The sequence below is a fragment of the Mustela erminea genome, chromosome 13, assembly GCF_009829155.1.
Source record: "Mustela erminea isolate mMusErm1 chromosome 13, mMusErm1.Pri, whole genome shotgun sequence".
Classification (NCBI taxonomy): Eukaryota; Metazoa; Chordata; class Mammalia; order Carnivora; family Mustelidae; genus Mustela; species Mustela erminea.
The window spans coordinates 22,408,457-22,480,545 of NC_045626.1; positions in this window are offsets into that span (position 1 = coordinate 22,408,457).

Here is a 72,089-nt window from a genome sequence, read left to right on the forward strand (position 1 = left end):
CTAATCAACACTGATGATGATTAGCAATTACACTGCATTAGGCTCCCAACTTTGTTCTTCAAAGCCTGTTGTAGCTCTAATCTTGTTTGCAGCTGTGAGGTGGGGCTCTACCAGAGGCATCACTTTTTGACTTTCAGAGATTTGTTAATGCCACCTGAACAGCAATGACAGGACAAGGTCACCAGAAAGGATCCTGGTCAAGGTCAGTCTACAGAGAGAGAAGTCATGCGCATAAACTGTAACAAGATAAATTAACCTGATCCGGTAAAAAGAGGGAAATCAGCTTCTCAGCTTTCCCCCTGATCCTGATAAGTGTATATATAGGGCCATCAGAATTTATAATTTCCAAAGAAAATAAATGCAAAGGAAGTCTCTACACGAGGATAACCATTCAACCTTAAAAAATATCTATTTCACGAGTCTTTATAAGAAAGTTTCTTCCAGAGAACAAAAGGAAGACTATTTCTTGTGCAGATTATCTGCATTGATTCAGGAGGAAGAGGGATTTAAGAAGGAATGTTATTTAAGGAAGGAGAAAAAAATGGGTTTTCCCTATGAATTTGGAGAACTGGCTCAGGAGGTCCAATAGGGCGGAGGCACTTCAAATGATACATTTTATTATTTATGAGGTCCATGGGAACAGGATTTTGTCAGCTTCAAAGCTACACTTTGAGATTAAGACTACCAAGTACATAGCAATCCTCAATAATATTTTTATTAAATGAAGGGTTAAAAATTGAATAACTTAGTGATGCTCTTGAATACATGGGAAAAACAAAGAGTATTCCTAAGACAGAGCAGGTTTCAGAGTGGGGCATTTGCTGAAGGAAGTCACAGAATACTTCATGATGAAGAATAAGAAGAGAAAGAAATGTCCACAATTTCTTTCTAGGGACTGCATAGAATTGAGAATGGAACTCATGTAAAGATGAGAAGAAATGACATGAGCACCTATGATATATATGTCCCTGATGTTTTTATTATTTTAAATGTTTCCTAAGATATTTTACAGGGTACAATACTGTATAGAATGCTAGGGTGTCTTGGATTTATATGAGGGAACAAAGTGAGATTTGATGTTCTCTCCTAAAAGGACAGGTGAGTTCTTCATGATCCAGAATCTCTACAGCAGAAGACACAGCTTAGAACACTATAACTCACAAATGACTTTCAATTACAAATTTCACTGGTTCATCATAAAGTCCCTAAATGGTGAGTAGAGAAGGTATTGCTATTCCCATTTTACAGTTAAGGAAAGGGAAATCTAAAGAAAATAAGAAACTCTTCCCGCAAACAACAGGGTAAAAACAGAAATCCAGATCTCTTGATTCCCAGTTCACTTTCTTATAACACGCCTTAATGAGGAACATAACAACTCACCAACCTAGGCCACCTCCATGTAACGGGCCTTGCTTGTCTGTGTTTTTACTTCAAGATTTTTTGGTTCAGTTACATATGCAGACTCACAAAGTGTCTCTAAGTGCTTTGGGCAATGGCATTCTCTATCACAGGATGATGAAGACTCTGAATTTCAGTGCAAGGAGAAACAAAGTTCTCTGAGCCCAGGCCACCTCATTCTGTAGGTGAAAACATGATATGCTAAGACAGACAAGGGTAAAACTAGCAAGAACCCAGAAGTTAACACAAATGGCAACTCTGGTATTCTTTTTATCACTCTATCCAGTTTTTTAATCCCAGAGCAAACAGCATCTGCTTTTGGGAGGGAAATAAGATACAGCATTTTATTGTACAGTGGACCCTTAAACAACTTAGATATTAGCAACACTGAAAGCACCCCCCCAAAAAAAAAGTCAAATATCTATACATAACTTTTGACTCCCCCAAAACTTAATTACTAATAGCCTTCTCAATAACACAAGTAACATATTTTGTATGTTATATGTTTTATATACTGTATTCTTATAACAAAGTATGTTACAGAAAATGTTAAGAAAAACACAAGAAAAAATACAGTAATAGACTGTACCATATTTGCTAAAAAAAAAAAAAAAAAAAAAAAACCCGGGTATAAGTGGACCTGCATAGTTCAAATACGTTCAAGAGTAAACTACACTTTCTTTCTTGGTATCCTCTATTATTTTTTTATTACTGCCTTTATGACTTATTATGACCACATAATACACTCTTTTTTTAAAAGATTTTTTTTTTTTTTTTTTTTTTTTTTAGAGAGAGAAACAAAGAGCATGTGAGTGAAGGGGGAGAGGCAGAGAGAGAGGGAAATCTCAAGCAGGCTCTGTGCTGAGCACACAGCCTGATGCAGGGCTCAATCCCATGACCCTGAGAGCATGACCCGAGCCAAAACCAAAAGTAGAACACTTAACCCACTGAGCCACCTAGGTGTCCCATAATCACTCTTAAGACAGAGTCTACACGGAATGCTTCACTTACCCTAGCACAGATGCAAATTCCTAGTGAGGATTTTCTGAGTAGATCACAACCTTCACCAAGCATACCTACAGTTAAGGGGAATTCTATCGAAATATGCACTCAATAAAAATTCATATATGGCCAAGGAAAAATTAATCTTTAAAATTATTTGTGCAAGTGCTGCCAAAAGTAATACTGAAAATAAAGTCAACTTGAGCAATATGAGAGCTTGCACAACCATTTTTCTAAACTTGAAAATCTAAATTGATGTGAACCCAAAAGAACTGCAACTCAGCAAAGTTTAGGTATACTGAAATGCTCTGAAACTCCACTGTGTCATTAAATTGGACTTCCTTTAACTCCTGGCTCTCTCTGACAATAATTAACAAGCAGCATTTTTATTTTCATTTTCCATGACTCTTACTCTTTCTGTCGAACAAAACTTCTGTCTTTGAAAATCCCTTCTGCATATCCAGCTGCTACAACTGGGAGCTTGAATAACAGAATGGAATTGTGGAGGGTCAGCTGGAGAAAGGAAATATTGCCTATGTCACAGCCTATTATAAACCAAAGTGGGTAAATATTTCCTCACTGGTAAGATGAAGGAGTGGCCCTGGCTACTCTAAGGAACCCTCCAGTTCTAAATCTATGACTAAAAATAAACACTGACTCAACTGAGTGGTACCATTCATTGGGCTTATTAAGAAACACTAAGAGAATCAACAGCTGATGATAAGATTTATTTTTAAACCATATAAACCTCTACACCTCTACACTATCAGATAATCTTATTTCCATGGTTTCAGGGCTGGCTGGCTGGCAAGCCCCTAAGTGAAATCTCACTGCACTTACAGCAGTGGATGCAATTGTTGCCTGAATTTATTTGTTTGCTCTGTGAATGTCTTAAGTTTTAAGGCTCAAACCACTGTGAAAGTTCCCTTTGATATCCTGCACATCTCTGTCTAGAACGTGACGGAAGAAACAGGGATGATAATAAACCATAGAAAAGGAAAGAGGAACACTCTCCCTCCAAACAGGTATAGAATGAAATCCACTATTTTTATGTCACTATATAAAGAATGACTTGTATATTGATCGTACTCTGCTGTTGCATTGATCAGCATGAAAGCCTGCCTTGCTGCAATGAAACCAAGCTCTGTAAGCACCAGTTTTTGCCATCAGCTCTATTAATATACAGAAAAATACAAGAGTTGGGGGAAAATGCACATACCTATTTTAAACAAGACTGCGCTCAACATAACTCTTGATCCTATCAAGTGCCAAGTGGAAGTTAGTCATGTAATTAAAATAGTTAACTCTTAAATAACACTTGCTCTATGTGGAGCTCTATTCTTAATTTTCTTTACATACATTAAGTCTTGGGACAACTCTACGACATAGATGTCACTTTTATTCCCATTTTATCCATAAAACTTGGAGAATTCTAAGGACATTACTGGGTTGAATAGTGTATCCCTCAAAATTCACAATGCCTGGAACCTATGAATGTCACCTTATTCGGTAATAGGGTCTTCATAGACATCATCAAGTTAAGATGAGGTTATAAGTGATTTGAGTGGACATTAAACCCAATATAGCTGTTGTTCTCATTTGAAGAGGAAAACGTGGAAACAGAAATGCTCAAGGAGACTGCCAAGTGAAGACAGAGACAGAGACTGGAGTGATGGATCAACAAGCCAAGGAATGCCAATGAACATCAAGGATTACTGGCAACCACAAAACACAGAAGAATGGCCTGCAGTGCATGCTTCCCTGACACCTCAAAGAGAGCACAGTCCTTTGACACCTTGATTTCAGACTTTTGGCTTCCTGAGTTATACACATACACAAAAAATATTCTTTTTCTTTTTTTTCCTAGCATTCCTCCCATCCCATCTCCTTACCTGCCTAAGCTAGTGCGCCCTTATGGATTAGTTATTTATTTAAATTTATTTAAATTTCTATTGTTTTAAGTCACTCAGTTTGTGGTGATTTGTTATGGCAGTCCAGAAAACCAATATAGGGACTTTGCCCCAAGCCTCTCCAGCTTTGATTAGAACTCCATCAGTCTGACTCCAGAATTCACATGTTTCACCACCACCTTTCACAAGGGGATATGGTATCAGCCCTACATGACGAAGAGGACAGATGGGTATTGAGAACTATAATCCTCTAAATTTGCCTCATGCTATATCCACCATAAGCAAAGATTAATCAACCACTGGGGCAAGTTATCTTTTGAACAACTACCTCTTCTACCTTCTCTTATTTGCACATCAATTTCTTCATCTATGAAATGGTGTATTAGCACTTCATCAGAATATTTTTTTGATTATCAAATGAGTTAGAACACCAATAGTGCTTATGGAAGGGGCTTGCATGTAGTTAAGTGCTCAGTAACTGTTATTTTGTCACTATCTTAATCATTACCATCATCACTATTAAAAAGAGTAAGTTCTACCTATTTCAACAAATAGTTGATGCTCTTCAACACCTGGGATTTCAGATTGTTTCTGCTATTTCTTCTCCCTGTGTTGCCTTGAGCAAGTTATTCAATCTTTCTGAGCTTTTTTTCATTTTAATTTTCTTTTTTTTTTTTGGACACTGGGATACTAATGCCTATCTAATCTGCATCGTGGGGTCACTGTGGAGATTATAAATAATGTACCTAAATATTCAACCCACTGTTAGGAATATGGTAAGCAGAGGCTCACTATACATGGTAGTTGTTACTGACCATAAAATACTCCAGGGTGCGATAACCCTTTCAGTTAAGAGTTGCTTTCATTTCGCCAACCTAGATCATTCTAATTATAATTCAGACCTTTTTCCCTTATGGTTTTACCCTCTGTGATGTCTACAGAGTTTAAATCACAGGTTCTTTAAGAATAAACTTTCCTAATCCCCAGCATGAGTCAACATTATAGGTAAAGGTGAACACATTTCCGGAAAACATGCATTTTTCTCCAGATATCTGAACTTACATTTAAGCAAGACAAAATTGAACCTTTAAAAACTGTCTTTGTGGAAGTGAATATTGAAAGATCTTCTGGGAAGATAATGAGAAGGATGAGCTAATGAGAAATCTCTTTTCTGTGCCTTGTGAAATATGGGCTTAATATTATATTTCAAATTTTTTCCCAGCACTTCTCCCATCCCATCCTCTTACCTGCCTATGCTAGTGTGCCTTTATGGATTCATTCTTTTATTTATTTTTAATTTTATGTATACATCTGAATAAATGGCTAAGTGGAGGAGCTGAATGGTTAATGAGAGGAGTAGTTTCTGATAACAAGGAGTAAAACCTTTGGTCTTTGTCAGGGATACAAGGTAATTTTGCCATAGGAGTGACATTATAATGAACACTAAAATGAGATTTCCATTACATCTTTTCCTCCCTGCCCAACCCTGTCCCTCCCTCTATTTTGTGTTGCTAAGCAAATGCCTAATTTAATTCTATAAGTAAATAGTCTTCATTAACCCTACCCTACTTTGTATTATAAATAATCTCTCTCTCTCTCTCTCTCTCTCTCTCTCACACACACACACACACACACACACACACACACGCAAAACCCTATTTTAGAAAGAAGGGAGAAGTCTCTCTATCCTCAATCCCTGGAGATTCTTAAAAACCCTCAGTAGTGTCTGTGGATATGCTAGCAGGTTTTAAATTCAGTGGAAAATAATAAAAGCAAGTCATTAGCAAGAAGGAAAGAAAAATGAAAAGATTTTTATTATTTGTGGACTTGAACACATATTTCTAGGTCCTGGGATGCGTGGGTGGCTCAGTCATTTGTGTGTCTGCCTTCTACTCAAGTCATGATCTCAGAGTCCTGGGATCCAGACCCATGTCAGGCTCCCTCCTCAAAGGGGAGCCTATTTCTCCCTCAGCCTGCCACACCCCCTGCTTGTGCTCACATTCTCTCTCTGACAAATAATAAATAAAAACTTTTAAAAATATATTTTTAGATCCCTTTTCTTCTAAGAGCATGATAAGACTGCACTTCCTAGACTTCAAGGCAGTTTGGGTGAATCTACATGACTGCTTCCAGCTGGTTAAGTTTGAAGTCACACATACTATTTCAAGGCTAAAGCATTTAAATGTGAGATCTTCCAGAATTCTTTTTCCCTCTGCCATGGCCATAAGCCTGATGTATACAGCAAAGAGAGTAATTAAGTGAAGAGGTATATGGTGCTGTAAGTTTGTTGAACAAGATCCTGGGTCCCAAAACATAAACAAAGCAAAAACAAAGCACCCCAGAATACCTAGTCTGGACATGTGTTATATGAGAAACTAAATACCCATTGTTTTTAGTCATTGGTATTTGAAAGAAAATTTGAGTAAAGGGAAAAACTGAACTTCAATACAGTTCCCACAAAGCAGCAACTCATTCATCCGGGAGCCCTAGGGCAATTATTGTTCATCAAGATGTCTAGCATCATGCAGAAGTGGCCAGACTGTATACCCTGCCTTGCTTAGTGACTACAAAATAATCCCTGAGTCACTCACAGCCACTGAGACAGATCCTAACCAGGCTGAGAACTGCAGGTTACCTCATAACCTATTCCCCAGAGCTAACCACCAAGTTCTTCCTTGCAGAGGAATCTGGCTGGAGGATCTCCATGTTTAACAGACCTCCCCCATAAAAAGCCCTCTTTTCATTTACTAGGAAAAGATTTGGATCAAAAATTCTCATTTCTTTGAGTCATAAGATTCTACCTGGTTTCATTATAACGTGTGGGGGCTCTGAGGTAATCAGGCCCCTAAGCATCTGAAGTTGCCTCTAAGTTGGCTGGCCTGCTTCCAGTTCCTTTCCACTCAAGTTGAATTTGCAAGCCACAATTAGATAAATTTTCATGAAACACCCTTATCACCTAACCTTCATGCTCAAAAACTTCCGTAATTTCCATTTGCAAAATTTCTTAGGCTTTTTCTCAGACATGTAGATCTCTAGCAGAGGTAATTTCTTTTCCAGTATTCCAAGAGGTCCTTCCTCCAGCCAAATATTCTCATAGCTTCTGAGGACGGCTTTGGTGTTACCACTTTTATACTGTTCTAGTCCACAAAACTTTTCCATCTTTTCTTCTCGTCAGAATTCTTGCACAGTCTTTAATTCCCAATTCAATTATACCTTCCTCTGAGAAGCTATCCCTCATCATCCTTAATCCACACTGAGTATCCTCTGCCTTCTTTGAACTCTTAAAAGATTGCTACCTATTACCTTGCTTTGCTGATATTTGTATTGGATTCTAGATCCAGGACAGTCAGGGATAAAACCTCACACAGTATCCTTCAAGGATTTTGCAGTGGCTCAGTAATGGTGCAGAGGAAGGAGCCAATGGCCACTTCTGGGTAGGATGGAACCTGCTATGGCCAACTAATCTCAGTTCTCCTACCTATTTCCCTCTCTATTGTTTTGAATGGGCCCAAATATTCTACAATTGATTGCACAATGAATGGACTAGCAAAGATCAATCTCATGGCAGACCAAATCTGTCTTAAGCACAAGTTTCTATGAGAAATGGATAAAGGAACAAACATTATCTAGCCTAGCCATTAAGTCACTGAGAAAAAGTGCTGCCTTATGTTGGGTTTGGGTGAACCAAACAACTCATCTCTGTTAGTGAAGAAACTCAAGAGACTGTGAAGAAAGAATAAAAGGGAAACAATAAACAAGACATGATAGTCATCTCTCTGGGACTGTGAAAGTGGAAACTGTCTTAGACCACTGTAACAATCAGCAACTATTATACTTAAGTCCACTTGGCAATCATGAAAATCTTAAGTAGTGTACTAAAGAAATATAGGGTGAAGTGCCTGGGTGGTCTAATTGGCTAAGTGTCAAATTCTTGGTTTCAGCCCAGGTGATGATCTCAGGATCAGGATCCCAGTATCCTGAGATGGAGCTCTGTGTTGAGCTCTGTGCTAAGCATGGAGTCTGCTTGGGTTTCTCTCTTTCTCTCCCTCTCCCTCTACCCCTCCCCCCTCCACAGTCTCTCTCTCCCTCTAAAACAAATGGATAAATGGAAGGAAGGAAAGAAGGAAGGAAGGAAGGAAAAGTGGGAGGAAGGGGAAGAAAGGAAAGGAATACAAAGTTGGTCAGTCTTTTGGCTTAAAGGACCTTACAATCCAGTTTGGCAAGTAAAAATAAGACATGAGAAAATAGTAACTATACAGCAACATGGAATTAAGTTATGTATAGTGGAAACTCCCTGGGTTTGACTGCAGAACTCACCTCTATACAGCAAATGTCGCAGACATCCACTACTCCTTCTAATCTTCATTTGCAAAAATGTGAATAATGGTAGTATCTACATGGCATTGTGAGAACTAAGTGACATAATAATGATAAACTGCAGTCCTGGCACATTGTAAGACCTCAGGAAATATTTGTCATCATCAGCCTCACTGAATTCTTAAATGCCAGTGAGTATTCAGACACATAAGCTGGAGTAGCCAGGCAGGGTTTCCCAAGAATGGAAGAACTGAGCTGGGATGAGAATTATCAGTGGATTGAAGACTGAAAGGGAAATGAGGGATGAGGGAAGACCTTCACAAGTGAGAGGTAAAACATAATAACTTCACCTGGGTGGCTCAGTGGGTTAAGCCGCTGCCTTCGGCTCAGGTCATGATCTCAGGGTCCTGGGATTGAGTCCCGCATTGGGCTCTCTGCTCAGCAGGGAGCCTGCTTCCTCCTCTCTCTCTCTGCCTGCCTCTCTGCCTACTTGTGATCTCTCTCTGTCAAATGGATGAATAAAAAATCTTTAAAAAAAAAAAAAAACATAATAACTTCAGGAAGAGATGACCAGCTGATAATCTTACGTAGAAACAGCCTTCTACAATGGCCTCTTGAAGTATATTCTGTGTAAACTTTCCTGTGGCTGGTAGACAACCTAAATATTTACCTCATCTTGGACTCCACCACACCGTGGATACAGAACATGAAGAAGTATGGAACATGCTGGGAGCCAGTACCCTTATTCAATTTTAGAACTCAGCTACAAATTTTGGCAAGAAAATTTTGCCTTTTCTACTAGAGACTTAAAAGGAATTATTTCATAAATCTTGTGGCTCTGGAAAACAGCATGTTGTAGAGTATGAGTATTTGGTAACATTAGCGGTATCTAAAAATTATTGAGAAAATCCCACCTGTCTTTTTCATAATGAACTTCTTCCCTGAAAGGTTATCTATATCATTATGATTACTGGTTAAATTAAGCTTCAAAGAAAAATAATAGAATAATTTTTGGTTCTGCAGATTTCTAGTAATAAACATTACTAAGGCTTCATTTTGAGGTCACGGGTAACTAAACTTTTTTCTCATTATGGAGTCTATTTACTTAATCTGAGGAGGCTGTGTTATTTCCCCCTCCCTACCTTTATCAGTTTTTGGCCTTTCTCCAAGTTGTCTGGTTGAAAATGCTCATTATTTGTGTTTTACCCTTAAGGATAATCTAGTTATAGATAGCAAACTGAAGTTTAAAAGAAAAGAAGAGGAAAAATTTAGTTGCTATTACACCATTTCACTACTTCTTTCAAGTGAAAGCAGAAATACTTGCAATTCAACAGCATGGAGTCATTCCGGGACAAGGGCTAAGAGCAGTTAAATGAAATATTTTTTTTCCAACAGCACTGAATAAATGAAAATTCTTTACTTCGAATGTTGGATGGCATTAATTGCTTTTTCCCCATTGCCAAAGGAAAGCAGAGAAGAAACTGTAAACTTTTCACTTTCCTGTATCAAATATTCACTGAACCCCTACTGTGTGCCAGGCACTCTTCTGGGTTCTAAGGTGATATAAGTAAGTAAGTGACATAAGTAAGGCATGTAAGTACATACTGAGTGGTGATACATTCTATAAGGATACATGAAGATGGCTAAGAGAAGTGGCAGAGGTATAGAACAAGGAGGAGTCTTGTTGCATACAGTGTAGTCAGGGAAGACCTAGCAGATAAAGGAACGTTTGACCAGAGACCTAACTGAAATGAGAGTCACCCCTGTGGATACCAGGGGCAGCAGACTAAACACAGTCTCTAACACTCACATCTGCTTGCATGTGCTCACAAATGAACGTCTTGGGCAAAGAGATTTAGAAGGGCTTTTCATTCATCAAAATCTTATAAACTTGTAGTGCTCACCAGAACATGGATCTTTGTCTTTGAAATGTTAATAAATGGTTGCCTGCTTAATTTTGACTCAAAGGAGAGACTGTAAATCTGAAAGGTTGCTGTTCTTGTCATACATCATGGATACTGCAGAAATTAGCAGGCTCAAACTGCCCAGAAGACTGAACAAAAGTGGGATTTATACTCCTCCCTCACCGATCTTTCACACATGAATCAAATGATATATTCCCAAAGAAGAATTAGAAACTGACACGCTCTATGCCAGCATGTAGATAAGGTTGAGACCTGTGTATATCGATGGCTACACACAGATCTCTTGTGCCTCTCTGCCATATGGAGATTAATCTGGCTCAAGCCCTGCTGATAGCTGGAATTAATAATCATCCTTACACAATACCAGACGGTCACCACAGAAACATGCTCCCAAATGGAGTGGGAGTCATCAAGTGCAACCCAGCCATCACCTGCTCCCATTCCCCCCTTTGTTAACCTTAAAATTAAATACAGCACAAAGCACTTATGGAGAGGACAGATTTCTACAGCCTTTAGGAATCCTGGCAGCAGCTTTCACAAGGACCCTGTACCAAATCCTACTCTTTCATTCAGTCCTACTGACGGCTATTTAAAGCAAAAAAGCTCAAAGAACTCATAAATCTGGATTTCTAGCTCCCAGAGAATTTTAATTTGCTAACTAGTGGAAGCAGGAAAAGGAGACCCATAAAAGAAGTAAATAATGGAAAACGACTACTTTGTAGAGACAGCATATGGGGGGAAAACATTAAAGGTGCGGCAGAACCCAGCAGTGAATTCTAGCACTCAACAGAAGTGGATGCGGACCCTGAACTACGCATGCCATTTCCTATTCTTGTGACCCTAAGCAAGTTCCATAACCAGTTAGTGCCTTTGTCTCCTTAGCTATAGAGAAGAATTAACAGTAACTCCTTATCACAAGGTCTAAAACTTACATTATGCATTTACATTTTAAGTATGCATGTTTAGATTGGGGAGTTTACATTTTAAGAGCAGTGTTTCACCCTATGAAAGGATCCAGCCACTACAAGCATTTTTAACTATTCTGATCCACAGTGGATGTTTTGTTATTTAACATATCAAATGTTAACAACTTTCCATTGGTAAAATCAGTGGGTTCTACTCACCTTGGTGGGGATTCGTAATAGATTTTCATTAATTCAAAATAGTGATTCTCAAGACATCAATTGGCTAATATATTGCAAAGGCATTTAACACCACTCCAGGGCAAGGTATAAGATCCTAGAACTCCTGCACTCTTAGAAGTAGTTTGATTCCTGGGTTTAATTCCTAAAAAATTACTGGCTTCTGATGACTTAACCACCTGAGTTAGACTAGATGGTTAGCCAATTCCTACTCTCGAGTGTTGTCATATTTGCTTTGGGGATTCTTTTTTGTAAGCACCAGTCTCCCCCAAAGAATGGTGATATTATAGAAAAGGTTATAACTATCATTTTGTGTCTCCATACTAATAAACGTCTGTGTGTTTCTATTATCTGTTTAAGATGACACAATAATTTCTTATATATATGTGGAACATTTCCATCAGAAGTACTTATCCTTTGAAATTTTGGCACCTGCAAGGATAAACTTCAGTTCTATGAAAATGTCACCTGTCTAAAGCACTATTTCCAATGAAGTTCCCATTTTCAGGTATTGCTTTTTGATTAGACTGTCATTGCAAAAATGTTTAAACTAAATGATTCACACTGTTGGGAGACAATTTTCCATGAGTCTTTCACATTTATGTACATGTTGAATGCACAAGCATTATTGGCTAGTTATGTTCTATTCTAGACTATCTTTTTCAAGGATATTTGTAGAGCAAACAATCCTGGAAGATAAAAATAGTGACTCCTTCTGGAGCAAAAGGCAGATTTATTTACTCTATTAGATAGACAGATAGATAGATATGTATATATACATATCTAAACACACATGCATACACACATACAATATTTATATACAGAAAGTGGGAATATTTATTTAGACAGAATATAATATATAATAATTATAAAGTCTCTCTCTGGTGCAAAATTCAGACAGAACTATTATCCACTATACAAGATTTGGGTTTTCTAAACTGAGGATTCCTCTCCCATCATACAATCTATCATCTATGCAAAAGTGACCCAACCCTTGTGGTGTTGCCAGGTGGAAACTGGGGCTCAGGGAACCAAGACAAAATGATGATAATGTGGCTATTGCTGTTGCTGTAACTAATAAATTGTCCTTTCTTTTTCACCTAAGAATCTTGTCTTCTGCCAGCATCCATGAAAAATGTGATATGCTAACTCATTAGCTTGTAAGCAGGGTAAAATCTCAGATTGTTCACAGTTTGACACACATCAGTTCTGAATAAATTTCATTTCAAGTAAACAATCATGATGAATACCATGGAACCAAAAGATGAACAGGAATACTACAGAGACTTCAAGAATTCTCAGCCAAGAAAGAAGGGAAAGAATTATTATACTACTTTATACAGGGGCATGACTAAAAGCTACAAAGTCTCAGCGTAAGAATTGTTTGCAAAAGGAGAGTGAGACTATTTAAGAGAATCAACTCTTTTCAAGTGCCCTCCAGCTGATTGGAAGCGTCTGTTTATATGAAAGTAACTGGAATTTCAAATACAATGACCTTTTTTAGTAATTAAAAAAATCCTCTGAAAATACACTGAACAATATTTCCCATTTTTAAACATTAATGTTTTCCTTTAAATATCTGACTTTTTAAATTGTCGCTGATAATGGAATAGTCATGATAGAAATTATAGAATATTGTGTAAAATTATGAAATATTAATAAACTATTCATTGGAGCTCCACTTTTAGAATGGTAGTAAGAGTTCTTTGGCCCCATTCTCTGGCAAAACAACCATAACTGATGAAAATAGTTTTAAAAAACAACCATTTGAAGTCTTTTGAAATGGTACCAATAATAAAATACCTAGGAATAAGCTTAATCAAGGAAGTGAAATACCTATACTCTGAAAACTATAAAACATGGACAAAAGAAATTGAAGATCACACTAGTGGAAAGATATTCCATGCTCATGAATTGGAAAAACAAATATTGTTATAATGTCTATACTACCCACAGTAAAGTGCAGATTTAATGCAATCCTTATCAAAATACCATTTTTCACAGAACTAGATCAAAAATCCTAAAACTTCTATGGAAACACAAAACACTCCAAATAGCCAAAGCAATTTTGAGAAAGAAGAACAAAGCTGGAAGTATCACAATCTCAGATTTCAAGATTTACTACAAAGTTGTAGTCATTGACAGTGTGGTACTGGCATGAAAACAGACGCTGATCAATGAAACAGAGCCCAGAAATAAGCCCATGCTTATATGGTCAATTAATCTATGATGAAGGAGACAAGAATATACAACGGGGAAAACTAATAGCTCTGGGAAAACCATACAGCTACATGCAAAAGAATGAAACTGGGCCACCTATTTAAACTTCCATAAAACTCCTAGAAGAAACAGGCAGTAATTTCCTTGACATTAGCTATATAAGCATTTTTCTAGATATATCACTTCAGAAAAGGGAAACAAAATACAAAACTACTGGGGCTATGCCAAAATAAAAAGCTTTTTCACAGAAAACAAACAAAACAAAAAGGTAACCTACTGAATGGGAGACTGTATTTGAAAATGATATATCCAATCAGGGGTTAAAATACAAAACATATAAAGATCTTATACAAGTCCACACCCCAAAAAATCTGATTAAAATATGGGCAGAGGACCTGAACAGACATTTTCACAAAGAAAACACACAGATGACCAACAAACACATGCATGACAAGTTGTTCAACCATCACTAATTGCCAGGGATATGCAAATCAAAACCACAATGAGATATCACTTCACACCTGTCAGAATGGCTAGAATCAAAAAGGGAAGAAGTATTGGTGAGGTTGTAGAAAAAAAAAGAACCCTCATGCACTGTTGGTGGGAATACAAATTCTACAGTGCAGTCAGTGCTGAAAACAATCTGGAAATTCCTGAAAAAAAAAGTTAAAAACAATTACCATATAATCCAGTAATTCCACTGCTGGGTATTTACCCAAAGAAAACATTAATTGGAAAAGATATATGCACCCCTATGTTTTCTGTAGCATTATTTGTGGTAGCCAAGATATGGAAGCACCTGAAGTTGTGTGTGTGTGTGTATTTCTTATCCATTCATCCATTAATGAACACTTCAGGTTCATTATATATATATGTATATATATATATATATATATACACACACACACACACATATATATATTAAATATTTAAATTCAAATATATATATTTATATATATATGTGTGTGTATACATATATAGTATATATGTATATAATATATATAATAGAATATTACTCAGCTATAAAAAAGAATGAGATCTTGCCATTTGCAACAATATGGATGAACCTAGAATGCATAAGCCTAAATGAAATGTCAGAGAAAGACAAGTACCATATGATTTCACTCATACATGAATTTAAGAAACAAATGAACAAAGAAAATAACAACAAAAAACAGACTCAAATACAGAAGAAAGGTGGGCAATTAAGAGGATAAAGAGTATACTTAGTGAGTACTGAGTAATGTATAGAATTGTTGAGTCACTATATTGTACACCCAAAACTAGTATAACATTGTATGTTAGACTTCAATAAAAAATTCAAAAATAAAGTGTCTTGAAATTATTCTAATTAAGACAAATTGTCCATAAGGATTATAAATTAAAAAAAAACACATTTATTCATGGAAATTTATTAAATCTTACTAAGACCAGCTAGATTCTGTGATATGTGAGCCACAGCCTACTCACTCTTCCCATTCAACTCAGCATGACAGAAACTCCACTCTGGATGCGTAGCCAAGAAGATAGGGCTTTGTCATCCTTCAGCTCTCACTCAAGGGATATAGTGTTTTATTCCAGGAGGCAGTGGTCGGAATTTCTCATAGTCTCCCACCAGTTCCAAGTTTCAGAGGCTAAGTTCCTGACAAGTGTGGCAGAGAGGTCAGGGACTCCTTCCATACAACCACCATTCATATGATAGCAGTTTTGCCACAGGTATAGAAGGCAAAAAATACTTAAGCCTCAATTTCCTTTATCCCAGCTCATTTATAGGATAGAAGTTTCATCCAGAAAAGGTAAAACAACAGGATTAGAATTTAGTGGCCCAGGTTCAGCAACCTCCCTTTAAAGCAGAGATGTCTCAAGGTGTAGACCACTGTCCCAACTCTGATCTGAGGTAAATTGAGAAATTTTATCAGGGAAGGAGAAATCCATAAGAATAAATAGGTTTGATGGTCTGCCAGAAAAACACCCGGCATTATATTTAAAAGACCATGAGGAAGTTCAAGTCTAAAGTTTCTCTCAAAAAAAAAAAAAATAATAATAATAATAATAATTTTGGTAATATGCAATTAAGAAGTTGATAGCTTCATGATTGCAACAATGTAAACCATAGACCAGTTTTCCAGAGAGAATCAGGGAAAAAGAAATCAGCTAAGAAGGAACTCTGTGAATTCCAAATATATCTCAAGAACTGGTCTCAGAAACCATTCCTGAAAATATGTTTGAATTTAATTAGATAAGACTATGGAGCAATTTATGTCGTAGAACATTGTTATAAACAATAGAGCAATCAGTCAGAAACTAGTGGAAACTAATAGCTGGGTGTCATACTAAGAAAGGGAGATACATTAGGAGAGATATCAGGGAAAGAGACAGTCAAGTAGAGGCTTGCTAAAACCACTGTCCCAGAATGACTGTGAAAGCCAAGGCCAAACCCTCAGAAAAGCAACATCAGAAGCTCTACACTGTGTATGGAGGGAACAAATTTCACTAAAATGTTCCAGTCAACTCACTAAGCAAATAAACAAGCAACACGAATTTGTAAAAGTCCAAGGTAGAAGGGGACTCGATATTGAAAAATGCTACAACATATTACCTAAAGTGTCTGTTTTCAACAAAATTACAAGGCATGAAGAAAAATATGAAAGTGTTACCCATAAAGAAAAACCAGGCATTTGAAACAGACTTTAAGAGGGTCCATCCAGATGGTAGATTTAGCAGACTAAGATTTCAAAGCAGATATAGTATGTTTAACAAAAAAAAATTTTTTTAAAAAGGAAGATATGATGAAAATTACTCACTGAATAGAAAAAAAAAATCACTAAAGAGAAAACTACAAAAAAGAACTAAATGGGAATTCTGCAGTTTTAAAGTACAGAAACTAAGTGAAAATAGTTACCAAAAGGGAAAACAGTAGATCTAAACTAGAAGAATCAGGAAACTTGAATACAGATAGAGTTATACCACCTGATAAACATTGAGAAAAAAGAATGAAGAATAAATAAACAGAGCCAGAGAGAAATGTATGATATCACTCTGTGTACCAACATACAGGGAGTCCCAAAAGAGGACAGAAAGGATCAGAAAAAAAAAAGGACACAATTGTGTCTCAAGGACACAATGACTAAAAACCTCCCATATGAAAAACATTCAACTAACACCAAAAAGTTCAACAAACTCCAAGTACATAAAATATAAATTGATCCATATTGTACAAATCATAGTTAAAATGCTGAAAAAAAATTGTGAAAATAGCAAGAAAAAAAATTCATCATATACAAAGGATCCTCAGTAAGATTAGCGTCTGACTTCTCATTGGAAAATATGGAGGCCAGAGCCAGGGGGATGAAAATCTAAATGCTGAATGAAAAACACAACACAACAGGAAGAAACTCTCCTCCAAAAACTTCATAACCCACAAAACTATTTTCAAAAAGTTAGATGAAATAAAGACACACAGATATACATAAACTGAGAGAAGATTCTGCTACAAATCTGTATTATAAGAAATACAGAAGGACATTTTCCAGGCTGAAAATAGGTGCTTCTAGTTATTTGAACACATACACAGAACAAGAACACCAGTAAAGGCAATTATGAAATTATAAAAGACATTCAGGAACATACTATAGATACTGATTTGTAACCTGTTTTGTTTACTTAGCAGTGTGATTTTCCAAAATTTAAAAAAAAATTATGAAGAAGAAGAAGAAGAAAACAAAACTAAACTAAACTAAACAGAAAAAAAAACCAAACAATAAAAACCCTGAAACTACTAAAAAATGAGCCTGTTGTTTAGGGAAATAAATGTCTGAACTCTAAATCCTTATATATAATTCATGCCTCCTATGAGACTTTTCTGTTGATGCTTTTTTAAGATTTTTAATACTCACTGAAAAATTGAACTATGTAGTTTTAAACAACCAAAAAATCTTGGATAAAAGGAAATTAGCCTATAGGCAGTGTGGTTGAGCAGTTGATAGTGAGGTTCAGTGGGTAAACACTGGTCTGGAAGGTAGCAGCCCTTTGTAAATTAAGTTTTAAGTTCTAAGTCTGTTCCTCTAACTTGTTGTGCCCTTTTCTAGACATGTGATCAGACTCAAACTTAGGAATACTCAAACTCACAAAAGCAAAGCCAAGGAATGCAGTTACTCTAAAGATTGACAGCATTATCCTGAATGTAAGTATACTGAGGTTTCATGGATCCTGAAGTTGGTAATCAAGGGTAAATTTAGGGACTGAATTAAGGATAACCATCTTCCAACTCTCACTCTTTGTTACTGACCAGTTTACCCCACCTCAGTATTTGCTAGGCATCTTCTATGCGCTCATAAGTCATCAATTTCCATGTTTCCTGCTCTCACGCACTTCAGGATTTCAAATATCTCACAAGGAATTGCCTTGACTGCAATTGTTCCTTCAGCTCAAGAAATTTGCTGACCACATTCTCTTTGTCCCTTAGCTAAAGTTTTAGAGAAAAAATAGTAATGGCTTAGTCCAACTTAGCGACTTACTCTATATGTCTGTAACTTGGAGTCATTTCCTGTGAAAAAGAAATCCATGTAAAACAGCCTTGACAGGGGCACCTAGGTAGCTCAGTAGGTTAAGCCTCTGCCTTTGGCTCAGGTCATGATCTCAGGGTCCAGGGATCAAGCCCTGCATTGGGCTCTCTGCTCAGCGGGGAGCCTGCTCCTCCTCTCTCTCTGCCTGCCTCTCTGCCTACTTGTGATCTCTGTCTGTCAAATAAATAAATTTTTAAACATCTTAAAAAATAATAAAAAATAAAAAATAAAAAACAGCCTTGACAGAAGTGGCAAATATAGGCAGCTGAATTTCAAGAGGACACAGGTGTGTGTTGTCAAAAATTCAGAAATAATAAAAATTAAAATCACAAGAGTGAAATAATATTTAGTAAGAATTTATTATGCACAAAAGAACAGATAATAAACAGGCAGTCTTTGAATCTAAAACTGATATGCCCAGTCTACATGCACCAAATCAAGCCATCCTAAGGTAGCCTTAATGCAATGTATCCTGGGAGTTCCCTGGCCTGCTCTCCATCCAGCTTCCCTGCAAAGAAAGCCTCATTGTGGCACACTAGCTGGGTAGTTCCACCCACTCCACCAAGGTACTCCACCAAGGCAGATTTAGTGTGGCATGCCCAAGCACTCCACCACCTCATACCTATTCCAGATCCAGCTATCCTGCCACAGTGGGCCTATGCCCACTCCAGTTCTGGCCATCTGCTATGGTAGTCCCAGCATGGGGCACCTCAGGACCCCCTTGTCTTAGATCTGCTCTAGTAACCCGTCAAGGAAGTCTCAACATGGTGCACCCAGGGACCTCTTGTTTATTCTCCAGCTGTTTTGTCAAGGCAGCCCCAACACAGCACAGCCAGGACACTCCCACCCCAGTCTGCACCCTCTCCAATCTGCCTGACAAAGCCACCAGGCAGATGCAGACTACACAGGAATCAGTACCACACAAGACCAGGAGAGGTAGATGTTCTGCCTAATTCATAAAAACAGACACTGAAAGTCAAACAAAATGAGAAGACAGAGGAATACATTCTAAATGAAAGAACAAGATAAAACCCCAGATAAAGTTTTATGAAAAAGAGGCAAGTAAATTATCTGATAAAGAATTCAAAACAGGGGCACCTGGGTGGCTCAGTCGGTTGGGTTTCTGCCTTTGGCTCAGGTCATGATCCCAGCATCCTGTGATTGAGCCTGGCATTGGGCTCCCACTCCCCCTGCTTGTGTTCCCTCTCTCGCTGTCTCTCTGTCAAATAAATAAACAAAATTCTTTAAAAAACTCAAAATAATGGTATTAAAGATTCTCACTAAACTCAGGAGAGGAATGGAGGAGCACAATGAGAACCCCAACAAAGAATTTAATAATATAATAAAGTACCAACCAGTGCTGAGAAACGCAGTAACTGAAATGCAAAGTACACCAGAGGGAATCAAGAGCAGATTAGATGATAAAGGGGAAAAAAAAAAAAAAATGGACCACCAATTTGAAAGACGGAAGAGGAAATTACCCAATCAGAAGAGCAAAAAGAAAAAAATATGTATTTTTTTTAAAATGAGGGTAATATGAGGGACCTCTGATACAAAATGAAGTTACTAACTTTCACAGTCTAAGGGTCCCAGTAGAAGAGAGACAAAAGGCAGAATAAGTATTAAAAAAATAATGCTTGAAAATTTCCTAACCTGAGGAAGGAAATAGACATCCAGGTCCAGTAAGCACAGAGTGCCAAATAAAATGAACACAAAGAGATCTACAAAGACATAATCATAATTAAAATGGCTAAAGTTAAAGACAAAAAAATCTTAAAGTCAGCAAGGGAAAATAAAATAGTCACATAAAGAGAAATCCTATAAGACTATCAGCTGATTTTTCAGCAGAAACTTTGCAGGCTAGAAAAGGGTGGCAGGATATGTGGAAAGTGCTGGAAGAGAAAAAACTTACAACCAAGAATACCCTACCTAGTAAGGTTATCATTCAAAATTGGAGAAAAGATAAAGATTTTCCCAGACAAGTAAAAACTAAATGAGTTCACCTCTAAAACAACCTTAAAGAAATGTTAAAGGGTCTTCTTTAAGTGAAAAAGAAAAAAAACTATAACTAGAAATAAGAAAATATATGAGTGGAAAAAACTCTTACAGTTATAGGTAAATATATAATAAATACAGTGGATCAGTCACTTAAAAATGTTCATATAAAGGTTAAAAGATAAAAAATAGTAAATCAACTAAAGTTTCAATAAATAGTTAAGGAATACACAAAATAAAAAATATCAAACATGACACCAGAAACATAAAATGCGGTAAGGGGAAAGTAAAACTGTTTAATGTTTTTAAAATATTTTAGACAAATACTATCAGCTTAAAATTGATTGATACATACATGTATTGGTGTAGATCAATATATACATATATACATCAACGTATATAAACTTCATGGTAACCACACACCAAAAACCCTAAATAGATACACAAAACATAAAGAGAAAGGAACCCAAACATAACACTACAGGAAACCATCAAACCATAAGGTAAGAGACCAAGAGAAGAAGAAAGGAAAAGAGAAAAACTAGGAAAGCAACTAGAAGACAATTAAAATGTCATTAAGTGCATACCTATCAATAACTACTTTAATGAAAATGAACTAAATGTTCCAAATCAAAAGGTACAAGATGGTTCAATGAATTAAAAACACAAACAAGACCCATCCATATGATGCCTATAAGACCTTCACTTCAGAGTTAAAGACACAGGCTGAAAGTGGAGGAATGGAAAAATACATTCCATGTATATCAAAAATGAAAAGAGGGGTGCCTAGGTGGCTCAGTGGGTTAAGCCTCTGCCTTCAGCTTGGGTCATGATCTCGGGGTCCTGGGATCGAGCCCCACATGGGGCTCCCTGCTCAGCGGGAAGCCTGCTTCTCCCTCTCCCACTCCCCTTGCTTGTGTTCCCACTGTCACTGTCTCTCTATCAAATAAATAAATAATCTTTTAAAAAAATTGAAAGGAAAGTTGGAATAGTGATACTCAAGTAAGAAAAAAAATATTTTTAAACCATAACAGTACAAAAAACAAAGAAGGGCATTATATAATGATAAAGGGATCAATTCAAGAAGAGGACATAACATTCATAAATATTTATATGCCCAACACAGGAGCACCTAAATATAAAAAAAAAAATCAACAAACATAAAGGGAGAAAATGACAGCAATACAATAATAGTAGGGTACTTTAATACTCCACTTACATTAATGAATAGATCATCCAGACAGAAAATCGATAAGGAAACGCTGGCCTTAAATGATGCATTAGATCAAATGGACTTAATGGACAGTTACAGAACATAGCATTCAGAAACTGCAGAATACACCTTCCTTCAAGTTCACATACATGAACATTCTCCAAAACAGATCACACATTAGGCCAAAAACAAATCTCAGTACATTGAAGAAGAATGAAGTGGTATGATGCATCTTTTACAGCCAAAAAAGTATGAAACTAGAAATCAATTACAGTAAGAAAACATACAAATATGTGGACAATAAAGAACCTGATACCAGACCACTAACAGGTCAAAGAGAAACCAGAGGAAGCAAATGACAGTGGAAACTCAACTTTATAAAATTTATGCAGCAAAAGCAGTTTTAAGAGGGAAGTTCATAGTTATATAGAACTACATCACAATACAAGAAAATCCCAAATAAACAATCTAAAGTTACATCTAAAGGAATCAGAAGAAAAACTAAGTTCAAATTTAGAAGGAAGGAAATAATGAAGATCAGGATGGAAATAAATGAAATAGAAAAAAAGATGAAAGAAGTTGAAAGCTGATTCCTTAAAAATAAAATTGACAAACCTCTAGCTAGAATCATCAAGAAAAAAAAAAGAGGAGATGACCCAAAAAAATAAAATTAGAAATGAAAAAATTTCACCTGACATCACAGAAATAGAAAGGATCATAAAAGACTACTAAAAACACCAACAAATTGCAAAACCTAGAAGATAAATCAGTAAATTTCTGGAAACACACAACATTCCAAGACTGAATCATAGAGAAGTAAAAAATCTGATTATTATAAATAATGAAATGGAAAAGTAATTTTTTTAGCACGAACATCTTTTATTAAATAATGTCAAATATGCCAAACAATTTTATATATAAATTTTTAATGATCACCCAGGTTTACCCCCTTTTTTGGCACATGCATCATGTAAAATTAATCCTACTCCCAAAAAACAGAAGCCCAAGACCAAACAGCTTCACAGCTGAACTGAACCCAGCATTTTAAAAAGTGTTAGTTCTTAATGTTCTTAAATTTATTCCAAACAATTGAGGAGGAATAAATTCTTCAAACTCATTTTCCAAGACCAGCAGTACCCTAGCAAAGGCAAAGACATAAAAAATGAAATTACAGGCCAATATCCCTGATGAATAGCAATGCAAAAATTCTCAACAAAATATTAGCAAACTGAATTCAATAACACATTAAAAAGGTCATACACCATGAACAAGTGGGATTTATTCCAGGGATGCAATGATGGTTAAATATCACCAAATCAATGTGTAATACATCACACCAACTAAAATGAAGGATAAAAATTATATCATCTCAAAAGATTCAGAAAAAGCATTTGACAAGTTTAACATCAATTCATGATTAAAAACTCCCAAATGAATTTAGGACATACTTCATTATAATAAAGACCATTGATGACAAGCCCACAGCTAAAATCATACTTAATTATGGAAAGCTGAAGGATTTCCTCTAAGATTAGAAAAAAGACAAGAGGAGGGTGGGGAAATGAGTTGGCATGGTGATGGGTATTAAGGAGGGCACATATTGCATGGAATACTGGGTGTTACATGTAAAGAATGAATCTTGGAACACTATATCAAGAAGAAATGACATACTGTATGGTGACTAACATAATAAAAATAATAATAAAGAAATGGGAAAAAATTATTCAACATAGTATTAGAAGTCCTAACCACAACAACTAGGTGAGAAAAATAAATAAATAAAATGTATCCAAACTGGAAAGAAACAAGGATAACTATCACTATTAAAGATGCCAGGATCCATATACAAAAACTATAAACACTCTACCAAACAAGAACAACAATAACAACTGTTAGAATAAATGAATTCAGCAAAGTACCAAAATACAAGATTAACATACAGAAGAAATCAGTTGCATTTCTATAAAATTAATAATGAGTATTCAAGAAAGAGAAATTAAGACAATATTCCAATTTACAATGGCATAAAAAAGAATAAAATAATTGGAATAAGTATAATCAAGGGAGTGAAAGATCTGTATTCTGAAATTATAAGACACTGATGAAAGAAATTGAAGACAACATAAATAAATGGAAAGAGATCCCTTGTCATTGGATTAAAAGAATTAATACTATCAAACTATCCATACTACCTAAAGCAATCTAGAGAGTCAATAAAAATCCCCATCAAGGCTTAAGTGGGTAGGAGAAGAATCAATGAAACAAGATGGGATTGGGAGGGAGACAAACCATAAGTGACTCTTAATCTCACAAAACAAACTGAGGGTTGCTGGGGGGAGGGGGTTTGGGAGAAAGGGGTGGGATTATGGACATTGGGGAGGGTATGTGCTTTGGTGAGTGCTGTGAAGTGTGTAAACCTGGTGATTCACAGACCTGTACCCCTGGGGATAAAAATATATGTTTATAAAAAAATAAAAAATTAAAAGCAGAAAAAAAAATCCCCATCAAAATAGCAATGACATTTTTCATAGAACTAAGACAAAGAATTCTAAAATTTTTATGGATCCCCAAAAGATCCTGAATAGCCAAAGCAATCTTAATAAAAAAACAAAGCTGGACATACTGCGCTCCATGATTTCAAACTATACCACAAAGGTATAATAATCAAAAAAGTATGCTATAGACATAAAGAAAGACATACAGATCCATGGACTAGAACAGAGCCCAGAAATAAACCCACTCATATATGGTCAATCAATCAATGACAAGAGGGTAATATACAATGGAGAAAAGACAGTCTCTTTGATAACTGGTGCTAGGAAAACTAAGCAGCTACACTCAGAAGAATGAAACCACAGTGTAAATCAAAACCACAGTGAAATATAATCTCACACCAATCAGATTAGCTATTATCAAAAAGACAAATAACAAGTATTGGCAATGATACGGAGAAAAGAGAACACTTGTACATTATTAATGGAAATGTAAACTGGTGCAGCCATTGTTGAAACAGTATGGAGTTTCCTCAAAATATGAGAAGTATTTTTGATGCAGCAATTCCACTTCTGGGTGTTTATCCAAAGAAAGTGAAAACACCAGTTCAAAGAGATATATGCCCCTCTATGTTCATTGCAGCATTATTTATAATAACCAAAATATAGAAGCAATCTGATATCCATTGATAGGTGAATGAATATAAAAGATGTGTGCATACACACAGACACACACATACACACACACACACACACAGAGAGAGAGAGAGAGAAATATTACTCAGCCATAACAAAGAATGAAATCTTGCCATTTGCAATAATATGTATGGCCTAGGTGGTATTTTGCAAAGTGAAAAAAGTCAGATACAGAAAGACAAATACCATACAATTTCACTTACACATGTAATTAAACACACAACAACAACACCAAAAAACCAGAACAAAGTAGAATCGACTTAAAGGTATAGGGAAAAAATAGTTGGTTACCAAAGGAAGGGGGTCTTGAAAGGAAAGGTAAAAGAGGTGAAGGGGATTAAGACGTACAAACTTCCATTTATAAAATAAAGAAATCATGAGGACATAATGTGCAGCACAAAGAATATGATCATTAATATTGTAATAACATTGTGGGGTAACCAATGGTAACTCATTTTATCATGAGGATCATTTCATAATGTGCATAAATACCAAATTATGATGTACACCAAAAATTATTAGAATATTTCTATTACATTTGAATTTAAAAAACTTGACATGAAGCTGAGAGGCATGACATTGCACAATAGCTTATAAAATGAAAACAAGGCAGTTGTTTAACCTCTACCATGATTCATTATTATCGAAAGGGTTCCAGATGATGGAACTGGTTAAAAGTAATTATCTTAGATTAATTATTTTAGTAAGAGGACTTAAGTTTCTTTTATCATTATCAGTAACATTTATAAGAAATAACCTACATTAAGTTTCACTTCTGTTTACGAATTAGATTGCTTATGTAGTTTTGTCTGCTTGGGGGACTTTCAAGCCTTGTGTTTTTTAAGTCTCAGTGTTCATTATACTGCTCTTTGAGTCACTGTCTTTCTTGTCTACTATACTCATCAGTAAAATCTCTATGGCTCCTTCTAGTTTGACAAAGAATAGGGATACATGAATAGCTAGGACCCAAAACGTTTTTTAATTCTTGTGTTTCCTGCACACCCACTGGTATTCTAGTGCATGACATAAGACAATGTTATTTACAGGCTATTTCCAGAAGTAGATGATCATGTGCACTAGCACCCACTGCACACTTCCAACAAACACACTACCAGCATAACCTGATACCTTCTCTGTAACTTAGGGACAAAGAGAATTTTATATTCTCTTGGTTCTTTTTTTTTTTTTTAAAGATTTTATTTGTGTATTTGAGAGAGAGGGCACCTGTGAGCACATGAGCATGGGGAGGAGCAGAGGAGGAGGGAAAGAATGGGGGAAAGAATCCCAAGCTGACTCTGCACTGAGCCTGATGCAGGGTTCAGTCCCACAACCGAGATCATGACCTGAGTGGAAACAGAGAGTCAGACCTTAATCAACTGAGCCACCCAGGCACCCTGCTGTTGGTTCATTTTTAAAGAATCTGGCTTTAGTCTAAGCATCTGACATGATGATTTCCTTAATTATATTTTGAAAGAGATTGCCACTTATCTTTTTTTCTACATGGAAATGCATAAGCATATATGAAATATCTTAAAGGACTAATAGCAATTCTAAGAAAAATAAGCCAACCTCTATTTATTCAAACTCATTCTCTCTTCTCTTCATATTGCAAATAAAGTCAATCCTATAAATAGCATGTAAGAAATAGTGTGAGCTTTTTGAACCTATAATTGGATGAATACATCTGAGGCCCAATGATGGAATTTATGTTATCAAGTTGCTACTGTACGTCTTCAGTGCAAAATTTCCAACAGATGTCCTCACTGGGAGCTGATGTGGGGGAGGCAGATATAGAATTGAGAATGAATCAAAAGAAAGTTAAAGTGGATTTTACCAATAACATAAGTTCAGTTTCTGTCCTTATATACATTTCAAGGCACAATGGCAAACCCATTCTTGCCCTCCCCAGAATACCTGCCATTCGACCTACACTCCAGCACACATGACTAAATAGGGTACAGAAACACTTTTTCTACAAACCTAAGGGATGCCCAATAAATCTCTAAAAAAAAAAAATTCTATTATATGATCTAATTTATAGCTTGATTTTACTTAGTTCAGAATCTTATTAGAACCTCACACTCTCAATGTTCACAAATCAATCAATGTGATAGAACAAATCAAGAAGAGAAGAGAGAAGAACCGCACAGTCCTCTCAATTGATGCAGAAAAAGCATTTGACAAGATAGAGCATCTGTTCCTGATTAAAACACTTCAAAGTATAGGAATAGAGGGAACATTCCTCAACATCATAAAATCTATCTATGAAAAACCATCCTCAGTGGGAAAAAGCTGACAGTCTTCCCTTTGAGATCAGGAACATGACAAGGATGCCCACTCTCACCACTCTGGTTCAATATAGTATTAGAAGTCTTAGCAAAAGCAATCAGACAGCAAAAGAGAAATAAAAGGTATTAAATTGGCAGTGAAAAAGTCAAACTCTCTCTCTTCCCAGATAACATGATACTTTATATGAAAAACCCAAAAGACTCCACCCCTAAACTACTAGAACTCACACAGCAATTCAGTAATGTGGCAGGATACAAATTCAATGTATGATGTACAATGTTGCTTTCTTATACACTAACAATAAAAATATGGAAAGGGAAATTAGAGAATAGATTCCATTTACTATAGCACCAAGAACAATAAGATACCTAGGAATAAACCTAACCAAAGAGGTAAAGGATCTGTACTCAAGGAACTACAGAACACTCATGAAAGAAATTAAAGAAGACACAAAAGATGAAGACCATTCTATGCTCATAGATTGGAAGAATAAACATTGTTAAAATATACTGCCTAGAGCAATCTATACTGCCTAGAGCAATCTATACTTTCAATGACATTCTGATCAAAAGTCCACTGACATTTTTGAAAGAGCTGGAGCAAACAATCCTAAAATTTTTATGGAATCAGAAGAGACCCGGAATTGCTAACGAAATGTTGAAAAAGAAAAACAAAACTGGAGGTATCACGTTGCCTGATTTCAAGCTTTACTACAAAGCTGTGATCACCAAGACAGCATGGTACTGGCCAAAAACAGACACAGAGACCAGTGGAACAGAGTAGAGAACCCAGATATGGACCTTCAACTCAATGGTCAAATAATCTTCAACAAAGCAAGAAAAAATATACAACGGAAAAAAAATAGTCTCTTCAATAAATGGTGCTGGGAAAATTGAATAGTAGAAGAATGAAACTTGACCATTCTCTATACCATACACAAAGATAAACTCAAAATAGATAAAAGGCCTCAATGTGAGGCAGGAATCCATCAGAATCCTAGAGGAGAACATAAGCAGTAACCTCTTTGACATCAGCCACAGCAAATTCTTTCAAGATATGTCTCCAAAGGCAAAGGAAACAAAAGTAAAAATGAACTTTTGGGACTTCATCAAGATCAAAAGCTTCTGCTCAACCAAGGAAACAGTCAACAAAACAAAGAGGCAACCCACAGAATGGGAGAAGATATTTGCAAATGACAATACAGACAAAGGGCTAATATCCAGGATCTATAAAGAACTCCTCAAACTCAACACACACAAAACAGATAATCATGTCGAAAATGGGCAGAAGACACGAACAGACACTTCTCCAAAGAAGACATACAAATGGCTAACAGACACATGAAAAAATGTTCATCATCACTGGCCATCAGGGAGATTCAAATCAAAACCACATTGAGATACCACCTTATACTAGTTAGAATGGCCAAAATTAACAAGACAGTAAACAACATGTACTGGAGAAGATGTGGAGAAAGGGGAACCCTTGTACACTGTTGGTGGGAATGCAAGTTGGTACAGCCACTTTGGAAAACAATGTGAAGATTCCCTAAGAAATTAAAAATAGAGCTTCCCTATGACCCTGCAATTGCACTACTGGGTATTTACTCCAAAGATAGAGATGTAGTGAAAAGAAGGGTCATCTGTACCCCAATGTTCATAGCAGCAATGGCCACAGTCACCAAACTGTGGAAAGAACCAAGATGCCCTTCAATGGATGAATGAATAAGGAAGATGTGGTCCATATATACTATGGAGTATTATGCCTCCATCCGAAAGGATGAATACCCAACTTTTGTATCAACATGGATGGAACTGGAAGAGATTAGGCTGAGTGAAATAAGTCAAGCAGAAAGAGTCAATTATCATAAGGTTTCACTTAATTGTGGAGCATAAGGAATAACACGAAGGACATGGGGAGCTGGAGAGGAGAAGGGAGTTGGAAATTGGAAGGGGAGAGAACCATGAGAGACTGTAGACTCTGAGAAACAATCTGAGGGTTTTGGAGGGGAGGGGGACAGGAGACTGGGTGAGCCTAGTGGTGGGTATTATGGAGGGCATGTATTGCATGGAGCACTGGGTGTGGTGCTTAAGCAATGAATTTTGTAACACTGAAAAGAAATTTTTAAAAAAAGAATGCAATAAAAGAAAAAAAAGAACCTCACACTCTAAGTATTTTGTTTTACCACAATTAGATTGTTAGCTCTTTATATGAAAAAAAAAATACTGGACCTTATTTTCCATCTGAATCCTATTGGAATCCTTAATATATTACTACCGAAATGCATAAAAGACACTCAATAAATGCTTATTCCTTTGAATCAAGTTGAGCATATGACCCTCTAAGACCTAAAACAGCCATTTTAGTTTTCCCTGGAGGTTAACGTCCATTTTCCTTAGTAAATGAAGCAGGGAAAAAAGAAAATTGCATATATGATGAGTCACCATGTTCAAAAAACAATAGATAATAAAATGTCCCACTTACTCTGCAGAGGAAGAAACTAAGAATTACAAGAGTGGGGCCACATGGTCAAGCCACACAACTAATTATGACACAAGACTCTTGTCTGCCTCATCATTCTAACAGCTGCATAATTACTAAAATAGATAAAAAGACCTAGATCTGTTCTCCAGTCAGTCCCCAGGAGTATGATCAACTCCTTGAAGACTGGTGATTTACAGTGTCTTCAAAGTATCTGTTTTCATCAGGCTTTCAGAAAGACTTGAATGCCTCCATTCATTTGTCTCACTTTTCTTTTCTTTCTTTTTTTTTTTTTTTAAAGATTTTATTTATTTATTTGACAGAGCTCACAAGCAGGGCAGAGAAGCAGGTAGAGAGAGGGAGAGAGGGAAGCACGCTCCCTGCTGAGCAGAGAGCCTGATGTGGGGCTCAATCCCAGGACCCTGAGATCATGACCTGAGCTGAAGGCAGAGGCTTTAACCCACTGCGCCACCCAGGCACCCCTCACTTTTCTTTTTTTCCCATGATACCAAGGCATTCTCTGAATTCTCCCGTCACAACTACACTTCCTATTTCATATATGAAGAAGTGGAGTCCTCACGGCTTCTTCCTACTTAAACCAACCTAAAGATTATGAAACATTCCCAGCACTAATATTCACTAGGATGGATTCTCAGGGGTAGTGAAAGGATGAGCAAACCTGGATTGTTCATCAATTGCTACTTAAGTTCCTCCTACACCAGGGTGAAGGATCTAAGATCAGATAACTGTCTGGAAACCTCAATCTCACATCAACAATATACTGAGAGGCATGGGAGAAGATTTTCCACCAGTAAGGAAATGCATTTGAAGATGAATAGAAAGAGGCTGGAAATGGCAAAGCTATTACAGAGAAACTTGGCAAAGTTTGCCTCCCCAGAAGGTTAGGTACTTCTAAAAATGTTCATTTTCCGTCACAGATTCTTTGCAAGGAAAACATCTCTATTCATAGCAGCTTGAGTCGTTCTGAGGAGATAAGAGTTCTTAATGGTAATTGGTCCTTTCTCACCACTCTGATGTGTCATGGGATTCTTAAACCATGTAACGACATTTTCTGTCCAGGCTTGACACAGTGGCCTGGTGAGCACCAGGCTTCAATTAGTGGATGGTGATGTTGACTCATCAGAGGAACTATAGGTCTTTCCAAAGAATTAAAACATGTGGAAGTCCAAGCTTGCATGTTGATTACACATTGTCTGGGGCTCCTGGTTAGCCATTCGAGCATTAAAAGACCCCACACCCAAGTAAAGAAAAATGGAGTTTAGAGTTTGGGAGCAGATGAATGGTTTATGGCAAGGTAACAGACACCAAATATAATGGAAGCTACAAAATCAGATTTGCAGAGATTTTAGCTACAAGAAAAAAAAGGAAAAGAGAGAAAAGAGATTTCTCTTTGGTAATATAGTTTAATTTGGTCTCACAACATTAGTATTTATCTTGTTATTAGCTCTTCAAACTCAAGCAAAAACAAGAGTAGAGTTTTTACTTAGTATGTTCTAAAAAGCAAATTTTACAGCCAGCTCTTAAAGTAGAATATGTTATAAATGAGGCGAATAATTGTCCTAAATGACAATAATCATTTTAGCTCAAGATCATCAGGGTGGGGTACTCTGAATCCGTGCCGAATTTCCAATACGGTAAAGCTATTCAATAGTTTGCATTTAGGGGCGCCTGGGTGGCTCAGTGGGTTAAAGCCTCTGCCTTAGGCTGAGGCCATGATCTCAAGCCCCGCATTGGGCTCTCTGCTCAGCAGGGAGCCTGCTTCCCTCTCTGCCTGCCTCTCTGCCTACTTGTGATCTCTGTCTGTCAAATAAATAAATAAAATCTTTTAAAAAATCTGTATTTAGATCCACTGACCTGACTCACTGAATCTAAATCTTGTCTCAGTCACTGTTGGTATTTGATTCTGGGAAAGCAGGGCCATAAGAAACTTCAAAACTGAGTGGATTTACCTCTCAGTCTTAGGATAAGAATAAACACAGGGTATCCCAGGTTAATGACATATTGAAATATGTCCATGGGAAAGCCTTATCAGTACTCCATTTACAATAGTATCTGAAAGATCTCTTCTGGGAAAGTATTTCTGTTCACTTCCATAGCTCTAGATCAGCTCTGTTCCCAGATCTTCATGTTGAGCCTAGCCTCTAACTCAGCAGTCACCTGGGAAATGGTACCTAGACTATGAACTGGATTGATCTCTTTTCCAGTGACTTCCCTGGAAATAAACTGTCCCTACTCATGTACTTTCATTATGTTATTAATGATGTTCTATTTCTCATCGGCGCTTTCCCATATCCAGTTCTAGATATTCCAAACAACATTTCTGCTCTCCTCCTCATTGGTCTCTCTGAGAACTATATTCCTTAATCTTCCAAAAGCTCTCTATCTGCTATTTGCAAATTTAGTAAGTCAGAGCAATGTGATAGTTGTTTAAGGAATGAACAAAATAATTAATTAACCGTTTAATTCACTAATACCAAGAGCACTGAGTTGAGATCAGGAGACTTGGTTCAAGTCCTGACTTGACCACACTCTAGCTATATGATCTTGAACTATATTTAATTCTTTGAACCTCAGTGTTAGTCCATTCAGGTTACCATATCTAAATGCCACTGACCACATGTTTAAAATAACAGACACTTATTCCCCACAGTTCTGGAGGCTGGGATGTCCTAGGTCAAGGCACTAATAGATTCTGTTCCTGGTTTGCAGATGGCTGTCTTCTCACTGTGTCCACACATGGGGAAGAATAGAACCTCTGGTGATGCTGCTTCTTCCTCTTCTTCTAAGGGATCCAATTCTCTACCATGGGCTCCTGCCTCATGACCTCATCTAAACCTAATTACTTCCTTAAGGTCCCACCTCCTAGTATCTCACTGAGGCTTAGGATTTCAAAATGCAAATCTTGAGGAGACACAAATATTCAGTACACAAAACTCAGATTTTTTTCTTTTACCAATAATGTGAGGGTAAATACCACCTTTACTTATCTCACACTCTATATGAATTTGACAATAAGTTTTTAAAACTGTAAAGTTCAACTGAAATATTTTGTTATTACAGAAACTTGCATATGACCTTTCATTCAATTAAGACTCACTGAATGCTTTTTAAGATTTAAGAGAGAGAAAAAAAAAAAGGAGAAAGAAAGCTTAGGTGCATGCATGAGTATGTGAGAGGGAGAGAGGGAGAGAATCTTCAAGCAGAATCTCCGCTGAGTAGGAAGCCCAAGGGAGAACTTGAGTCCATGACCCCTGAGATCACAACCCCCGCCAAAACCAAGAGTTAACTGACTGAGCCACCCAGGTACCCCACACTGAGTGCTTCCTGAGCAAAATTCTACAAAGCCAAAAATAAATGAGTGATAGTCTTAGCCTTCAAAAGTGTTTAGTCCACAGAAGAGACCAAGAGAAACCAAAAATTACACTAAGTCATTTTTTTGCCTGGAAGTGTCCCAGTCCTAGAAAAGTGAAAATATTTTCAGACAGAAAAAATAATCTGGCAAAGAGAACCTGGAACTATTTGTCATTCTATTTGCTACATGGTTCCTTCTGTTTGGAATTTTCCCTTGTCCTCCATCCTCCAACCTTACATCCTCCAATACTTATGCCTGGAAAATTTTAACTTATCTTTTCACACTCAGCCCAGACATCATCTCTGAGAGTTTGTGTCACAGTAGCAGATGATATGAGGTTGTGGGGGAGTGGTCAGCAAAAAGGTTAGAAATGTGATTACTGAATGCCAGATATATCTGCCAGTGACAGGATGTAATATAACCAAGAAACTGCCACTATGTAGATGGCAGAGAAGTGGAATATTCATTCGTTCATTCATTCATTCAAAAAAACAAATCAGACATTTGCCAGGTGCTATACTAGACACAAGGAAACATATCTTATTGGAAAATGTCAGACTATACTTAAGTTAACAAACTAAGAAATATATATATTTGAAAAATATAGTGTCAGAATTATACCAAATGTGATATGAAATTTTTATTTTTTTTATCTGCAACATGGGAACATATTTTTTTAATTTAATTTATTTATTTTCAGAAAAAACAGTATTCATTATTTTTCCACCACACCCAGTACTCCATGCAATCCGTGCCCTTTATAATACCCACCACCTGGTACCCCAACGTCCCACCCCCCCATTACTTCAAACCCCTCAGATTGTTTTTCAGAGTCCATAGTCTCTAATGATTCACCTCCCCTTCCACTTTACCCCAACTCCCTTCTCCTCTCTAACACCCCTTGTTCTCCATGATATTTGTTATACTCCACAAATAAGTGAAACCATATGATAATTGACTCTCTCTGCTTGACTTATTTCACTCAGCATAATCTCTTCCAGTCCCATCCATGTTGCTACAAAAATTGGGTATTCATCCTTTCTGATGGAGGCATAATACTCCATAGTGTATATGGCCCACATCTTCCTTATCCATTCGTCCGTTGAAGGGCATCTTGGTTCTTTCCATAGTTTGGCGACTGTGGGAACATATTTTTAAGGAAATTCCTATCAAGTTGATATGCACTACCTGAAGAGTTAGTTGAAGGAATTAAATCCTAATCTAATTGACTGCAAAGTGTGAATAGATATTTATGTGCAAGATTTTAGTCAGTGGACACTATACTAGATACAGAGTTGCAGGACTGGGGGAGGTGAAGACAGACATACTTCCTATCATCATGGAGTTTGTAGTCTAATGCAGCAAAGCCAGATTTTAAATTTCAAGGACTAGAAAAGTCTTTAAAGGTTAACTGAGATCTATAATTATATTTCTATTCTATAGAATACTTTCACGTTAGAATTTGAGAAAAGGTAATACCAAAATTTTTTCAATAAGTAAGCTGGTCTATTAAAAAATACCAACACTGTTCTTATTTTTCTCATTTTCCTGCTAACCTCAATAATTTTGTCACCAAAATTACCTTAGCTTCTGGACTTGGAGCACACTGTTCTAAGAAATACAAGGTTTCTTGGATCCTTACTTCCAAGGTACAGAATCTAGTCAGTCTGCAGGGACAAAAAAGGGCAGAATTACTTCCTATGATTAATAATGTAGTGATGCCACAAAAAAAAAGTGATTCGAACATATCAAAATATATTTAGACCGCTTCCTTCCACTTCCTTTTCTACATCTTTGTCCTATCTCTCTTCAAACCTCTGGTGTTCTCTGACTGCCACAAGCCCCATCTCAAAAGTAATCCTTATTTTCATATGACTTATTGAACTCTCCCCAAATCAAAACTCCCTTCTCTGTGCAAGGGAACTCAGTTGTTTCAAGAAAAGCAATAAGGTTGAAACAACCCTCCCAGATGTTTTGCATTTGCAAAAGAACTTTATTGCTTTTTTCTAATTATAAAAGTAATTCACGCTTATTGTGGAAAACATACAAAATATAAAACAGTATGAAGAAAAAAAAAAAAATTCTCAAACCCCGTAGGATATTTGCATTTCTAAGAGAGAATGTTTGCTGACAGATATATTTAGTCAGTGCAGATATATTAAGGGTCTGCAGTATTAGCAGGAGATTGTGATGAGAACTTTGAAAAAAAATCAAAGTAAAGCAGAACCAGATCTTTCTCAAGAAACTTAAGAATATCATACCCCAATTATTCTATTATTAATGAATTAAAGGTCAACAAATGCTTTACACTCTTCAAATGGAGATTTTAACCCTAAGCTTTGTTGAATTCTACTTTGTTTCATTTATTTTTTATAAATGGGTCATGGGTATTGAGGACACTTGTGATGAGCACTGGGTGTTATACATAAATGATGACTCTCTAAATTCTATTCCTAAAACTCACATTACACTATACATTAACTGGAATTTAAATAAAAACCTGAAACAGATAAACAAAAATACATCAATATGTTGATTTCAATAGCAATGAAAAAAATGCATTCTATTTTAAAGCTGAACAGAGAAGAAGGTTAGGCTTTGAAGCTGAGCTCAGGAAATTTCAAATAGGAGTGCCAAATTCTCTGTGCAGGATCTGTCCACCTTGGAAAGCATAAACCAGGCAGAGAGAGAAGGGATTATTACAAATTATGTTCTCTTAGAACAAAAAGCTTTTTTTTCTCTTTTATCCACTTTCTTTTTCTAGAACTTTTGCAAGAAGATGGAATCATCTAATATGAATTCCCCTCCTTGTTTTGTTTTTATGGTTTCATTTATATACAGTAAATTTCACTCTGTCCTATATTTAATTCTATGAGTTTTGAGAAGTGCATAGAGTTGTTTAAACACCAGAACAACCAGACATAGAAGTGTTCATCAATACCTCCCCCCACATTCCCCTGTGCTACCTTTTTCAGTCAAACCTTCTCCTGTCCAACAATCTTGGTCAACCACTGATCTGTTCTTCATCCATAGAGCTATGCTTTTTTCCAAGTGTTCTGTGAATGAGTCTGGCTTCTTTTACTTACCATAATGCATTTGAGATCCATCTATATTATTAGATATATATGTAGTTAAGCCTGTCACTCACATATCCACTCAGTCAACTCAGCAGAAGCCAAGATATAGGTAAGATTGTCCAGAACACGTTATAGAAGAGCCTCTCATTTAATGGACTGAATATGACATACAGAGGAGGTCTCCAATATTCTTGAGAATTTTACACCAAGAGAAATACCATCATCTTAAATCAAAGGGAAGAAAGAACAAAATGAAACTATTATATCCCTTTCTGGAATTCCTAAATTCAGGAAACAGGCTGATGAAACCATTCAGCTGCAGATATGCACTACCCTTCATGTGAAAGGAAGATGATTCTAAGTGTGGGACCTTGTGCCCAGAGGCCAGAACCATAAGCCAGAGAGTATTCATACTAGACCTTCAAACCTAACAGAGTTTTTGCCCAATTTGATTTCAAAATTGCTTGGGACTGATGACTCTTTTTTGCCTTTCAAAACTCTTATCCTATGCCTGCTGCATTGTTGTAATTTGGAAGCAAATATCCTCTTTTCTAGTTTTTCCAGTTCACAGAGAGGGATTTTTCTCCAGCATGGATTATACTCAGAGTCCCACCTTTTCCTGATTTAGACATTTTAAGTGATGAGATTCAGGACTTTGAGATGATAAGATTTAGAAAAGAGTGATGACTTTGAGTTGACACTACAATGATTTGAAACTTTCTGTGGCCTTAGAAAGGAATGAATGTATTTAGCATATGGGATGGATGTGAATCTTGGGGGACCAGACGGAAAATTATGGTAAGCAGAATAACAGCCTTCTAAAGATGGCTATGTCCTAATTCTCGGAATCTGTGACTATGTTACTTTGCATGACAAAAAGGACTTTGCGGGTATGATTAAGTTAAAGATCTTGGGATGGGAAGATAATCTAATTTAATCACAAGGGTCCTTATAAGAGCAAAAGGAAAGCTGAAGTCAGAGGAAAAGGTGTGACTTGGAAGTGGAAGTCAGAGGATAGAGCAATGAATCTGGGAATATGGCTAGCTTCAAAGAGCTAGACAATACAAGGAACAGAATCCCCCCAAATCCTCTAGAAAGAATCCAGCTCTGCTAATCATATGTAGAAAGTCTTTTCTAAATCTTTCCACTCCCAAATTATAAAGACATCTGCTTATGTTTTCTTTTGGTAACTTTTTTTTTTTTTGGCATTTATATAATAGTATCGTTTGGAACTTAACGTATAATGTGAGACAAACAGACTTCTCTTTTGCAAATGACTATCTAATTGTCCCAACACCTTGTATTAAAATGTCTACATTTTTCTCAACTGACTTACAATGCTAGTTATTACATATAAAAATTTCAAATGCATTTTCTAATTCTAGAATTTTTATTCTATGCACTTTTTGTCTGCTCATGAACCAAAAAGTATGCTATTTCAATTATACAGGTTTTATAATGTGTTTTAATATTTGATATAGCTAGCACTCTCTTTTTAGAAATATCTTTTTTAATTTATTTATTTGACAGACAGAGATCACAAGTAGGCCAAGAGACAGGCAGAGAGAGAGAGAGAGAGGAGGAATCAGGCTCCCTGCTGAGCAGAGCCCAGGACCCTGGGATCATGACCTGAGCCGAAGGCAGAGGCTTTAACCCACTGAGCCACTCAGGTGCCCCAAGCTAGCACTCTCTTAATCTATTCAGCTGTTATACTAAAATGCCACAGATTAGGTGGTTAACAAGCCACAGCAATTTATTTCTTGCCGTTCTCCGAGGCTTGATAGTATGAGATCAAGGCACCAATTCAGTGTCTGGAGTGTACCCACTTCCTCGTTCATAGAGGGCTGTCTTCTCATTGTTCTCACAAGGTAGAAGGGGTAAAGGAATTTTCCCAGGTCTCTTCTTAAAAGGGCACTAATTCCGCTCATGAGTGCTCCACCCCCGACCTAATCTCCTCCCAAAGGACCCACCTCCTGATGCCATTACATTGGGAGTTAGGATTCCAACATATCAAATCAGGAGGATATATTCAGTCAATAACACCCCCATATTGGTTTTCTTTACCAGATTTTCTATGGCTATTCTTGGATGTTTACTATTCTGATTTTATAAACAACTTATATGTACCCACAAAAATTGATGACATTTAAAAAAATTTTTTATTTCTTTTCAGTGTAACAGCATTCATTGTTTTTGCACCCCACCCAGTGCTCCATGCAATCCATGCCCTCTCCAATACCCACCACCTGGTTCCCCCAACCTCCCACCCCCCGCCCCTTCAAAACCCTCAGATTGTTTTTCGGAGTCCATAGTGTCTCATGGTTCACCTCCCCTTCCAATTTCCCTCAACTCCCTTCTCCTCTCCATCTCCCCTTGTCCTCCATGTTATTTGTTATGCTCCATAAATAAGTGAAACCATATGATAATTGGCTCTCTGTTGATGACCTTTTAAATAGGATTTTATTAACAGCTTCTATTATCTTAAATATAATTGACATTATCATGCTGTTTATTCTTCTACCCTGAGAACATTTTCATTCATATTTCATTCCCCTTGTATACCAATACATACTGATTCAAACTGTTATGAATGTTCAGATAATACCACTACCTACAAGAATATCCAACTCTGTAATCAAAAAAATTATCTTTCCCTTTGGCACATTCTGGAAGGCTCAACAAGTTAGAGAGAAGTCATTTTTCTTTCATTCTCTATATTTGTCTTCAGGGGAGAGATGCCTTCCTTTTTCTATTATTGAGTTAGTGCCAGGAGGTTTCTAATTTCAAATTGTAGATGCTGATCCATCAGGAGTTCCAGATTGGTAAAATGTCTTCACTAAATAGAAGACCTCACCAAGGCTCTCTTATTTCACATGCCTGCAAGTGTAATCTAAATGTTCTCTTTCTCAACAGTGGGAGGTTTTCCTGTAGGTCACTTTACCAATATCTTCTCAGTCCCTTCCTTTTTTGGTTTCTCTCCAAAGACACCAAAGTAGGACATGTCAGACACTTAATTTGCACCATTGTTGCATATAATAGTCATCCTTGAGATTCTATGATTCATAATTTGGCATCCAGTGGCATAGAGTCATGTTAACAGAACAAGATATTTACCCCATCACTGCCTTCTGGGTTTTCCTAGGTATATGAAAATCTCATTAAAACCCCTCCCAACACAAGCTCCCACATGTGTGTTTCACCTGCTGCCCAATAGGGGATGTACAGATCGGACAACTTCTGAACACCATGGTAACAAATGTGTCCATGCTTTCCCCCCTGCTCCTTTTACCTCCTAGCCAATCATGGTGCTTCTTTGTGTTGACTGTGGTGTGGTATGCTGCCTCTTCTTGGGAACTGAGTAATGAACTTTTCTTTCGAAGGCCATTTTTTTGTTTTTGTCATCTTCCCATACCTGACTGAAACAAATTATCAAGTACATTTTAAAACATTATAACCTCGACTTTCCTTCTGCTTCGGGAGCTCTCCTTTCCACCCTTCTCAAATACTGTCCATCACTGCTTTGCTTAGAGCTTTAATAGCAGTGAAACTATCTGTTCCCATGAAGTCATTATCACAGACCTTTTATCTATTGCTATCTATAGTTCTTCTCTTTCACTGATACCCCTGGATTTTAGGTGCTGACACATTCCTCCGAGAGGCAAAAAGTATCCCTCATAAACTCCCAAACAATTCCTATCCCCCATAACGGCAGCATTATTTTAGCATGATCATTGAGTTCCCATCTTCTCTGGGTACATGGCTGCCTCCAAGAGGGCTGAGCTAAAAATTTCAGTTCTACCTAGTGCTTTATGACAAACCACTATTCCCTTAACAAAGTCAGGTCTATTTGCTTAGACTGACCTGCCACGCCCATAGACTTTCTTCGTTCAATCAGATTTTCCTCCATGGAGATTCATCCGACCATTCCACCCACCTGTCATCTAGCTCTCATGACCACCACCCCGTCATACCCACTGAATGTTTTTGTTACTATCTAAGCCCAATTATCAGTAAGGATAAGTTATCTTTCAAGAACATTTCTATAACTTTAAAAATAAGTGAACTAGACTAAATTTAACCAGGGACTGGATTTGAGTTACACTCTATATCCGCATACCCTAACCTCAGGTCCTGCCCATCTAGAATCTATACCTCATAGTCACACGTTATGTACAATGCCTTTAATATATTCATATTATAACTTGTTTGAGTTATGACAATAGATTTATACATACATGAATGATATGAGATAAAATAATCCTACTAAAAATGGGAAAAGTATCTGTCATTTCTACAAATTATTAGGCTAGAAAAGGGCTTAAGGGTAGAGCTGAGTTTTCCATCTCTTTTTCCAGTTAGAAGTCATGACTTTAGACACAAATGGAAGTTGTGAGATGTGAACAGTTGGCTATAGAGAGGGTGTTACAGAAAAGGATATTTTGTGTGTATTTTTTAAAATCATGACTTATGACACCAAAATGAAAAGGTCCTGGCAAAGAATAGAGTTCATCTCATGGGGCCTGAGAAGAGTATGTTTTCAAGAAGTGCCAACATGATAGAGAGAGATTTCAACTGAAACCCGAGAGGAAAAAAAGGAAGAAATGCCCAGCTTGCACCATAAAATGCTGCCCTGGAGGTTATTAGGTATGAAGTAGAGGGGAAAAAAAAGAAAAAGTATGAAGGAAACAATGGAAGAGATGCCAAGTAACTCATAAAAGGAAATTACAGGGAAGAAAGTCAAAAGGCAAACTAGCAACTTTGAAGTGTCTGTAGCAATGAAAAATGTATGGGTAATAAACAAGATAAACCTAAGACATAAAACCCAAAGAAATCCTCACAAGTTCATGAATGTCACTGTGACTTGGCAGAATTATTAGTAAATGATAGTTGAAGGAGAACATATCCTGCTTGAAGGAAAAAAAAAATCATAGAAGGGGGGAGGGGGAGATCTGCATTTCAGGAATGTCTAAAGCTAAATGGAAGCCCAGGAAACTGAGTCAGAATCATACTGTCAAGTATTTGGATGAAAAGGCAGGAAAGTCAAATAGCCAGGGTACTATAACAGTGCCAACTACAGACACAAGTCAGCCATGGCATGGTGGAAGGTGGCCACCACCGGGGTTTAGGAGTTAAAACTCTCAGTAGCTCACAACTTCGGCTTTCAGGAGGCTCAACGGGTTAAAAGGAGGTTTTCCAATCAGGATAAACAGAAGCACAGAGGGATATAACCATGATATAAAAGTCTGCAAACTATCACACCTCTTGATCCACTAACACTTTGACTATGTGTAATTAATGTGTCAGGGACTCGTCATAAGGAGGCAGAGGAAGGTGTTCTGAGGCTGAGATTATAAAGGCAGGTAGTAGAAACTACATGGAAGAATGAAAAGAGTTTAAGGAGGAAGATAAAAGTGTCTTATTCCTCAGCTTTTCCTGGAATTAGTCCTGGGTCCTCTACAGAGGCAATCTAACCTGACTTTGGTCTTCTTCTTGGGAATAAAATTGCCAACGGTTCCTTGAGGACCAAGACAAAACAAAGAAAAAGGTGCTGCTTTAAAATGGTAACTGTTTCTACTTACCCCATATTTGTGTGAGCACGTGAGGGAGGTGGAGAGTGTGAGCTATGTCTGTGAAGGACAACTACTGTTTTCAGAGAGAAGACAGCATTATGAACCTGGTCCAGGTGGACCACTAAGCAAACTTTGCTTTCAGGTTCATGTTGACCACAGAGCAAATGAGAGCTAGAGACCCTGAAAGTAAAATTTAAACTGTTCCACAAAATAATAGGAAAGTTCTCTGTTTCAAAAGTGGTATTTTTTTGAGAATGCACTGAATTTAGGAAGTCATTTTTCCCCTCTTCCTTATAACAGATATAGACTACACAACTTCCAACTATTGTTTGCAAGGTTCTTGGAGTGTGTATGTGTGTTTCAAAGACTTCTCTCAAAGGACTAGGACTTGAAGCCAGAGGATGACAGAAAGAAGAAGCCAGATATTGAACTCATACTGGGAGGAAAACTTACCCAAGTAGAACTGGACTGTAAACTCAAAAGCTCACTGAAAGTGTCATTGTAGGTCTCCCAACTAGGTGACTATATTAGACTCTAGAAATTCTTCTGAAACAGACTGCTATATTAATAGACTAGTGGAAGGAATTATTGGACAGAGAACCAAATCTAAAAAAAAAAAAATCTCCTGAAATGTATGAAATTAACACTGGAAAGACTAAAGAAGGGCCTCACATTTTGAGGAGAAATGACACTAGAAGTTGACATATCCATGAGAAAGGGCTACAAGATTTAGAAAAAAAAATACAGGATGCCCAAATTTGAATTTCAGATAATGAATTTTTTTTTTAGTATAAGTATATCCCATGCAATATTTGGAATATACTTATACTAAAATTGTCATTTATCTGAAATTCAAATTGAGCTTCTGCATTTTATCAGGCGACTTTAACAAGAAGACTGTTCTTTTCCTCTCTGACTTTGAAAACACCATCATATATCAATCCATCTTCAATTCCCTACCATCATGTTGAACTTAACTCAAATGTGCCCACACTATTGGTGAGTGTGTAATACACACAACAGCTGTTTGTTGCTGTTGCTGAGGATAACTTAAGGATTAAAGGATGGGAAAGGAAGACCCTTGGGATGCGGTTGGGGGAGAAGAGTAGAGCTTGCTTCACCCACCTCTGCTAAAGCCACTAACTCTTTGAGGCTCTTAGTGACTATGGACAGGAAGAGACAGCCGCAGAAAAGCCATAAGAATTCTAAGGCAGAACTCAAATCAAACGGGGGATTAGGGGACATCAGATAACCAAAAGAGAGCCTCAAAAGAGAGTAAATTCTAGCCCCCACTAGCATGTGTCAGAATCCACCAGACTATAAACAACTCAGCCAAACTTATGTTTTAATAATTTAGCTCCTTCTTTAATTACTCCATGAAAAGAAAAAGGTTTATCTATTGAATGTCATTAAGAAAATCTTCTTTCCCTCTAATGGAAATTTTTGTCTAGCTGAATAACATAGACTTGTTTTATCTGATATAGTAGCTACTGAGAAACATGGTAAGTGTAAAATATATGTTGGATTTCTAAGACTTAGTGTGATAAAAAGAATGTGAAATAACATCAATAATTTGAGATTGTTGAAATAATAACATTTTGACATACTGATTTAAAGATATATTAAAATTAATGTCACCTCTTTTTTTTTTTTTTTTACATGGCTACTAAAAATTTAAAATTATACTTGTGGTTCACAAAACATCTTTCTATGGGACAATGGTGTCATAGACTCCACCCTCGGTCGCCAGAGCTGTAAGGGACCTACATGATGATCCAGTTTAGTTCTATAATTTAGCTGGTGAGAAAAATGAAGCCTGGAGGGTAAATTGCCTGGCTACCATCATCCAGATATTTAATGAAACAGGACTAGAATTCAAGTCATGACAGCCTAGTGTGTTCCAATTCCCATACTATTTCTCTAGTGCTTAGTATCTTAACTTATTAAAATTATAATAAAATTCAAAAAAAAAAATCTACAGCTTGGAAGGATCTTTAAAAGAGCAAGGCAATTGTCCTGTGTCTTTGAGGTTTTGTATGATAAGAATTCTACTCTGTCCTAACAAAATGGAAGAAACATCAGAGACAGACAATTTTTATTTAAAAATTTGTGGTTTAGGAATGCGAGTTGGTGAAGCCACTCTGGAAAACAATATGGAGTTTCCTCAAAAAGTTGAAAATAGAGCTACCCGAGAACCCAGGAATCACACTACTAGGTATTTACCCTAAAGATACAAATATACTGATCCAAAAGGGCACATGCATCCAAATGTTTATAGCAGCAATGTCCACAATAGCCAAACTACGAAAGAGCCTAGATGTCCATCAACAGTTGAAAGGATAAAGAAGATGTGGAATAGATATACAATGGAATACTATGCAGCCATTAAAAGCCCCAAATCCTGCCATATGCAACAACATGGATGGAACTAGAGGGTATTAGGCCAAGCAAAATAAGTTAATCAGAGAAAGACAATTATCACATGATCTCTCTGATATGAGGAATTTGAGATGCAGGGCAGGATGCCTTGGGAAGAAGGGAGGGAGAAAAACCAAGATGCGACTGGGGAGGGAGACGAACCGTAAGAGACTCAATCTCAGGAAACAAACTGAGGGTTGCTGAAGGTGGAGGAGTAGGTCCAGGGTGGCTGGGTTATGGACACTGGGAAGGGTATGTGCTCTGGTGATTGCTGTGAATTGTGTAAGACTGATGATTCACAGAACTAGACCCCTGAAGCAAAGAATACATTATATGTTAGTAAAAAAATAGAAAATAAAATAAAACTCACGTTTTGAAATGTACATATAATAGTTATCATTTTACTGTGAATAAAAATGTTTTGTAGCAAAACATAATCTTGTCACAGGAAGCACTTGAACTATGTGCTAGAATCATTTTTACATATGTGGTCTCATACTAAAGGTAAATAGTGCTGATCCCCCACAAAGACATACAAAATCTAGTGGAGTCTGACAGCATTTGTCTTTACCTCATTTACCCCACCCTCTGTATTAATGACCATTTCAAACGGCAACTCTTATTCTCTCTATGCCTCTCCCACATTCTTAATGATTACAAAAACAAAAAATTATCTGGTATCAGTCACTCATACCTATTGGCTGGTTGGTTAAAGCCCATTCCTATAATATTAATAGCAGTATACATGCCCTGAAAATGTTTCCTAGTTGTGGAATTTCATGGAATGATCCAGGTAGAAATCAAGCAATCTTGCTCTTAAGGCAGACTCTGAATGGTGAGGAAACGGAAGACAACTGTAGAAGTCAAAAAAATCCAAATCACTTTAAGTTACTTATTGTCTATACACTCATTTGGACCCTACTAATGTCTGAATGTGTTTCCTTATAACTCATATGTGGAAGCTTAATCCCAAGGTGAGGATATTAGGAGGTGCAGCATTTGGGAAGTGTTTCATGAGGGGGTCTGGATTAGTGCCGTATAGATGAGGCCTAGGGAGCTCCCTTGCCTCCTTCCCACCATGTGAGGGTTCAGTAAGACGACAGCCGTCTGCAACTGGAAAGAGGACCTTCACCAGAACCCAAGCAGTCTGGCACTCCTGATATCGGACTTCCAGCCCCCAGAACTATGAGAAATATGTTTATGTTGTTTATCAACTCCTGCCCCCCCCAATCCAGTTTCAAAATGTACCAAGCCAGACCCTTTCTTCAACAACTCCCCTTGCCTTATTTCTTCAATAGGCCCACATTCATTCTGCATTTATATTTATTTTTGAGGACTTGCAACATGCCGAGCACTGTTCTAGGTGCAGGGAACACTAAGCCAAACAAATCAGAAGCAGTCAACATCCCTGGGAGCTAACCTCCCATGGCTGCACCTGACTTCTTTACTTCTTGAAACAACAGTCCTCTAAGCTTCTTTCTTTCCTCATTTTGGCCTCATGCATATGATGCTCCTTCGTCAACTGGTTGACCCAACTCCTTCTTGCATTTAATCCTTCCTAATCAAGAGGTTCTGACCAGCCTGGGTCATAGGCCCTTCTCCATCCTGTGACCTCTTAAGAGCCCTTGGTACTCATTAATTACAGCAAAATAAGAGACTTCTTCCATGTTCCGCATTAGAAGATTTCTAAAATCTAAGCCTATCCCTCTCCTTCCGTTGGGTCAGAAAAGCCTCTTCCTGTTTTAACAAACTGAGCGTTCTGGCACAGCGCTCCCCACTGTGCCTTCCCTATAATGCCTCCTCAACAGCCCTCTCCTCACTCCTCTGCCTGAGGACCAGCTCTTCTCTTATCTTCTCGGCTTTTATCTTAGCAAATCTTACTCTGTCCTGAGACCACCTTTATTTTATGTTTACTGCCATAGCTGGCATTATTTCAGTTGATACTTAAATGATCTCTTCACACCATAGTGCCTTCTTCCTCAGCTGACATCTAAGCACAGATCCATATGCCTTCCGTGCCAGGGAATAAGATTTCTGGGAAAGACAAATAAAATCAGAAAGCATCCTCTTTGATAACAGAGCTATTATCCAATTACAAACTCACGGCTTTTAGGGATTTCATTTCAAATCAATATCTGCTCCTTAATTAAAATGATCTCATAAGCATTTTCCCATTTAAAAGAGTAACATGAAATATTAATTACTTACATTAAAAGTAAACAACTGAAAGCTAATAAATTTACAAATTCAATTACCAAAAAACTATCAAGTGTCTTTTTGTTTAATTGCTATGGATTACCCTTTAGACATCATAATGGAATTAATAGAACATTATGGTAATCAATGGAAATTGACTAATTGATCAATCAGCAGAACATGGTTAGATTCCTTAACTCCAGACACTATTATTTATGCCTAAGCTGTGCCAGAGCAAAGCACCTAGCAAACATAGGAGAGGCACACAACCAGAGAGAGGGAGGACATCTGGACGTTATCCAAAGTTCAGTGCGGGGTGATGTGCCTTTTGCATATATATGGAGCGCGTCACCCTTGAAGGGTAAGCACTATGCTGCTCATTAATATATTATCAAGGTCTCTTCATAAGTGGAAGAAACACAGTCATCCTTCATGGATGAGCTATTGCATTTATTCCTGAGGATTTATTAAAAATTAACACTCCATCACTATACATTTTTGGTACCTGCCAGCACCTAAAAACATAGTGTGATAGATACTGACACAAAACTCCTTTTCTTAAAATGCTTTGAATATGTAAAGATGTCCAAGATAAACATGAGTCTTCCCCTCTCCCACAGATGAGATCCTTTTTTACCCCCTTCTTCTGGGTTTCCTACTGCTCTCTGCTGCTTACGACCAGAACATTTTTTATACCACATGTGGAACTCACAAACTTTTACAAAGCAGGATGCATTTTTGAGACAAAAAAGTATTAATGTCAACATCACAGACAGTCTATGTTATAAGTTGACAGCTTATATTATAAGTTCACAAAAACAATGAGACGACTCTGTCCTGATATGCAATCACATCCTTCCGTGGGCTTGGGGTGTGCAGCTGGAGCTGAAGCTGTGGAATAAGGTCAAAGAAACAGGACAAGGAGGTGGCCATGGGTCCAAAAGTCTGTCTAACCCACTGTCCATTTGGCACAGGACCATGGCTGTAGCACTGGCCCTGAACCTGTCTCGTTGAGGATGATGTGTGTTTTGAAGAGTAGCATTGCTTCCCCAGACAGTCTCCTCTTTCTTAATCGACAATAAGTGTTACATTCATTAATCACCTAAACATCCTAGAAACGATTTTCACCTTTATACTATAATTCTTAGTGAAGCAAAACCCACAATTCCTATTGTATGAACAGTATTAGCTACTATTATTGAGCTAACATCAAGTGCCAATTACTTAATAGGCACTTTGCATACCTCTATGATTCACACTCCTCCTTACTCACTTTATTGCACTAAGGCTGACTCTCTTCCACACTAATGCTTTCCGAGTTCACATTTTCCTCTTCTTCAGATCTTAGATTTAAACAATCACATCTTTAGGGAATTCTTCCCAAATACACCAGATTAGTTTTATTATTTATAACCCTTCCACTGTCCCTTCCCAGTACTTCCCAGTATTGAAAAGAAATATTGTGCATACTTTTTTTTTTTAATATTGTCTCTTTCTGAGGATAAGCTTTATGAGGGCAGGGAAATTTCTTATGTGCCATCATCATATAACTACTGCCTAGTACTGTCCTCTAGATCTTAAATGCCCAGTCAATAACTGTTTAAAGAACATGTTACATAAGAACCTTTCGATGTAGGTAAAGTAGAAGCTCTAATAATTAATCTTTACTTAACCAACTACATGAGTGATGCATTCAGTTTCAAGTCAGAGAAAAACCTCAGTTTGAAACAGTATAAATGATACAAAAAGGTGTGCCTGGGTGGCTCAGTGGGTTAAGCCTCTGCCTTCAGCTCAGGTCATAATCTCTGGGTCCTGGGATCGAGCCCTACATTGGGCTCTCTGCTCAGTGGGAAACCTGCTTCCCCACCCCACCTATGTGTGATCTCTCTCTCTGTCAAATAAATAAATAAGAATCTAAAATAATAATAATAATAGTATAAAAACTACTTTTTCCCACATATGAAACAATTCAAAGGAATGCTAAACTGCAGGGATGATGGACTTCACAGCACAGGGATGTCATCAAGGACTCTTTCTTTAGAACAGCACCCACATGCCCATTCTCTGTAACTTAGCTTTGCCACTAGGCTGGCTCCAATCAAGGTTACACAATGGCTGCCCCAGTTTCAGGTATCAGATCCAGACAGAACAGTTTAGGAGACAATTATCCAGATAGAAAGGCAAAGATGAGCAGGAAGTTATCAGAAGCTTTTTTATCGGTAGATAGGAAATCACTGATAACCAAACCTTAAATTATTCAGTTCTTATACCTAATGGTGTCCCAAAGAGGAATACAGATGATCTATGATCTTAAGTTCAGGCTGCCATAACAAAAACATCATAGACTGGGTAGCTCAATAGAAATTTATGTCCTGCAGTTCTGAAGACTGGACAGTCCAGCACTGGCCCATTTAGTTTCTGGGCTGACTTCTTGGTTTATAAGGTGAGGGCTCTCTCTTTGGTTTGGAGAGAGTTGCCCTCATAGTGTATGGCAGAGAAAAAGAGCTCTGGTCTCTGGAGGTCAGAAGGACAGCACCTCGGTCGAGCTAGAGAAAGTGTATTTCTTTTCCGAATGGCAAGAAATTAACATTTGGAGTATTTAGTATATCTGTACATATACCAATGTTGAGGAATAGACGATCCTTTTTCTTCAGAGAACCCAGTGAGTGCTTACACTATAGCATGGGCTATAAGAGACACAAAAAAGTGAGTAGCATGCCTCCAGCCCCCAGAGAAACAAGTCATAATCCTCTAAAATGGGCACCAATCCCACCAAGGGCTATGGAGGGGGACTCCAAATCCATGAGCCTATTCAAACCCAGTTATCTCTGAAAGGCCCCACTTCTAAACAAACCATCCCACTGGGGACAAGGCTTCAACATATGAATTTCGATAGGATGCAAACATTCAATCCAGAGCACTGCCCAAAGCATAACACTAGCCATTATTAGAAATCCCAAATAAGACTAAATCCTGTCTGTTAGCTTCCTTGTTAATAATGTAAGACTTCAGGACACACCAAAGTAACACCTCATCAGGAAAGAGTGAGATCCCCCAGGATGTAGGAGGGAACGCAAGTTGCTGACAGGGCTGTCTAACCTCAGGAGACTACCACCGGGAAGGACACTGACTCCTCCTGAGAAAACAGTACCAGAAATGGGCTGATGATTTGAATGGACTTGCAGAAGTCTCAACCATGTGGCTTCCGGACAAGGAGATAGAGAGAAGAGGCAGGCTGTAGGTAACGCGCTGAGCTGGTCAGAGGTCAGAGGTCAGTTAAAGGCCCAAACAATGCTTGCTCATTGACAAGACTCTCAGATTTACCTTCCCTTTCCTCATTGTGTTGGGGGAAGTGAAGATGAGGAAAGCGGCTGTTGGATATACTGATTCTGTGGAAAAAGTGAAATGATTGGCTCTTTCACTGTTGTTTATATTCCCATTAAAACTCGGCAGAGCCAATAAGGCAGTGGAAGTACAATATTTCATGGAGTCAAAAGTGACAGTTATGCTCTATTTAAAATAACTGTGAAAGGGGCGCCTGGGTGGCTCGGTGGGTTGGGCCGCTGCCTTCGACTCGGGTCATGATCTCGGGGTCCTGGGATCGAGTCCCGCATCGGGCTCTCTGCTCAGCGGGGGGCCTGCTTCCTCCTCTCTCTCTCTCTCTCTGCCTGCCTCTCTGCCTACTTGTGATCTCTCTCTGTCAAATAAACAAATAAAATCTTTAAAAAAAATAAAAAATAAATAAAATAAAATAACTGTGAAAATGCTGGAGGTCAGAAGGACAGTACCTCGGTCGAGCTAGAGAAAGTGTATTTCTTTTCCGAATGGCAAGAAATTAACATTTGGAGTATTTAGTATATCTGTACATATACCAATGTTGGGGAATAGACGATCATTTTTCTTCAGAGAACAAGCGATGTACTTGAAAACTGGGCACCCAGTGAGTGCTTACACTATAGCATGGGCTATAAGAGACACAAAAAAGTGAGTAGCATGCCTCCAGCCCCCAGAGAAACAAGTCATTAAAAATAATGTTAAAAGAGACACTTTAAAACAATGGAAGTCAGTGTTAAATCACAGAGTTCTGACCATTAGTACTGACTGTGCAATTCCAGAGTACTGATCATTAGTGCAACTGTGTAATTCCAATATAAGCTGGTATCACCAGGAAGGGCTTTGTGGAAGAGGTGGAACTTAAACAGGGACCATGGTTAGAAGCATCACGCGCTCTGGACACTTCTTGTCTACTCTTCTTTCTCCTCATCTAATGGAAGCCTTAGTAAACTCAAGCCAGTCTACTCTGAAACAGGACATAAATTTGTCTGTCTTCTCTCCCAATCAGAATATATTAAAATTCCCCAGACTACTCTTTTGTTGGGGGTGGGGGTCAATTAATGTTGCTTCAAGTAAATGGAAACCCCAGCTCATAAATATGTGTAAACCTGTATATTCGAAGCCTTAGAAAGAATGAGACACTCAAGAGGGCAGAAGAAACACAGTGATCTAGACCTCTTCCAGCTTGCAAAGACTCAGAGGACTTTGTTGCAAATTATTTGCTGTGTTTAATAATCTTGCCATGTGCAAATGTGCTAAACACATAAATAAGCGAAGTCATAATCACTAGGTTCAATGTCAAGCACCATTTACATCCAGTGATTAAATCAATTTGATGATCGTGAGCCTTTTTTATTAGAAACACTGTCTGAAGGAGAAAGCAAAGTTTAGTGGAAACTCCACTTTTACCCTTCCCTCACAAGAAATGAAATCTATTATTAATTCCATTAATGATTTAATACATGTCTTCGCAAGCGATCTATTGCAATCTAACCTTTTCTCTTTTAAAGTAAAACTTTTTTTTTTTTTTTTTTTTTTAGATTTGGAGTAATAATTGGTTTGTCTATGGATGGACTGAGATTCCTATACGAAGTCTAGGTGATAAAAGGAAGGGCTTGTTCTTCACCATGCAAGAGTTCCTGCCAGATGCCTCAGCTGTAATGGCGATGTAACTTCAGAGCTCTGGGCGCTGCCCAGGAAATTTCTGATAGCATCCTGTGAGTCTGGGCCAACATAAGGCCACTTCAACTCTTCCTCTTATATAACCAATGCCATCAGCTTTAGCAAAACCAAGTTCCCTGCCAACTTGGAAGTGAGGTCATAAGGAGAATCACAGAACAACAGCTCTGATACAATATCAGCTGTGCCCTCCAGGTGCATTAAGAAGAATATAGGTGCTGAGAAGAATTAAGAAAAGAACAGGACAACGTGTTTGATTATATTCTTACCTTTTATGGGTTTTCAATGAATTTAGAGAGATAAGACATATATAGATTAGAAAGTATACTATACGATGGCCTATATAGTTCCTTTCACTATCGGAATGCAAGTTATCAGCATTCAAATAAGAAAAAAATCCAAGTGAAGTGAAACCAGTAAGTTCTGCTTCTGAGCAAAATGAAAAAGCAACCTACCAAATGGGAGAAAATATGTACAAATCATATGTCTGAAAAGGGGCTAATATTAAAAATATACAAAGAACTCATACAACTTAATGAAAAAAAAACTGAACTAAAAACTGGCAGAAGATCTTCACAGACATTTTTCCAAAGAGGACATATGGATGGCCAAAGCATACATGAAAAGGTGTTCAACATCACTAATCACCAGGGAAAAGCAAAATTAACCACAATGAGATGTCACCTTACACCTGTCAGAAAGGTGATTATCAAAAAGACAAGAAATAACAAGTGCAAAGATGCAGAGAAAATGAACCTTTACACCTTGTTGGTGGGAATGTAAATTGGTGCACACACAATGGAAAACAGTATGAAGATACCTGGAAAAATTAAAAATAGAATCACCATATGATCCAGCAATCCAATCTCACTTCTGGGTATCTATGTGAAGGAAACAAAATACCAATTCAAAAAACACATACACATCCCTATGTTCACTGCAGCACTGTTTACAATAGCTAAGACACAGAAGCAACCTCCATGTCCATCAATGGATAAATAAAGAAAACATGTTTATACACACACACATACACACACATACGCAATGGACTATTATTCAGCCATAAAAAAGGGCATCTTGGGCACTTGGGTGGCTCAGTGGGTTAAGCCTCTGCCTTTGGCTCAGGTCATGATCCCAGGGTCCTGGGATCGAGTCCCACATCAGGCTCTCTGCTCAGCGGGGAGCCTGCTTCCCCCCCTCTCTCTGCCTGCCTCTCTGCCTACTTGAGATCTCTGTCAAATAAATAAATAAAATCTTAAAAAAAAAAAGGCATCTTGCCATTTGTGACTTGGATGAGCCTTGAGGGCTTTGTGCTCAGTAAAATAAGTCAGAGAAAGACAAATACTGTACGATCTCATTACATGTGAAATCAAAAATTAATAAAACACCTAACCTCCAGATACAGATAATAGATTGGTGGTTGCCAGAGGCAGTTTTGGGGTGGGCAAAATGGGTGAAGGGGGTCAAAAGGCACAAACCTTCAGTTCTAAGATAAATAAGTCATGGGGCTATAATGTAAAACATGGTGATTATAGTTAATAATATTTTATTGTATATTTGAAAGAGTAGATCTTCAAAGTTCTAACTGCAAAGAAAAAATAATTATGTGATAAGTACTAATTAGACTTCCTATACTGATCATTTCACCATAGTTCACCATTTCACCAATATTTAATTATTTTGCATACCTGAAATTAATATGTTACATATAAGTTATATCTTAACTAAAAAAAAAAAAAAGAACAATAGGTATTTTACATCAAGTGTCTGAGGTTTTATTACCTTATATATCATGACAGTTATATACCCCCAGAAAGAACCAATAGGTAAATACAATTTTTCTTAAAAAGTGAGGTGGAGAGGCCATGGAAAACTTGTTGAAGGAGATAAAATTGGATCTGAATCTTAAGCAATGAGGAAGAGAAATGAGAGAAGAGAATGAAGTACAAAATAGAAAAATAAAAGTCAAGACATTCAGTGTTCGGGTTTTTTCCTGTTACATTAGGTACAGATTATCTAAGCCAGTTCCTCATGTTCTGTATCACGTCTTTGTCCCACATCTCCCACTGTAGCAGGTTTGTGTTCATACCATCATTTACTGAATAATGTGATTAAAAGTACTTATTAAGAACCTGGTAATTGCCAGGCTCTATGCTAGTCGCTATAGGGTTGGCAAAACAGGCGAAGTCTAATCTTAGTGGAAGTTTCAAATACAGTGGAATTTATTCTTCAGTAAAGACACAATTTTATACAGCATGTCTTACCTTGAAGTATGATCATTATAACTGTATTTTCTTTATATGGTAAATTTTATTGTGTTATATTTTCTTATTATGAGAGTATGATGGATTCTTCTAATCTCTGATCACCACAACCATGTAAAAATGCTGAATAAAAGGTATTTTTGAATTTTCATACAACAAAATTCACTCCTCTGTATGTACCCATGAGTTACCACATGGGAATAGTCATGTAACTCCTATTATAGTAAAGATACAAAACTGTTCCATCATGCCCAAAATCTCACTTGTGCTATTATTCTTTTTCAGTCAAACACTACCCCACCGAAAACCCTGGTGTCCACTGACCTTCTTTCTGTTCCTACAACTGTTCTTTCACAAATGCCATTTAAATAGAATAATAGACAACCTTCTGAGACTACTTTGCTTCATTTAGCATAATGCCTTGGAAATTATCCATGTTGCCGTATCGACAGTCCATTCCTTTTTATTGCATAAGAGTATTCCATTTTATACATGAGCCACAGATTTTATCCCTTCACTCTCTGAAGGACATTTAGGTTGTTTCCAGTTTGGCATGATTATAAATAATGCTGGCTCAAAGCTTTAGGGCTTAAACAGAGATTTTCATTGCTCTAGGATATATATGCAAGAGTAGGGTTGAAGGATCATAGGTATGTGTTTAACTTTATAAGAAATTGCCAAACGATTTTCTGGGATAGCTGTACAACTTTGCATTCCCACCAGCAGCAGTGTATGAAAGTTTCAGTTGCTCCACATCCTGGCAAGCACTTGATAATTGTCTTTTACCTTTAAGTCATTCCCACAGGTTTATATTACAGTACTGCGTTGTGTTTTTAATGTGCTTTCTCTGATGACAAATGAAGCAGAGCTTGTTTTCTTGTGCTTTTTTGGATGCCTCAGTATCTTCTCTGGTCAAATATCTGTTCATATCTTCTGCCCAACTTTTTTTTTCTTTTTCCAGTTTTCTTCTTTTTTTCTTTTCTTTCTTTCTTTTTTTGAAACAGAGAGAGAGAGAGCAGATGCATGTGAGTGGGGTAGGGGAGGGCAGAGGGAGAATGAAGAGAATCTTAAGCAGAGTGTTGGCTCAGCACAATGACTGATGCAAGGCTCCATCTCAGGACCCTGAGATCATGAACTAAGCTGATATCAGAAGTCGGACTCTTTTTTTTTTTTTTAAAGATTTTATTTATTTATTTGAGAGACAGTGAGCGAGAACATGAGCAAGGAGAAGGTCAGAGAGAGAAGCAGACTCCCCGTGGAGCTGGGAGCCCGATGCGGGACTCGATCCTGGGACTCCGGGATCATGACCTGAGCCGAGGGCAGTCGTCGAACCAACTGAGCCACCCAGGAGTCCCAGAAGTCGGACTCTTAACTGACTGAGCCACCCAGGTGTTCCGAATTGTCTGATTTCTTATTGTCAAATTTTGACAGTTCTTTATATATTATGGATATAAATCCTGTGTCAGGTGTGACTGAAAATATTTCTCCCACTGTATAGTTTGTCTTTTCATTCTCTTAACAGTGATTTTTTGCAGAGCAATTCTTTCTTGTTTCAATAAATTATATATTTTTTTCTTTTATGGACCATGCTTTTAAAGTTATTTCTAAGAACTCGGCTTAGCTCAAGGTCACAGAGATTATCTCTGTATTTTTCTTTGAGTTTTATAGATTTGAATTCTACACTTTAGTATTTGACTCATTTCAAGTTAATTTTTATAAATGTGTGAGGTCAATGTTTACTTTTTTGAAATAGATATCCAATACCAATAGTTCCATTACTATTTTCTGAAAGATGGCTTTTCTCCATTGAATTTTGTATCTTCATCTAAAATCAATTATTATGTATGCATAGGTTTATCTGTGTACTCTCAATCCTATCCTATGGATTTGTTTTGTTACTTTCAGCACTGCCACACGGTATTGATTCCTGAGATCATATAATAAATCTTAAAATCTGGGAATGTAGGTCTTCCAACTTCATTAGTTTTAAAAATTCTTTCAGCTAGTATAGTCTATTCAACTTTCCATATAAATCTTATAATAAGTTTCCATGCATTAAGAAAATTCCCCTGGGATATTGATTTGAATTATAATTATAGATCAAGCTGAGAAAAGTTGACACCTTTATTATAGTGAGACTTTAAATTAATAAAAACAGAATATCTCTCATTTTACTCATGCCATCTTTGTTTTTCACATCAGCATTTAACTATTGTCAGTATGTAAGTCCTGCACATATTTTGCCAAATTAATACTAAATATTTCATTTTTCGAAGCTATTATAAATGGTATAGTTGTTTTAATTTGTTTCCAGTTTCTTAGTGCTAAAATATAGAAATACAGTTGGTGGTTTATATATATTGATGTTGTATCATAAAATATTTCTAAAATAACTTATTTCATAGTGTTTTGTGGATTCCATAGTATTTCTTATACAGGCAGTCATGTCTGTAAATATAGTTTCATTTCAATCAATATGCATTTTATTTCTTTTTCTTGTTTTACTGCATTGACTAAGACTTCAAATGGGATGTTTAGTAAGAGTAATGAGAGCAGGGGGCTTTGCCTTTTCTCCCTGTTAAGAGGAAGGTATTCAGTCTTTTTAAGTATAATAACAACTGAAAATTTTTATAAGCATTCTTTTTTGATATTTTTAAGGAAAGTTGTTATAAGCAGAAATAAAACTAAGGCATAGGCAAGAATAAGATATTTAAAATGCATATAACAAAAAATTAATATCTGGCATATCTAAGGAATTCCAGCAATTCTAATGAAAAAGACCAACATGTTGAAAAAAATCCACATGAAAGAAATTCACTAACATTTGAAAATATGCCCAATCTGACTAGTTTCAAAGTTAAGGGAACTTTTAAATTTTGATAATGTTGAAAGCACCTTTTCTATAATTATTATTATTGTTTTGGGTTTTTTTTTTTTGTAAAAAAGTGTGTTAAGGAAGTTATCTCAAAATCCAGGCACTGTTTTGGTGTTTGATAGTGTTAGAAAACAACATGGTTGAGGCTTGTGACTTCAGTTGTATATGAATTATATAAATGCACTGTATTCATGAAATATTATCTTTTGTGCCAGTTATGCTTTATGACTTTTCATAATTTTAAGCATGTTCATGATTCAGAAAAATTGCACAATATACATAAGCAGTGAAATAACTGGACAAAAAAAACCTTTTTTTCTTTACATTGGCTGAAAAGAAAATCTCCATCTAAGAAACCTGCAACCGCAATTGTGCAGAGCCAAGTTTTCCATCTTACTTTGTCTCAGTCTGATTATTTATCAGGTATGTTCTTTGTTTAGCTCTCTGAGTCATAAATATTCTGTAACTTTGGCTTTTGTTATCAGCGAAGAGAGACAATTTACAACATACAGCCTTTATCAAGAAAGTATTTTTAGGTCTAAATGACTTACTTCGGAGTTCACTTTGAATTAAAACTGCTTTCCTGATTAAAGATGTATTTTTTCTTCCTTAATGCTTGATCAGAAAGGGGGCTTATTCTAATTTGTTCTCACTTTGGTTACTGAAATTATGTGAACTGCAGAAATATGCAGTAATTTTATTTATTAAGATTAACAACAAAACATAAATCTGATGTTTCCAAGTCCTGGCGAGTATGTGGGGAAAGGAGTGCTTTGACACTCTGTGTAAAACTACTAATCCATGCAGAAACAAGTCCTTTAGTTTCTATTTATCAGCCCACCTTTGTGATCCCGACAGTTTTAGGCAGATAGAACAGAATAAGAACAAGAGCGCTAGCTGAGCAGATCTGAATTCCCAGTCTAACTCTGCTTCTTAGGAATTGCTTGATCACTGGCAAGACAATAAACGTGCCTGAGTCTCAGGTCCCTCCCTAGGCAGAAGCCTGCTGACTTCTGAGAGCTCGCAAGAGCCAATTGTTAATACTTGGAAGTTTTGTGAGATGGTTATTAAAATGCTGGTAGCCTGAAGTCAGCCACAGTGGAAATATTTATATCAGAGAAATTAGCAAATGATACAAGTTAGGGTTCTTTTTGGCTTTCTAGGGAGCGTGTTTAAAAGGCCATTTGGGAGCATCATGAGGAAAAGTAAAGAAAGGAGTTCAACCGATTCTTAAAATGTCATTAGCCTATCCAGAAGAGTCAAAATCAGATTTAGAAGATAAAAACAGTACAAATCATTTCACATTATTAACTGTTGGAATTCTTTGTATCACTGACTCTGTATTAAACATAATACAAATTACTTTTACTGAGAACATACTAAGTCCTTGTCACTATTCTCCATGTTTTCAGTGCTTTTTGAAAAGGAAATTGCCCCAAGTATTTTATGGATGAGACATTATACTACCCATGTTATGGCTAGGGATTGAGACTCAAAGAACTTGGTCGCAACCACATGTGACAGAACAAAGAATGAACCTGGGGCTATCCAACTCCAAACCCCTTGCTCTCATCACCAGGTCATTCTGTTTCTGTTGCTATGACAACTGAGTTTTCTTCTAAGTATCCACCAAGGATTCAGGCAAGCAAATGTTTTTTGTTGCAGCAATGATGAACAAAATAATGCCAAAGTAAAGTTCAAATCTTTCACTTCTAAGCTGTTATTAGCAACAACAAGTTGTTGTGATATAAAATAAATGAGGTGGAAAAAGAAACAAAAAAACGTCAGCTACCTCTCTCCCTTTCCCTATTTTTTGAAGGGTAGATTGACTCTAGTTAAGGAAAATGACTTCTTTGCAGCTTCAGACCGAGATTAATAATTAGCCCCTTGACCTCCTGCATAACCGTAAAGAAAACTCCAATAATTTCATTCAAAGTTGCAAATGTAATCATCCTTTGCTCAACATACATGTTCATCACCCTTTCTCAGAATTACAGACTTAGAAAAATGTGCATTTTCCCAAACAAGGAATAAACATCAACATCCAACACACACTACCACATTTCTTGCTGCCCTTGCCCAGTAAGCAGCTTGAGGAGTATGGGGAAGTCAGAGCAAGGACTGTGAGCAGGAGATCTTGTGTGGTTCTCCTTAGCTCTCAGCCCAGAAGCAGTTCACAGAAAAATCAATGGTCATAACACAGGAACGCACTCTGGCCAGTGTTACCTTGCTCTCACATGAAACTGAGATTCAAACCTAAAAGCTGAAAACAGCCCCTGGTGGTTTGGCCAGAAAAACAAGGAAGGCTCCTTTGGAGGAGTTAAATGCTCAGGTTGGTAGGCTTGATGTCCAGTTGGCATGGTACCAACAGCAGCGGGGATTTTTTTCTTACATCGACTAGGACCGTTAACCTGTGTGGGTACATCTGCCCAAGGAACACTGGCTCATTCTGTTTGGGGCAAAGAAACTTCCTTGTATTTGTGCATTTCTGTTTCAACCAAAGCCTTAGTGGGAAGTTATTCTCACTACTGCTTTTGCATCTTTAAAATAAAGAGAACATTTTGTATGTTAAGTACTTTGAACAATTAAACTGCACTTCAAACAGCAAAATGAAATTCACATAGAAAGGTGGGGTGGGGGTGGAGTAAGGTGTATAGTTTTTACAACACTAAAAAATAAAATGTAATTAAAAATCAGTTGTCTTCAATACACTTGACTTTTCTAAGTACTTCCAGAAATATCAAATTTAGAACATCATACTTTAAAATAATTCACAATTTGCAGAATTGCTATGGGCTATGGGCTACCCAATTATCACAAAAGGATGCATTACAGTGTTTTCTTCGGAGGGCCTATGGTAGGCAGCAGGTCCCAAAAGTGGCACTTGGTCAAAAAGTGTAGTTTCTTCCCTTTTACCTTTATCCTTATAGATCCCAGAATGTCTTCCTCTTTGGGAAAGAAGCATTTTCCCTTATGAACGTAATCCTTTTATCATGTGCCATTACTTTTGTTTGTTTATTGTGGAATAAATCCCTCTGGTCATATGTGGCATTAATGCACATCCAGGAGAAAATCATCTATTGTTCTGCCCAGTTCTTAGCCCAGATCCTAACAGCACCCTGAGGCGAGGATTGCTCAAAAGACAAGGTACTTAGCCCACAGTGGGCTTTCAGTAAGTGGTAAATGAATGGTAAAATGAAGGGCAGAGCTACTGAATAATGTTTTAAATTCAGAAGAAGAGGAATTTTCCTCTAGATGTGAATCTATCTTCTCTAGACACATAACTAGAAGTTGTTTCTCTTGGCAAGGAGGGAAAATATGCTCGTTTTGTTGACTCTTAGCAAAATTCTATCTTCAACTATTAATATTCATCAGGACAATGCAATACACTTAATTGGTAAGAAATATGTGAATGAAGGTAGCCCTCACAAAACCTTAAGAAAAACTACAAAAAACAACTTAGTCCCCACTATCACAAGGATGCGTGAAATGAGGCAAAACTTACAGGTCTGTCACATTTAATTTCTCATTCATTCATTATCACTCAACAAACATCTCTTGAACCCTACTGTTTGCCAGGTAATAGGCTAGGTGCCCACGATACATCAGTTAATAAAACAATGATACCTGCTAGCCTGGGATTGGCATTTTAAAAAGGAGGAGACGGATAATAAATGATAAACATAGTAAGTCATATAACATATTGGACAGTGATACGTGCTATGGGGGAAAAAAAAAAGTTGAGCCAAATAGGCGGAATGGGGTAGTTGTCTCATATGCTACACTGAAGGTGACACTGAAGTAATGACTTAAAGGAAAAGAATATATGGGGGGGGCACCTGGGTGGTTCAGCCAGTTGAGCATCCGACTCTTGGTTTTGGCTCAGGTCAGGACCTCAGGGTCCTGATATGGAGCCCTGTGTCTGGCTCTGTCTCAGTGGGGAGTCTTCTCTCTCTCCCACTCTGCCCCTCCCCCAACTCATGCACACACTCTCTTTCTCTCTTTCCCTAATTTTTTTTTTTTTTTTAAAGGAGAGGAATATGTGAGAGATCTAGGTCATGGGCATATCTTTGTAAGAATTATAATTGGGACAAGAGATGGCCAGGAGGCCTAGTGTGTCTTGTAATAACTAATAGGAGATACTATGGTGTTGGACGGGGTTGCAGAGTTGCGTTTCTGTTTCTCCCTCCTTACTCCTGATGATGATGATGATGATGATGATGATGATATCAGGCTAAGAGAGGTATAGACTGTGCTCTCAGCTCCTATACACTGAATTAAATTTGGACTCCAGCCTGGGAAGGAGAAGCATACACACAATTGTGTGATATCCCGGCTCATACTGACCATCTTTTCTCTCCTTCCTGGGTCTTTATTATTATAGTACTCCCTACTAATCACCCCCAAGTCCTTACATTTGTCAGAAATTCTACCAGAAGTTAGTAACATCCCTGACAAAGAATCACTACTTTTTCTTTCATAATTCCCTCCCCAGTTACACACACATCCCTACCAAAGCAGGCCTGCTAGTCATTTCATTACCTCAGGGTTCTAATAAATCAAATTAGTAGTTCTGTTAACTACCACTATGAAGTTAATATGTTAAACCTACTAGATAATAATGAAGATGAACAAAGGATTTCAGTATTTTAAGGCATCATTACCATTAGGATTTCAGACACAGAGGCAGAATCACCATTAGAGATCACCCAGGTGACCAATTTTGTTCAGAAATAGCCCTTAAAGAAGGTACATATCCTTATTAACATAGTTACCTCCTTCTGGCTGAAAGACTCTACAAAGACAAATCCCATAAAACATTATTCAGATGCACACTGAGAAGAGCTGGATCTCCTATGTCACTTCCCACTTTTGTTCCTTTTTAGCTATTTAACACTGATTAGAAACTGTTGCTAATAGGGCTTGGTTTGAGTATCCTTTTTGTTATCTTGGCTCTAATGGAGAGCAAGATTTGTTTCCTTACCTGACAACACACTCTTTTACCAGTTTCCTTACCTCCTTCCCTTTCCCCTTTTCCACCAGCTGCATTAGCCATCTCTTTTCTGTGCTCCCAATACACCTAATGCATTTGTATTCCTTTTCTTTTGCTTACTACTTTCCCTAACATTATTGTAATTCTTCGTTTACTTACTTCTTGTCCCAAATAGACTCTGAGCAAAACAGAAATAAGGACTATGGGTTATCCGTCTTCATATGGCAGACACACAATAATGCCTAGCACACAAATACTTGCTGACTTAGAGAGTTAACAGATGTACAGATGAGTGGGTGAATAATTTTAGCTCTAGTAGAATTATGGGACTCTAACAGTAATGCCCCCTTTTGCAAATGTCCCTGAACTACTGGAGTTTTGAGTTATCATCTTAATGCTTCTTCCTCTTGTCTTTTTACTGTCATCCAATCAATTCTTGCCATTGACCACCATGCCTGTTTCTCCTCGTGCTTCTTAAAGTTTTACTATCTTGTTTATTTCTATTCTTCTATGTGATAGGAAACCCCAGATAATCAAGACTGTGATAAAGTTTGTAAAGCTACATGCAAGCGGGTAGGTGCTGAGGACTTTGAAAACACTTTCTGAAAAATTTTTATGATCTTTAGGCATGTAATTTTTACATTATTCTTGTCACTGAGAAAACCTTTTGTTAACTTGTGTGGTGCCCACTATGTTCCTCAGAGTTGAGGTCATGAGATAAGGGAAATAGCACATTCACATCTGCATTGGTTACAGATTGAAATGCCATTGTCCTTTCCATGGATGTCACCTCAAAGGTGGAATGCTGTCTCAACTTCACTACATATTCTTATGTGCTTCATACATTCTTTTCACATTCTTTCAACCCAACAAAAACCTTGTCTGCAAGTACAATACAACACTGCTACTCTAGTCACAAGTTAATAGTGAAAATTCTTTGATGTCTCAGATATTTTTCCTTCTATTTTTTATTATATTTTTATATTTAAAATATAATATATTTATAATATATAAATATATTTACATAAAATATACTATAAATATATTTATATAAATATATTATAATGATATATTATATTATATTTATATTTATATATAAATATGTTTATATAAAACTATATTTTTAAATTTTTTTCCTTCTATTATTTTATTATATTTTTTCTTCTTTTAATTTTCTTTTGCCATAATGCAAGGTAGATGGTTAAAACACAATTTTTACAGAGAAAATATAATTCCAATCCTAGTCCCACCTCTTAACTAGGTAAAGAGACAATGGGGGGAGAATATCAACTTTGAGACTCAACTTTCTCATTTACAAAAGCAGGGATAATTATAATACGCGTTCCCATGATTCAGATGAGAGCCAAATGCCCTACTATATTAAGAAAACTCTGTAAGCTTAAAGAGCTCTAAACATTTCATGTTAGAACGAAAGGAGAGAACAAAGAGACCAGGGTGCAAAGAGAGAGAGATTTGGAAAGAGCCAATGTGTAGGGAATATGAAAAAGCAGAAGACATGTTTCCTAAACCCAAGGAGTACACAATCTATTTACAGAAACAAGATTTTTATATAAAAGACAATTAGTGAACAGTACCAGACAATACATATATAATCAACTGAGAAATTGTGTAGCACAGAATATTAACTGCTTTAGGACTTTAGAGAGGGGAGACATATGTGAACTGAATAAATTTAAAATCCATCTTAGTGATTCACTCTATTTTTTAAAATCTTACAGGAATCCTAAGCAATCTCTTATTTCAACTCCATTTCAGAGATGAAGAACCCAAGAGTTCATCCCATTTCCTTCAAGAAGGATCAAATCCTCAAGAATTAAATAATTTAATCAATATCCAACAGTTAGTCATGCCTCTTATAATCCAGAACTCCTTTTACGACCCTCCATTTGGAGAAGAAAAAAAGCAAGGACGGGACATACAGTTAAGAAGGTATAGTGATCGGGGCACCTGGGTGGCTCAGTGGGTTAAAGCCTCTGCCTTCAGCTCTGGTCATGATCCCAAGGTCCTGGGATTCTAGCCCCACATTGGGCTCTCTGCTCAGCGGGGAGCCTGCTTCTTCCTCTCTCTCTCTCTCTGCCTGCCTCTCTGCCTACTTGTGATCTCTGTCAAATAAATTAAAAAAGAAAGAAAGAAAGAAAAAAAGAAGGTATTGTGATCAGCCCGTGCTTTGACCAGGAGGTAAGCATAGCAGGGCCAAGACCAACAGGGAAGTTATAACTGCAACCATGATGGGCCAATAATTAGGTCGAACAGCCATGGTCACTTTCTAGTTAAAAAGAACAGCTTTTGATTCTCACACAGATGTCTGGGCCATAAAGTGTGACCTCAACCATCTCTCCTAAGCAAGAGAAAGACAAGAGAAATTCCTGTAATTCGCTGGTATGGAGAACACCTGCATATTTAGCAGCCCTTCCTGGTGAACAGCATGGAATGTCAGGCATATAAAATCTAGATATTGTGTTAGATATCATAGGTACTAAGACTGTAGGTAAGTTCCAGAGGGCAATAGATTTCAATTCAGAAAATGATTTCTGAAGGCCAAGTACCTCAAAGGTGTGTTAGGAGCTGAGAATACAAATATGGAAACCTGTCCTTTTGGCTCAGAAACAACTATCTAGCAGTGGTGATATATAGGAAAACCAAACAGTAGGTTTTAATATAATGTATCTGGGGCTGCAATAGAGAAAAACACCAGAAGCAAAGAGAATCTCAGATCCAATTCACCTTTTTAACCCAATCTATGTTTTAACCCTTAAACGAGACCTGGTTAAGTATGAGATCCAAGAAACACTTCATGGGGACATGGTGCCTGAACTATGGAATAAAAAAGAGATCTATAAATCTAAACTGTAAGATGCACAGTGAAAGGAAATGGATACTATATTATTTTTATTTTCTCCAGTACTCAGAGTTGGGAATTTCCTGTAACATTTTTTCTCCTTCCCGTTTTATACAGAATCAATGGACAAGTAAGACACAAGAGATATGCTGGTAAAGAGCAAAAGATCATCCTTATTATTAATAAAGAGGATTAAACAATATGGCTCTGTGTTTATAGCCAGAGTTGGCTTGCTACTGAAGGTCTACTCACATCCCTATGAAAAGAAATGAATCAAGGTGTGGAAGGAAGCTGGGAGTGATCCTTCCATATTTTTTCCTCCTGGATAATGTAGGCACGGTGCATGCTCCAAAAGTATTTGTTGAGTTAATGGAATATATGCAAACATTTTGTCTATTGAGCTCAGAAGGATGGCCCTATTTTCAGTGAAAAGCTGCTTGAGTAGTGCATGCATACTCTCATTCCTTACTATGAGGATTGCCGTACTCTAGGAGCTGCCACTAGTTTAAAAAAAAAAAAAAAATGATTTTTTTCTTACTGGTGGTCCTTTCTTGAATGACCAAATGTCTTTCTCTTGCTTGTATTTGGCAATGCCAGCACTGTTTGGCTCAGAGTCTATTTCTCAGGTGTCTCTGGTTTTGGAACTTCAAAGATGGACTCCTGTCATCCATCCTTCTTCTCCGTCCCTTCCTCCTTTTCATCCTCTTCCTCCTTCCCTTGTCCTTCCTTCTATGTACCTCAAGACTGTTTTCTTTGCCTGCTCAATGTGCCAGACAAGAGCTGTCACTCCTAAAACCCCAGGTTTGTCATGATCCTACCCATACTCTTACATAGCATGCAAGTTGAAAAGAAAACACGATTCATTTTAATGCAGAACCAATGCCACCGTTTTATCCAATGAGATGGTCTTCCGCATGAACTCCCTCATGCCTCAGGAAAAGGTGATCTTTCTTCATCTCCATCTACCTCAGTATTCAAATGCATAATGCTCTACATGGGGCAGGACATTTTTCCCTAACTTCGTCATGGCAATCACTTTGTGCTCTGGGGCATGAGGTTCAATTACCCATATCATTGTCTTGGCCTGCATAGCTACAACCATTATTAATGATCATAAAACTACCTACTTCTTTGATAGAAATTCACAGTTACGCACTTCCAATCAAGCATCAACTAAGTACATTAAAAAATATTTTTTTCAAGCTTCTAGGAAATAAATGCATCTTCTCAAGATGTGCATTTTATTTAAGACAATTTTTTAGAAAAAAAATCATATAATTTAAGTGACTCTGAATGGCCTAGCAATTACCCAAATTAGGAAAACACTTCAGAAAAGAAAGTGACTTTGAATAAGTTTATTTTCTCTGTGTATTTGATCTATGTCTCTATTTGGAGTGGTATGTGTGTATTATTTTAAAAATATGTTTCTGAACTGTGGAAACAGTGCCTCTGAGGCAACGATTACCCGACACAATACTGAGCCAGCACCTCAAGAACTGCCACAGTTCCCCTACTGGTGTCATAGTGAAACTGCAGGCTAAACCTGAGGAGCCCAGTGAAGTCTTCCTTTAGATCCCATAAAAGGAACCTTTCTACCAAAATCTCTTAAAGATCAAGGCCATTTGTACTCACTCTCCACTGATACTCTGGAATTGCAAAAGACAGTTATAGAACATGCAATTTAAATTTGATAAATCAAACTACTTGCATTTTTCAGTATATATCTGAAAACATAAAGGGTTTTTTTTTTTTAATATGTAATACTTTCATTTTAGATGTGCAAGAAAAACAATTTGAGAATCTACTAATTTAAAACAAGCCTCTATACACAAATAAACTAACATATTGTCAAAGCTTGACATACAGCATCCAGAGCAAGCAGGCATGAGACAATACGTATTTCAGCATTAAAACCAGATGACCACAATATCAGTATAATGCAGAATAAAATAAAAAATGTGTTAATCTCATGAAACACCTGGTAAGTGTTAAAATTTCTAATTGTGTCATAAATATCCATTACTGGTTAATGTTTGATGGAATAAGTTCCAAATAAGATCCAGTCATTGATTAATGATTTTTAAACTTCTCTTTATATTTTAAACCAACTTAACAGAAGTATAATACATGCATCATAATATGTACTCATGGTAAATTTACAAGTCAATGATTTTGCTGACTTTACACTGTCTCTTTTAATCTATAGGTTTCCCCTCTACCTCTCTTCCTTCATTGGAGAAACTGTTCCATTTGTTCTATATTTTCCCAGATTTTTAGTTTTACTGAGTTCACTCCTCTATACAGTTTTACATATTTCTCTATTTTTTTATTTTTCAGTTTTTATAAATTTACTATTTATAATTTTTATATTTTATAATTTTTATAATTCACTTTTATAAATTTTATTCAAGTATCTTTTTAAAATAAATTCATTATTATTTACTATAAATTGACAGTTGGAAAAATTGATATGAACTACCTTCAGCCACAATGTTCATAGATTGTGGTGTGCATTGCAGTGTGCGTCCTTCATTAGGATGCATCCTCTTGTAATTTCAGGATATGATGTAATGTCAGTGGCTGTTAGTGCAGAATGCCTGCTTCTATTAATTCATTAGATGCTACAAAATAGTAATGCTAAGTATATCATTTCTACTTTGTTAGCTGAAATACTGTCAAAAATGAAGTATTCTTCTACTATTTAGTTATCCACTGGTACAGGTTACGTAAGAAAGCCAGGATTAAATGTTTGATTTTTGTTGTTGTTGTTTTTACCAGTTTTCAAAGTAATGAGCTAGCTTCCAAGCATCCTCCAATAGTGAGTTTTTAAAAATTATTTGTGGATTTAAAAATATTTGAGAGGTTTAAAAGATATTTGAAATATTTTAATCCTTTGGGGTTATCCTCACTTTTGTTTCTTGAATTGCCCCCATTTCTGGCTCGTGGTATCGTCTTCATAGTGGTTCCTGAGTCCTTATGACCCACCATGGAATGAGGTATTCCTTATGCAGACCTGAAACTAACCCTAAAGAACCCCAAAATTCTTGAATCTCAATTCCATGTACACATCTATGTCCTATTTGGCCTCTCGACCTGGCTAACCAGTGTTCCTGAGTGTCAACTTTATTCACTTCCCCCAGCACATTTGCTATGTACTTACTTCATGACTACAATTAAAACAGGTGTTATCTTTAAAGTTGAAAGTTCGTCAGTCATATTTTATTTATTCATACAACAAAGACTGTAAAGTGTAGCAGTCAGAATTTGACCAGAGAAGCAGAAACTCTGAGTGACATGAAAATTCTGTTTTAGGCTAATACAGGAGTTGGTGGAGACTTCTGCACAAGACTGTCGCCTCTGAGACTGGTTTGTGTTAAAGTCACCATAGGCTAACTCACTCAGTAATCGGGAAAGAAATGGGGAAAAAACAAACATAAACTAAAACCCACAAGAACAAACTGGATCCCATGTGGATTGAGTAATAACATGCATCCAAATTTCATAGCCTCCTACCTTGGTGATATCTATACTCTTCAGGAGAGCCTGATGTCCTTCACAGTGCATCTGCACACAAACCTGGGCCAGAACACTGGGATCCTAAAAAGGGCATATGCCAGGCACTAGAGAAGTCGCAGGACTTGGCGATAACACTGCACTAATAAGGTAAACCAACACATCAGCAACAAAATACATGAGCCTCCATAGTTCCTGTGTCTTACAGTAACCTCTGGAGCACAAAAAATGGTTGCTGCTTTATTTTCACTTTCAAAATATTGAAAAATTTCTCCTGTGACCAACCTTAATCAAGTAGTATATGGGGAAGGGAATTGTGGAGATAATAATTTAAGCTTACCTAATGTGAAAGAGTACACAGCCAGTAGAATTCACCCTTATTACCTTGGCATCCACATACTCCTCTTTCAATCATACTTAAAACTTCCAAATAAAAGAAAAACTATGTTTTATCTAACTTTTTGCAACTGTCCATCATAAAACTGAAGACATGCTAATACTTTCTGCCAAAGGGGATATAAGGTCCTTTATTCATCTTTAAGAATGTTCATTCTTCATCTGGTTATGACATATCCCCTTACTCACCTTTAATATAATATATAATTCTACTATAATACTTATTATATTTATATATTTTATTTAAATAAATTTTTGTTTATAATATTTATTATAAGTATATATTTTAATATATAATTTTAATATAAAATTAAATAGTATTAATACATATTATGTTAGATGGTTTAAAAAATGAGAAAGGAGGAAAAAATTAAGTTGGTTAGTGTAGAAAGCATGTTCACATCAAAATAAGGTTGATTTACTCATTACCATTACAGTTCTCATTTTTATAAGTTGTCACATGGTCAACATGTTTCTTAGAATCACCTTCTTCCATGACTCATTCCATATTCCCTTTGCCCTCAGCAACTACCTCAGTTACCTTTAGTTCCTTGCTTGGTAAGGTAATCTAAACCCTCACCCCATAATCTAAAGGTAATGGTTTGGGCCATTAGAAGTGTTGCCTATACTGGGTTGTAGTAATCTTTCACTGACTTTTGTAAGAAGGCATGAGAAAATGGTATCTTATCTTACCATGGGTTTAGTATCCGTCTCTGCCTTTGACAGATTGAGCACTCAGCAAAGGCAGCAGCCAGATCAACTTTCGTGAGAAAAAGTCCGTGTTGCTGAGTTCATACATAACCTTCATCCCTTCCAGCCAAGCCACTTTGTTCATGAACCCATTTGGTAAACACAGAGGGAGCTAAGGAGAGAGAGTGACTGGTATCCATAGAATACATTACCTTCCCCCCTCAATTATTCATGTCCTCCTCAGTGATGTTACTCCTTTGTGAGTATTTACATGATACAAATACCTCACAAATCCTGCTGATCTGCAAAGGTGTATCAATGCAAATTTTATCCAGACTTTCTCATCACCAATACACAATTATGTTTTTTTCTAAATATCTGACCATCTGGCCAAACCATTTGGTACTTTATATGAATCAGTATAGATCCATACCTCTGGCTATACCTCCTCCCAGGCAGAATCCAAGCACACCACTTGAAATTATGCCCACTGAACAAATTTTGTTTCACCACCTTTTTTTTTTTTTTTTTGGTATGGAAATCCCTGTGAGACCCTAAGTATATGTTGAGAAAGAGGAGGAAATACGGCTTAAGTATAAGACATGGGTATTTGGGCCACTACTCATGAGTGTGCCTATGCCTGCAGGATCTGCTTAAACCCTATTTATAGATACCTCTTCCATTTTATCATAAAGTGCTGCTGTGTAGACACAGGTTTATGCATGGAATTAGAGACAATACATATTTCATAATGGGCATTTTAGGGCTCATAGAAATTAGGTAGTCCATGGCCAAGTGTTCAGTCTCTCCTGGGGCCAGAAGCAGTTTCTCAAAATAATAATCATTATCTTCAGAGATTAGCATAGTGATATTCCAAAATCCTGAGGATATGCACTGTGATTTGCTTAGAAGAGCCCTTCAAAGGCATTCCTGTCTGACACTTCAAACACTCTTGGATCTACTGGATCATATAGTCCAGGGTTCAGAGCAGCTTACATCACCCACTGGGCCTATTACAGAGCTCTTTCTTCCTTGTCCGAACCCAAACTGGTAGTTTTTCAGATTACTCAGTAAATGGTTGTACTCTAATACCCAAATAAGATACACATTCCTTCCAAAATACAAATGCAATTACTATGGATAATTCTTACTAACTAGGAAGAGCCAGATGCAAACACTTGTCCTTCAGGGAGGAGCAAGATGGCAGAGGAGTAGGAGATCAAAATATCATCCAGTCCTAGGAGCTCAGCTAAATAGTTATCAAACAGTTCTGAACACCTACAAACTCAACAGGACTTAGAAGGGAAGAAGAGCAGCAATTCTAGGAACAGAAAACCATTATCCAGAAGGTAGGACTTGCAGAGAAGTAAATCCAAAACGACGGGAAGATAGGATGTAGAGGGAGGGGCCAGATCTAGGCAAGTAAGAAAGCAGTGGAGCACAAAACTGGAACTTGCAGAACTTGCTCCAGAGGCTAAGCGGAGGTGGAGCCCTCATAGGGACAGTGTAGTGTCAGGACCTGTGAGGTCACAGAAAGACTGGGAGTGCAAAGTGTGGCAAAGCTCCCAGGTATTGGACTCAAGAAGCAGCTGCAGAGATGGAGTTGAAGAGTAGGCTCTCAGCTTGGGCTTACCATAAAACTGTGATCCAAGGCACAGTTGGGCCACTGCTCTTCAAGGAGAGATCCCACAGTGGCAGATCCAGGGAGACCCCTCCTAACTTCTCCAGGAGGGGCAGCACAGGAGCATGCTGCAGAATCTGCTGGGTTTGGAACTCCAATCAGGGCTGTGTGCCAGAGACAGAAATGCTCAGTCACAGGCTGGGTGAGCTCGGAGTGCCACCAGAGACCAGGGAGACAGGAGGGATTGGCTGCTTTTCTCTGAGGGTGCACTCAGGAGTGAGGCCCCAAGCTCTCGGCTCCTACAGTGCCGGTGATTGGAAGGCCACCATCTTCATTCTCATCCTCCAAAACTGTACAGAAAGCATTAGGGGAACAAAAGCTCCTGAGACCAAAACTAAGCAGATTACTTAGTCTAGCCACTGGCAAGAGTGGTGAATCATGGCAACAGATCCCTCGCCAAGAAGATTAGCAAGAACATCCAGCCAAGACCAATTTCACTGATCAACTAGCGCTGTGGAACTCCAGAGGTAGGGGAAAGCACACAGAATTCATGGCTTTTCTTCCATGATCCTTTAGTCTTTCAAAGTTAAATTTTTTTAATTTTATTTTTTCTTATTCTATTTTTTAAAAAATTTTCCTCTTTCCTATTTTAACATTTTTAATGTTTTTCAATACTTTAGAAAAATCTTTTTTAAAATTTTCATTGTTATAATCATATTTTATCCCTTCAGTGTATTTAACCTTATTTTTTGTATACATATCATTTTTTTTACCTTTAAAATTTTGGGATACAATTTTTTCTAAGAGATCAAAATATACCCTAAATCTAGCACATGGCTTTGTTCTAATCTCCAGCTTGATCACATTCTTTCCTCTTTTTCCTTTTATAATTTTCAACCAACTTCTTATCAATTCCTTTTTTAGAATCTTCTTAAATTTTCATCTTTACAGTCATGTTTCATCCGCTCTTCACTTTGAAAAGGTCATCTTGACTGCTTCATATCAAAGGACCCTGAGACATTTCATTGAGCTATATGGTAGACAAAATACTGTTCTCCCAAAGATATCCATGTCCTAATGTCCCAAACCTGTGAACATGTTACATATCCAAAAGGACTTTGCAAATGTGATTAACTTGAGATAGGAAGATTATGCTGAATTATCCAGGCTTACTCAACATAATCACAAGTATTTAAGAGGGAAGCAGAGGTTTCAAGTCAGAGATGATGTGATAAAAGTAGCAAAGGTCAGAGAGAAGAGAGAGAGAGAAAAGCAGAGAGCTTAAAAGATACTATGCTATGGGCTCTGGGAGTAAGGAGGGGGCCATAAGGCAATAAATGTAGGCACTACCTCCAAATTAATGTTTTCACTTTAACATAAACTCTGTGATATTGGCAATTTAACCATGTGCCAAGTGTAGACTTTGGATTTAATATTCAGAAATCTCAGCCATGAGGCTATATGAGAGAAGGGTTTCCTTCAGGGACGAGTTAGAATGTCCTGGTTTCTTCCCAGACTTTGAGCTGGGAATTTAAAGCCCTGAGCTCATAATTTTTTTTTTCCTTAAGTTCTCCACCACACATAA